Source organism: Pseudochaenichthys georgianus, chromosome 7 (genome assembly GCF_902827115.2).
Source record: "Pseudochaenichthys georgianus chromosome 7, fPseGeo1.2, whole genome shotgun sequence".
NCBI lineage: Eukaryota > Metazoa > Chordata > Actinopteri > Perciformes > Channichthyidae > Pseudochaenichthys > Pseudochaenichthys georgianus.
Window position 1 is genome coordinate 41956458 of NC_047509.1, and position 66728 is coordinate 42023185.

The window sequence follows — 66728 nt, forward strand, 5'->3', positions numbered from 1 at the left end:
CAATCCGGGCGAAACTGGAACAAGTTACTGCAGATCATCTTACAGAGAATGGGTTTGTACAAAATGATGCTGATCATTGTGTATATAGAAAAGAGTCTGAGAAAGAAAGAGTTATTCTGCTGATATGGGTAGATGACCTACTTATAGCGGCCAATAACAACGGCTCACTCAGTGATGTCAAAGAGATGTTGAAGAGGAAGTTTAAAATGAAAGACTTGGGTGAACTTAAACACTTCCTATAGGTATCGACTTTACACAGAGTGAGGGGGAGATCAAAAGAGACACATAGCAAAGATGCTAGAGAGGTTTGGCATGTCAGAGTGCAAACCAAGGTCAACTCCATGCGAGCAAAAGTTAAATGTTGACACTGAGGGTGAAGTTATCGATTCAACAGGATACAGAGAGATAGTAGGTAGCTTGATATACATTATGACATGTACTAGACCTGATCTGAGCTGGATTGTGAGTAAACTATCACAACACTTAGCAGAACCAAAACAACAACATTGGGCTGCAGCAAAACAACTGTCGAGGTATCTAAAGGGTACTATAGACCAAGAGCTACATTACAAGAAAAGTGAGGAAAGCCTAAAGCTTGAGGGATACAGTGATGCTGATTGGGCAGCCGATCAAAATGATAGAAGAAGCACAACTGGATATTGTTTCAGCTTAACTGAAAATGGTCCAGTTATATCCTGGAAAAGCAGGAAGCAGCCAACAGTGGCGCTATCGACCTGTGAGGCCGAGTACATGGCCTTAGCGGCTACTACTCAAGAGAGCATGTACCTTGTACAGCTATTAAAAGGGGTAGACCGTAATAGCCCACATGTACCAGTGAAGATACATGAGGACAACCAGGGAGCAATAGCTCTATCCAAAAACCCTGTATCCAGACAGAGAAGCAAGCATGTAGACATCAAATACCATTTTGTACGATCTGCACATGCTGAGGGGAAGATATCTATTACATATTGTCCTATATACTGCAGACATGGTAGCTGATGTCCTAACCAAGCCGTTGACAAAGGCACAATTTGACAAGTTCAAAGGGTATTTGTTTGGAGAGTAATGTAAATTGCAGGTATAAAAATTGAACACTGCTAGAGTAGCTTTTGTTTTGTTTATTTTGATTCTGTGTACCACTGTAGAGAGTTATCAACATGTCTTTGAGTGGGGGTGTTGAGCATATTTGTATAATAACAAAGTCATGTTTCAGTTCATGTGTATGACATCATCAGAATGTGCCTGAAACGTGGTGATGCTAATGAGCATGCGCAGTTACAATAAACGGCCCAGTACTCCAGGCCAAACTCTGAGTAATGTAGTCGTGTGTTTCTTCTGTCCGTTAGCATACTTACAAGCTACTTTGGTTGACTGCAAACGTGGAGACTTCTGCAGAATATAATGTCTCACGCAACAAGGCTCCAAGTCAAGTCACAAGCAGCTTACACTGTATCCTTACAACAAGATGTGTATTAAAATTAAAAGTAACAATTTATATTAAGGTACACAAATTCACCATCAACTAGTTATTAATTAACATACATAGCAGTATATTGGCTCTTTATTAGTCATTATAAAACACTTATTAATGCCTTATTCTACATGACCATATTCTACAAGTAATACGCCATTAGTTGAGAGTTTGAACTGTTGCCATCCGGGCGGAGATATCGTGCCCCTTATTTAAAAAAGAACAGATCTAGGCTGTCTTTCGTCCCACAAGCCATCAAACTCCTGAATACATTATGGATAGGACGCACTTAGGGCTGTGCATCTTCACTGGTCTCACGATTCGATTCGATTACGATTATCCTGTCAACGATTCGATATCCCGGTGCATCACGATGCATCACGATTCATACCAATGCGTTGCATCCTCAATTTTCTATATTACTGCACATGGCTTATTTTTCATCAATGCATACATGCAGTAAATACATATGAACTCTCTTTTTATTATTTAGAAAGTGCTTCAGAAATCAATAACATAAATGTCTTGATATTAATTTATAAACCAAAATAAATGAATTGTATAGGTCTAGCCTCCGTGTGTGAAGTTGTTCCATCCTCAAAAACAAATAAATAATGCTTCTGCAGTCGAGCTGCAGCTTCTAGCCACGGTCTTCTGTTAAGAAAGGACACTGAATGTCCTGAATGTGGCATCACATCACACACAGGACTTGAGTCTGAACACAACAGGAGTATTTACAACAACATATAACAACTAAAATACTGCATGTGGGTGCACACTTACATTCTCTGTCTTACTGTTACATAAATCTCATGAATGTATGAGATTAAATTAGCTTAATTATATCTCAGTGATTAAGTGAATAATAAAGTTTCTATCGGGTCACTATCAGCCTGTCACTCATTATTTTCAGGGAGGGGGCGGGGCTTGGAGGAACGACGGAGAGGAGACGATGATCGCGGAAGCTTTTTTTCCCTTTTTGCCTTCACAAACTTTACACACGTATATATCGTCTGAAAATTGCTAGAGGACATTCATACTTTGCAATCCAAGACTTAATTAAATACACCAAAAACCTGACATGATTGTAACGCGATTATTTTTGAAAAACATAAATCCCTGTGCCGCAGCGACACGGAGTGATTCAGAGCGGGTCCTTCTGCTGTTGGTTCTGGACTGGTGTTCTTGTGTTGGTGGATAAAGCAGACTGCTCCATGTTTGGTGTTGCTGTGCCGCTGTCACGTCTGTTCCCTGATCTCTGCGTCACCGACCGATTTGATATTAAAGTGACAGAAAAAACGTTATAGTAAAGCCGCGGCCGGAAAATCAGGAAGCAACTTTACTACGCGATAACCGATTATCTTCCGTCACTGCATCGATACTGCATCGTCCGCATCGCAATGCATCGTAGAAACGATTATTTTCAACACCCCTTCCCCCTATTTCGCAAATGACGGCCGATAGGCCCCTTGTCATGTCTGCCGATATCTGGTTTTCTTATGTCTGTTTGTTTTTATCTGTGTCTATGTTGTTGTCAGTGATGTATTGTCTTAACTTTTTAAATGCCTCTGTTGATGTGCTGCAACTCATTTTCCCCTCGGGGACTAATAAACGAATACTATACTATACTAGTTTTTCCCCAATAACCTTCTAATTAGTGCTGATTTATTGCAAGTAAGGAAGTTGTTGTACATGAGTTTTGGTCTTAATATGCTCTGCTCAATATGGGTCGCATAAGGCAGTAGTACCACAAGAATAGTAATTCTCCCATAATAACACAAATATGATCTATTCTTATGTAACAAGACATGAAACTATAAGCGTTAATTGTGTCTAAATAACTCAAAATGAGGTATGTCTATCTAAGAATATGTTCTTTAAAGTGAAGTCTTGTTCATAACCAATAAGCTAAAGTTGCCTCCTCTTCACACTTTGTAAATACATTATAGAACACAACTACTGAAATGATCCTCAACAGTACATGAACAAAGTAGGCACACGTTGAAATATCTGTTTTATTAATGAACCACTAAAGAGAGGTTCAGACACATGCTCTTACTCCTTCCCAGAACACCAGCTGCATTCCACTCCGTTGAACCCCTGTCACATCTACGCTGTCATTGGAGGCAGTCGCAATTTCTACAGGCTCGCACTTACCTGTTAGCATCTGGCATTCTGTTAGCATCTGTTAGCATCTAGCTCTCCTGCTTACAAACTTTTAGTCATCCCTACTTATACAAGTAGTAGTTTTAGTTGCCTGCGATCTGCGGAGGCCTACTCCCACCTGTCGAGTGCGGCTGTACTGAGGTGTTTTTCCTCCGGTGCTTTAAAGCAGAGGCTACTCAGTATTGGCATATCCAGCCTTGCAGTGGGGTGGTTTGTGAACTACCTCTCTGAAAGGTCCCAATGTGTTCATTTTGATGGACTGTCTTCTGAGTGGTTAAACATTTCTAATGGTGTACCACAAGGTTCTGTTTTAGGACCACTTTTATTCTCCATATATATTAACAGTGTAGGTGATAATGTGGATGAAGCTACTTTACATTTTTATGCAGATGATACCGTGATGTACTGTGCAGGTCCCTCCATTAAAGAGGCTGTTGTTAAATTACAAGCTGTTTTTAACACTATTCAGACTCAGCTCTCTGAACTAAAGCTTCTTTTAAATGTGGATAAAACCAAGGTAATGCTCTTTTCTAAAGCTAAAAAGACACCAGAGCCTGTTTTTGATATTGTAACTACGCAAGGAACAAAACTTGAAGTTGTTGCCTGTTACAAATACCTTGGTATCTGGCTTGATGATTGTCTCTCTTTTAAACTTCATGTCAATAACCTGCTTAAAAAGCTGAGGGTTAGGCTAGGGTTCTTTTTCAGAAACAAGTCCTGCTTCTCGCTTGAGGCCAGGAAAAGGCTCTGTGACCTTTTGACCTGTGCTGGACTATGGGGATCTGGTCTATATGAATGCACTAGCCTATTGCCTGGTTAAGTTAGATGCTGCGTATCAGTGCTCTGAGATTTGTTACTAACTGTAAAGCACTGACTCATCACTGTACCCTGTATGCAAGGCAGGTCTGCCTTCACTAACTGTACGGAGGCTCAGTCATTGGTACATGTTCATTTATAAAGCCATGTTGGGTAAACTACCTTTTTATATCTGCTCTCTGATCTCTGGACGAATTGAAAGTACGTATTGCCTGAGATCTCATGATGTTGTTTTATTAAATGTGCCAAGTGCTAGGACTGTCTTAGGGAAGAAAGCTTTTAGATGTGCAGCTCCACTAAATTGGAACAGTCTGCAAACCAGTTTAAAACTGAGCACTTTGGTTCCCCTGCATCACTTTGAAACTTGGCTGGGTGACATGCTGTCTGATACTCATGGTACCTGTCACTGTGAATAGAGTTTGTAAACTGTACCCTGTACATTATGTTGTATGTCATCCTTATTGTTTTTATGTTACATGTGTAACTAATGTCCTGCAGGTCACCCTTGAAGAAGAGATCTTTTGATCTCAAGGGGCTTCACCTGGTTCAATAAAGGCTACAAACAAACACCAAAACATGTCAAGGTTCTCCAAGGCTGAGAACACATAATGCAGCCTGTACGTTTGAATAAAAACAGATTTTTAACAAAGTTTATATATTTGTGATCATACTGTGTGTGACCTGCTTGTATGTACTTACACAATAGGTGAAAGGTGGTTATTGTGTTTTTGACAAGACTAACAGTGTGCAATCATTACAAGTGTGTGTACAATAGATCATATTTGTTATTTGCCGCTGTTATTATGGGAGAATGACTATTCTTGTGGTACTATTGTCTTATTTGGCCCATATTGAGCAGAGCATATTAAGACCAAAACTCATGTACAACAACTTCCTTACTTGCAATAAATCAGCACTAATTAGAGGGTCATTGAGGAAACACTCAACTAATGGCCTACATTATAAAGTGTTTTATAAGGACTAATAAAGAGCCAATATACTACTAATATGCATGTTAATTAACAACTAGTTGATGGAGAATTTGTGTACCTTAATATAAAGTGTTACCAAATGAAATGTAACCTTTTGGGCAGACAGATGAACAGATCTCAGTGCTGCCATGTTCTAAAGGAACTAAACTATTTAAGCTTAATCATTCCAATAAAATGGCTCTTATAACTCATTAACGCCAATGCACATGGCTTCTGTGGGTCAGTGTTTCCATGTGGTGTGGTGAGATGACCCTACATCAAACCTGCTCTGAGCAACTCCTTCCAACGCAACTGAAGTCAGATCATGACTGGCATCCTGGAGACTCCAGCTGCTTCAGAGGGAACACATGTAGTCTCTTATTTATAAAAAGGCCCATTGGAGGACTAGCAAACTAGTCTTCAGCTGTGAAGGTATGGGATTAGTCCCTGGTCCATGATATGCACAAAATAAATGACATAAATATGATTATTCACCAAGTTTTTTTAATGAGGTAGGTGATTATAATAAAAGATAGAAAACAATATAATACCAGAGTTCAGGTTATCAGTCTGTCACCATGCTATCTGCAGTTATGAACCTTTAAGAGAAGAAATAATAATAATAATAATAATAATAACAAACATATAGCAGCTGTAATAAAAAGTTGCAACAGAAGAACATATGAAATGGTATGGACCCTTAATAAATGTTCATCAGTATGCATGTCAGCATGCTAAACTGCTAGCATGCTTTTGGAGAAGGACCTCAGCAACATAACAGCAAGACTCATTCTACAGCATACAGTATATGTGTGTACAGTATATACAGTTCACCTGCTGTTGCTCTATGCTTCATACTGGCAATGCAATCAAAGGATCATTTCCTGCAGGTCATCTCCGCTCATACAGTGTAATAAGGTGGTTCCTCTGTGCACCCTCCCCACACAACCCACTGCATTCTGAAGTGTGTGGTGTCTGCTTCCGTCACGTCACAGGATCAAACGGTAGAAGACCCAGCATGCCAACATGACCCAGTGACTGGCCCAGTTCAGTTCGGACCACCTCTGGACGGTGTGGATGGCAGTGTAACCCTGTCAACAGGAGACAAAAACAAAACATTACACACACACCTCTGTCTCACGTCAGTCGGTGCTGTGAAACAATAATCACTATAACATTGAAATACAATTCTCAAAAAGTCACTGCAGAGAGAAAAAAAAAGCCGTTGATTGGATTAGGGGCCAGTGGTTCCCAAACTTTTTCAGTCGGGACCCCCTTGGGTATTGAAAATACCTATATCTATAATCCTACCAATATATTGGTAGGATTAATTGTATATTGTTGTAAAAACATTACATTTTCTTTGCTAATAATAAGAAGATACAAAGATCCAACTATCATTTTATATTTTATTATGGATTACACATGAACAAAAGTGAAAAATAGATTTTTAAATTTAAATGTCTTTAAGGAAAATATATGAATGAACACTGAACTACTATTTCTACTGCAGGTTGCAAACGATCACATCACTATACAATTCCTATTCCACACAAAGCCTGTCAATGACTTGTGTGTGCTTGCTGTCCCTCGCAGATCTTCTCAAACCGGGGCTGTTGTTTTGAGACTGCCTCTCAGTTCATTCTCAATGTTCAGCTTTGATCTGTATTTGGTTTTGATGGCAGCAACAGCAGAAAAGCCTGTCTCACACAAGTAGGATGTTGCAAAAGGCAGCAGTATGCTCAAAGCGCTCTGACCAATGAGAGGGTACTCCTTCTCCAACCCAAAACCCAGCCATGGTCCTGGATTTGACCAGCAGCCTCATGGTTGAATGTACTGTTCCTCTCCTGCAGTGCTGAACGTGGTCGGTGGTGTTGCAACACATGGATCTCTAATCCAGTCGTCTTTAGCACGGTCACCCACAGAGAAGTATTTCTGGAAGCTGACTTTCAGGGCTGCGATGTGGTCTCTCATACATGGGAACGCTGCGCTCTGCAGCTCATTGGTCTCGATGAATGCCTTGAGATTCTCAAATGAGTCGATATCCCCACGTTCTAGTCTCCTGCCCCACATGTCCAGTTTCCGTGTGAAGGATTGTATCTTGTGTGGAAGGTGTGTATTGTTGCCCTGCAACTGCAGATTCAATTCATTTAGGGCAGGGGTCTCCAACCTTTCTCCACCTGAGTGCTACTTTGAAAAAATGAAAGTGGCCAAGAGTTACTTGCATCGCATCGCTTACATGTATTCACATAGCACTCATCAGTTGAATTAAGCTACTTTTTTGTGAAATCAATACCTAAAGCTTATCTAAAATCTTAACTTCACATCAAGGTCCAAGAAAACGACAATTTCTCACGTATTAATATGGACAACATAGTAAGTACTTCACTGAAGATTCACATAAATGTCCAAGAGCAAATTACAATGTTTTCACTTCTTCTTATGGCCCACATAGTAAATACATCGCCTTAATCACCACCTTGCAAGCATCTTATGGCACGTGTAAAATAAGTGCATTCACTCTTTTTTACAGTCAGTGAGATAACTGGCGCTGCATGGAGTCTACCATACAGGTGTATGCTGGACCCACTCAGGTTCACTCTAATAGAGTCATTTACATGTTCATCAGTCGGTCTTGTTCTAGATTTTGATTGCATTCATGCCAGAAAAGGCTGCTTCACAAAGGCAATTAGAGCCACGTAAAGCAGACAGGTTCAGTGCTGCTTGGTGATGTTCTTATAGTTCTCTGGGCGTACAAGGCTCCAGAAATGTTGTGAGTTTTGCTGAGACTTCAGCTGAACATGATTTTGGAGATTTATAACCTCCATCTCCATCTCCACAGGATTGACACTGAACAGTGCAGCCATCTTTTCTTCTTCTTCGTGTTGACATGACATTATAAGCCATAATAAATCAATTGTATAGGTCTAGCCTCCCTATATCTGTGTGTGACATTTTACCATCCTCAAAAACTAATAGTGCTGCAGTCTAGCTGCAGCTTCAAGCAACGGTCTTCTGTTAAAAAAAGGACACTAATGTCTTGAATGAGGCATCACACACAGGACTTAAGTCTGAACACAGCAGGCAACAGGAGTATTTACAACAGCATTATAAAAACAAAAATACTGCATGTGGGTGCACACTTACATTCTCTGTCTGTCTGTTACATTAATCCCATGAATGTATGAGATTAAGTTAGCTTCATCATCTCAATCAGTGATTAAGTGAATAATAACGTTTCTATCAGGTCACTATCAGCCTGTCACTCTTATTAGTAGTTATTTTCAGGAGGGGGCGGGGCTTGGAGGAACGGAGAGGAGACGGTGATTGCGGAAGCTTTCCTCCTGCCTTCACAAACTTTACACGCGTATTTAACTGAAAATAGCAAGAGGACATTCATACTCTGCGATCCAAGACTTGATTAAATCCACCAAAAACCTGACATGACGATAACGAGTGTTTTTCAAAAACACAAATCCCTCCCTGTGTGTTTGAGCCGCAGCGACGCGGCCTGATTCAGAGCGGGTCATTCTGCCGTTGGTTCTGACTGGTGCTGCTGGAGAAAGCAGACTGCTCCGTGTGTGGTGTCGCCCAGCCGCTGTCACGTCTGCTCCTTGATCTCTGCGTCATGGACCAATTTGATATTCGTGTGACAGAAACAATTCTAAAATAAAAAAACTTTATTGTCCGGCCGCGGCCGAAAAATCAAGAAGCAACCTTACTACGCTATAATCGATAATCGAGCGGCGAGCTACTGAAAAGCTGCCCGCGAGCTACCGGTAGCTCGCGATCGACGTGTTGGAGACCCCTGATTTAGGGGATAGCAGGTTCGAGTCCCACTGCAGTCAGCATGTCCTTGTGTCCCTGAGACATTGCTCCTGTGGGGATCGTCCACAGTACTGAATGTATGTAAGTCGCTTTGGATAAAAGCGTCTAACAAGTGACATGTAATGTAATTTAGCTTCACAAACATGTCGCTTAGGTAGGCCAGTTTCATGAGGAAGTGTTCATCATTAAACTTTCTGGCAAGATCGTTCGCCTCCTCCTCCAAGAAGATTCTGATCTCATCTTTAAGCGCCAGCACCCTGGACAGCACTTTTCCGCGAGAGAGCCATCGGGACTCGCTGTGAAAAAGAACAGCTGTGTACTCGGAGCCCATCCCCTCGCACAGTGCGGAACGAAGACGAGCTTTCAGTGGTCTTGTTTTGATGTAATGGACGGTGGTTATAACACGGGACAAAAGGGCACTAAGCTCCGGACTCAGCTGCTCTGACGCCTCTCTGTGTATCACACAGGCGTCCACACTGCTCTGATGAGCGCCTGGAGCCGTGTTCCTGCCAGAGCCCGGGCACCGTCTGCAGATCCCCACACAGTCCTCCCATTTCATTCCGGCTTCACTCAGACAGGTGTCCATTATTTTGAACAGTTCATCAGCTGTTGCTCTCCTTCGGACATAGCTGCAAAAGAGCAAATCCTCGCTCAGCTCATCTGTATCCACGTGTCTGTAGCCTCGACTACCTGGAGCGCAAAGTGTTTGTCTTTTACTTTCTCAACAAGCTGCTCTTTCATGCCTTCTGAGATGTCATCAATGCGTCTTGTCGGACAAGGGGATGGCTTTGAGTTTCTGGGCAGTTGCTTCGTCCATTAAAGTTGAAACCATATCTATAGCGCAAGGGAGTATGAGCTTCTCAGCGATGGTGTGTGGTTTTTTAGACTTGGCGATATGATATGCTACTTTATACGAGGCAAGTCGAGCATTAGATGTGACAGATGCTGTTTTAACAAAGCAGATCTGCTGACCACGATATTCTTGTAGTTTTCTCTGAAAGAAATCGAAGGGCTTGTTCACATCATTGGGGTGTGTGGTCTCCAAGTGACGTGTCATCTTGTTTGGTTTCATGCTCGCTACTGCTAAGGCTTTGAAACAGAGGACACACACTGGTCCTTCCTCCCCACACACAGTGGCGGTGCCAGAGTATCTTTGTTGGGTAATCTATGGTAGGGCTAACCCATACAGTGGTGGGGCTCAAGTCAGTGTTTGTAATGTAATTACATACACGCTATATCGCACCCCTTGACAGTGAAACGCACGCGTGAGGCTTTTATTAGTCTCCTTTTATCAGCTAAATTACATCGAGAGCAACAGGTGTGAGTTAAACAATACAATAGCCTATTCTGCTAATTCCACGTTGTTACAACAAAGAAACAAGAAAAGTTGGCATATAGAATTGACACGGAGAGAGAGAGAGAGAGAGAGAGAGAGAGAGAGAGAGGGAGAGTGAGGGAGAGAGACAGAGAGAGAGACACAGACACAGGTAAACAGAGAGAGACAGACACAGCACACAGGTGGCCTGTGTCTCTATTGTCATACATATTACAAAATATATTCAAAACTCACTATTCCCTCTTCAGGTGGGTCGTGTGACTCTGGCACCTGTTCGACTTGTACCTCAATGCGAGCGCGTTTAAGAACAAATCTATCCATCCGAAATATACAATTAATCCTAGAGATTCTGCTGTCTGTCTGCAATTTACTCGGCGCGAGTTTGGGGACTTTCCACTGTGAACACGTGACGTATCAGTAATGCATAATGCAGTAATGCACCCAACGGTACGTTGCTCTGATTGGCTGTAGGTCTGTTCAAATTGCATTCGGAGGCATTTTGATCTGACCGCGCTGATATTATAACGCGAGAGAATTTCCACACCTTTAGTGTATACAACTCCCCCACTACTTAGACTATTCCTTGCACCCCTCTAGCATAAGCCTGAATGGTCTCAGCCATATTGCGTCAGTAACGTGCACTTGTTGTTACAGCAGGATCAGGTTGTGTGTTGTGGACTCCACCAGTAGATTTTCGCAATCCGTGTTCTCAACATGCTACTTCAACATAATGTTTCATGGTCGGGCTAAGGTAGGGCCAAGCCATTTCTTGGTATGGCTGTAGCCTACCCCAGCCATACCCTGGCGCCGCCACTGCCCACATACCACGTTAGATGTGAAGCCAAGGGAGATCTATGACTCATCATACCTTCTTGATTTGGGCTTAGTTGCTGCAGGGCTTGTCGTAGGCTCATCCACTTTTCTTTTAACTGACGGCCGTGTTAAAAACGTCTCCATTTAGATTTATTTTCGAGCAGTGTTTGTTTACAATTTCTTCCCGTGCCCCCCCTGCAGTACCCCCCCTGCAGTACCCCCCACAGTTTGAAAACCACTGGATTAGGCTAATATCAGAGACGGTCCTGTATTCTAAAGCAGGGATGTCAAACATACACATATATATATATATATATACGTTTTAGAATACAGGACCGTATATATATATATATATAAAGAGAGATTGTATACATTTACAAGGTAGGGGGATAACTTAAACTTCTTCCTTCATAGTTCCCACATTAGCTGTTATGCTGGTGCGTCAGGATTACTGCACACCTGTGGAAATGAATGTTACATCATTTCAAGATCTTGAAAAGTTGTTTTGATCATAAAGTAAAATCCTATAGTGTTCAGTTTTGTGTCTTTGTAGATACAGTGTGATCTCTAACAGTCATTACATTTTTTAAATTGTACTTAAGAAATGTCAGGTTGTAATGTTTGTAAAAAGATATGTATTTGGTGCACTTAACCAAAGGGGACACTTTGGAGTTGTGGTTATGTATGGGTTATTCTGCCATGACGTTACTGGTCAGGCCCACATGAGATCAAATGTGGCCGTATGTGGAACCTGAACTCAAATGAGTTCGAAAGCATCCATCCGTTATCTGTCAGCAGTTCTCCGCTCACTAACTCAGTAAGACACTTGTGCACAGATGTTTTCAAATAAAAGCATTCCAGCTACTAACATGTCTTGATCCCAGCCTTCTACTTATAACATGAGCCTCTGTGACCTGCACTGTATCTTGCTTAATACAGTATGTTAATGTTCCTTATCCTCCAGTTGCTCTCACCTCTTCTACTTCCTGTTCGTCAAGACCAGGATCAAACATAGAGCCCAGGTAGGTGAGGTGGAAGATGGCCAGGAGGCTGAAAACCAGGTTCAGCAACATCACCCAGTAGTCCTGCACGAATGAAGAGAAGATAACTGTGAAACAGACACAATATTGTAACCCTCGATATTCTGTTGGGAAGCTGGCCCGACTCTTCAGACCAGAAGAAGGCTTTGCTCGGTAACTCTAAGAGACCCAAAGAAGCATCAGCTCACCACTGGTTCAACATTATTTAGTCATTCATCTGTAATAAACATTGTCTTTTATTTAGCCATCTATTCAAATGTTAAAAATGTAGAAAGTGTTATCATTTCATTACAATTGGCATTAGTAGTAACAGTAGTTTGAAACAGATGCAATGCTGTTAAAGCACTGTGGTCTCAAGTTGTCCTCTTCAGTTGCCGGCCTGGTTTGTCACCGTCAGATTGAAGTTGAAAAATATAAAATGTACCATAGGCATTCATATTCCACCTGCAGCTGTTTCTCTGCACAGTTAGGATTTATAAACACTAAGCTCGACAGGTCATTCACAGAGACCTCGACACATACGTGTAACTGACAGAAGGAGAAACGCTCTGATATGACTTCCTACATATCATATATCAAGAGTTCATTTGTAAAGCCAATCTTACAACGAATACATAAACGCCTGTTTGACACTCCCCGTGTGCAAAACAAATACAGACAGAATGCTAAGTATCACCAGAGATAACAGGCTTTGCAAAAGAACCTCTCCAATGTGTTCTGCAATGGATAAACAGTACTTGCACGTTATGAAATGTACCCTCACAAGTCACAGGGTGAACGTTGGAACACTTTCAAACGGTTACATTTACCATGAGACAGTTTGGGGGCCTCAGCAGACACATCCGAGTGCAGAGAGCTCCACAACATCGTCAGTTCAAATCTATGATCTTAACACTATTTAGGCTTCAGATAGATGAGGGTGTGATGATCAAAGTGTGTTAAAAGAGGACACATTCTTATGCTGATTCATTTATATCAATCTATCTTTAAAATGATATGCGTAGAGCCCAATATGACACATTACAACTGGCTCCGGGAGCTTTCCAGTCTGCAGCAGACCCGTCCGCGGCCCAGACCAACTCCCCTGAAACTGGTCCTCATGGCAGCCAGAGCTGCTTTACAACAGGTCTGTTTTGAGCGAAGCTGTACCTTCTTGTGCTGATGGGTGCAGTCGGGGGGGCAGGGCCTGGAGAGGACACAGGCACTGAAGATGGAGGCAAGCTTTTTTCTCAGAACTGAGGATGAGAAAAATCAACAGCCTTGTTCATTGAGGTGTGAGAACCAAACCCCATTAAGGCAATCACACATGCGGGGAGCACACAAGGACCGACATGGGAAATGTAGTCCTCTTTAGCCTCTTGACTACAGAGGTCATGATAAGGTGAACATATTTGCCTTTGTTTTACAAAAAACTAAAGACTGGCGATAACAGTAATAGTTCTGTTCAATAGATCAACGTTCTCTCTTGAAAACTCCTATTAACAAAGCAAGCAAGCAAGCAAGCAGCACACACACACACACACACACACACACACACACACACACACACACACACACACACACACACACACACACACACACACACACACACACACACACACACACACACACACACACACACACACACACACACACACACACACACACACACACACACACACACACACACACACACACACACACACACACACACACACACACACACACACACACACACACACACACACACACACACACACACACACACACACACACACACACACACACACACACACACACACACACACACACACACACACACACACACACACGGTTCAGTGAGTGCATTCACCGTACCATGTTCCACATATGTAATGAAGCCCAGAGAGAGCAGCACAGCGCCCAGGTGGAAGCTCAGCCCCTGAGAGAGCACGGGGGGGGGGGGTTGACAAAACCAAATCCAGTCACAATACAACAAACATACAAGACTACTAAAAATAAAACAACAATTACATATTCAAATTTGGACATAACCACTATAGGGCCACAGAGAGGCCATGAACAAATACATCTGCATATATATATATATATTACTGTGTATACATATAGTTCTAGATCTTTTTGGCGTGAACGCAAAATCCCAGGAACTATCGGAACTATTCCTGGGAAAAGTACTTGGTACCTAATGCTGATTCGCTGACAGGCCCAGTGTTATTTGTCTGACCCGCAGATGGAAGAAATCATGTTTGAGCCTCTTGTTATTGTGTCATGTGACCTGACAGCCATTGTAGTATATCATACGTTCACAAACTACATCCTAAAATCATATTAAAAGTATATTTAAGTATACAAGCAATACCCCTAACACTGTTAAGTGGCGAGCAGAAAAGAGTCTTCCCGTCACTCACGTGCAGCAGAGCGCTGGCTGTGTATGTCACCAGGATGGCAGGGAAAGTCCCCAGTTTCATGGCGTTTTTAAAGGCATCTGAAAACATGGATCATTACGCATTAAACACAACATCCTGAGGTTATAATGTACAGCATCTTTCATAAAACATGTTCATACAAAATGAGTGATGATCAATGTGCTTGTTTTTGTCTAAAACCACAAGGTTTTAAATGTATTCTAATATACAGTATGTATGACCTCAGAGTAGCTGGAAGCAGATACTATTAGGATTACTGCTAATTAAGAAGCTGAAACCATGAACTGATTTTCTAAATGGTTGCTTAAATGTTTTCTTCCGATTGATCAAGTTATGCAGCTATACATATGACACTGCTCTCAACAGAACAGGAAGATGTTGACATGTGTTGTGTATGTATAAGGGAAGACCTCTGATAGGAGCAACAGAGGAAAGGGGATAGTCTATTTGCAGCTCATAGAGTCCTATTGTGAACCGAAATGTTGAGCACCCCAACGTTGTATGTTAGAAATGTATAGTAGGGTCCACAGCTCATAAAAACTACTGAATGCTAACTTACATATGTCGGGCAATTTGCACAATTAGCTTAAGTTGCGCAATTAACATTATAGCTTATGTCAACAATAGTAAGTAAATGGTCTGACCGATTGTGGTTTTGGAGATAGCGGAATGCATTTGGGACATTTTCAGGATCTGAAATGGCAGTTAGCATCGGGCAGTTTCTATGTGCTGGGGACCCTACTATACATTTCCAATATAAAACTTTGGGGTACTCAACATTTCCAGGTTCACACTGCTAGCAACTAGACTAAAAGGGGGATCATCCTCTGGGGATCATGACTGTCTGTCAAAGGTTTCCCCTCCATGAATCAGTGAGTGACGTTAGCCTCCAGCAGGTTTTGTGTGTGGGGCAGCAGGACTGAATCTTTCTGAAGATGTACGCACTTACAGGTTTTCAGCCATCGAGACATGGGAATGTTCCAGGAAGTCACCACCAGCACCATGGAGCGGGGCATCTCCACACTGAGAGGCTTCACCACACTCATGTCCCTGCACAATAATCACAGACACACATTTTATGACCAGTAACTCATCATTTCACTCTTCTTCTACCGCACTAAATGGACCGATCGCATACCGCCAACTTCAATCAAGAGGAATACGACATTATAACGGAGACCAATAAAAGGAAAATATATATAAATACACAGCACAAAAGCATCACTTTTGCATTATTAGAAAACATTTTCCAACTAATTCATATGGAAAGGGAATCCAAACATGTACAATTATTAAGAAATACAGGTTTTATTTCTGAGAGACTGCAAAAAAGGTGTGAACTTTGTAGTGAATTATTGGTGACTTCATTTTCATTTAATTTTAAACCTTTATTTATATAGATAAATCCCATTGAGATCATTGATCTCTTTTCCAAGGGAGACCTGCTCAAGTAGTTCCACATGAAACATAAAAGCATAAACAGAACAACAAAAGGACATCATACAGCATCATTTACATAATTATCCACATAAACAGGTACCAATAGTTTCCGATTGAGTAGCATCCAACCGAGCTTTAAAAACATTTAGTGGCACCAGATTGTTCAGTTTCCATTTAATTTGCAGACTATTCCAAGACAGAGGAGCTGCATCTAAAAGCTGTCTTCCCTAAGACAGTCCTAGCAGTTGGCACATTTAATAAAACCACAGCATTCGATCTCAGGCAGTAGCCACTTACAATTCTCCGTGAGATCAGGGAGCAGATATAAGATGGAAGTTTCCCTAACATGGCTTTGTATATAAAAATGTACCAGTGACTGAGCCTCCGTACAGTTAGTGAAAGCAAACCAGCCCTTGCATACAGGGTACAGTGATGGCTTAATGCTTTACAGCAGGGGTGGGGAACCTCCGGCCTCCGGGCCGTATACGGCCCGCGAGACAATTTGGTACGGCCCTCGAGGTAATTTATAAACACACGCAAAAAATAAAAAAATGAAAGAAATCTAGACCGCAAAAAAATTAAACAAGCGAGTGCCTGTTTTTCCTGGCCAAGGTCAGGGTCCTTGAACACAACACGTGGTATATGTCTCGACCATAGACTGTGGTCTCGACTGACAGGGGTGCAGTTCTGACGGAGAGCACCAGAACGCCACTCCAGCACTTCAAAAATTGCAGTACCGATAAATCCATACACATGCCACAGTTTCTGCTCATCTGTCACACTGATCAGACAGTCAATAACTGTGTTGTTATCATTAGCATCTGGTTAGCTAGCTATGCTAACGAATATAAGAAGCTTTTTCTACAACCAGTGAGGCAAAGGCACATCTTTATATGATCATTATAGTTATAAAAAAAATAAGAGAATAAAGTAAACAGGTATAAAATACTATATGACAGTTATTAATAAAGAAGAATACAGTTTGAAAGGGGAGTGATTTGGCAAATATCCATAAATTAAAAGAAAATCTGCTTACAGTTGTGTTTGGGTGTTGAGAGATGTGTCCATAGATCTCCTAATGTTGCTCTCAAAGTGCACCAGATTGATGCTTTTAACTTCAACATTTAAAAAAAAATCTTCCCAGGGGAGCACGCCACACCCTGCACATGCATGCATACGCGAGTCATGGTGAGATATCTGGATTAAGAGGTTGCTTTTTCTTTGCACAGAATGAAATGAATGGGCTGTGATTTTAGTTTTTTTAAGCAGAGGTCAATAACTTGTACGGCCCTCTGAGGATATTGTAAAAATTGAAATGGCCCTTGAGAGGAAAAAGGTTCCCCACCCCTGCTTTACAGTTTGTCACAAATCTCAGTGCACTGTGATACGCAGCATCTAACTTGACCAGGCAATGGGCAGGTGCATTCATATACATCAGATCCCCATAATCCAGCACAGGTCAAAAGGTCACAGTGACTAGCCTTTTCCTGGCCTCAAGCGAGAAACAGGACTTGTTCCTGTAGAAGAAACCTAGCCTAACCCTCAGCTTTTTAAGCAGGTTATTGACATGAAGTTTAAAAGTGAGACAATCATCAAGCCAGATACCAAGGTATTTGTAACAGGCAACAACTTCAAGTTGTATTCCTTGCGTAGTTACAATATCTAAAACAGGCTCTGGTGTCTTTTTAGCTTTAGAAAAGAGCATTACCTTGGTTTTCTCATCATAAAAGAAGCTTTAGTTCAGAGAGCTGAGTCTGAATAATGTTAAAAACAGCCTGTAATTTAACACCAGCCTCCTTAATCGAGGGACCTGCACAGTACATCACGGTATCATCCGCATAAAAATGTAAAGTAGCTTCATCCACATTTTCACCTAAACTGTTGATGTAGATGGAGAATAAAAGTGGACCTAAAACAGAACCTTGAGGAACACCATTAGCAATGTTCAACCAATCAGAAGACAGCCCATCAAAATGAACACATTGGGACCTTTCAGAGAGGTAGTTTACAACCACCCTACTGCATGGCTGGACATGCCTATACTGGCTAGCCTCTGCTTTAAAATGTGATGATCGACGGTGTCAACCGCTTTTGAAAGGTCAATAAATCGTAAATAATTGGACAGCCTTCTGGGGAAAACCTGGTCTGATTAAGAGAGACGGCATTCATCCTACTTTGGAAGGTGCAGATCTCATTTCGGCAAACATTTCAGGGCTTTGGGGACTTAATCCATGACAAAGTGGAGTTGAGAGCAGGAGGCGGAGTCGCAGTCTTACACGCTTCTCTGCGCTCTCTTCTAGGCAGTCATCCAAAGGAATCCCGAACCCAATAAAATACCCAATATTAACGGTGTGTGTGTCTGCCCAAGGACAATTTAAGGTAAAACCTAATAGAGGTGTCATAATAACCTAATAAAAGTAAATGTAACAACTACTACAGTGCAACAAAACAGGAAGATTAAATGTGGTCTCTTAAATATAAGATCTCTAGCATCTAAAGCAATATTAGTAAATGATTTAATATCAGATTATAATATTGATATATGCTGTCTCACTGAAACTTGGTTGAGACATGAAGAATATGTCAGCATAAATGAGGCCACTCCACCCAGCCATGTCAACACTCATATTGCTCGAGGCACGGGCCGAGGAGGTGGAGTTGCAGCAATCTTTGACTCAAGTCTATTTATCAATACTAAACCAAAATTAAATTATACCTCCTTTGAAAGCCTCGTTTTTAGTCTTACGCATCCGACCTGGAAAACTTTGCAGCCAATCTTATTTGTTACAGTGTACCGTGCACCAGGTCCTTATTCAGAATTCTTATCAGAATTCTCTGAGTTTTTATCAACTTAAATACTTAAAACAGATAAAGTAATTATCGTAGGTGACTTTAATATTCATGTTGACGATGATAAAAATAGCCTTACTGTTGCATTTAACTCTATATTAGATTCTGTTGCTTTCTGTCAGAGTGTAAATAAACCAACCCACTGCTATAATCACACTCTCGACCTTGTTCTGACTTATGGTATTGAAATTGAGCAACTATTAGTCGAACCGCATAATCCTGCTTTATCCGACCATTTCTTAGTAACTTTTTAAGTACTATTACGAGACTACAAAGCATTAGTCAAAAGCTCTTGCAGAAGAAACCTATCTGTTAGTGCTATAGCCACATTTAAGGAAGAGATTCCACCAATACTTAACTCGATAGCATGTCTGCATGTAGGGGAGGAAACTTATACAAAAGGTACAACACCCCACATTGATCATGTTGTCGATGGTGCTACAGATGCGCTGCGAATAAAATTAGACTCTGTTGCTCCTTTGAAAAAGAAGAACATTAAACATAGATTAGCTCCATGGCATAATGCCGAAACCCGCAAAATAAAGCAAAAGTCTAGACAACTTGAAAGGATATGGCGTTCCACTAAATTTGAAGAATCTCGTTTAATTTGGCATATTACTCTCAATGAATATAAGAAAGCACTGCATAAAGCGAGAGCAGCCTACTACTCTTCATTAATAGATGAGAATAAGAATAATGCAAGATTTCTTTTCAGCACTGTAGCCAGGCTGACAGAGAGCCACAGCTCCATTGAGCCTTCTATTCCCATAGCACTCAGTAGTAATGATTTTATGTGCTTTTTTAACGATACAATTGTTACTCTTAGAAACAAAATTAATGACCTCTTGCCTTTGGCCAGTATAGTGTTATCAACAGCTCCCGGAAACGTAAGTTCTAATATTACACTAGATAGTAAACTAGAATGCTTTTCAGCCATACACCTTGAACAATTAAATTCAATGATTCTCTCTTCTAAACCATCAACGTGCATGTTAGACCCAATTCCAACTAAGCTGTTGAAGGAAGTTTTTCCATTAATTAACACTTCTTTATTAAATATTATGAATATGTCTTTATTATCAGGCTATGTTCCACAATCATTCAAAGTAGCAGTGATAAAACCGCTTCTTAAAAAGCACAACCTCGATCCAGAGGTTTTAGCCAACTATAGACCTATTTCTAATCTTCCGTTCCTCTCAAAAATTCTTGAGAAAGCGGTCGCAAAACAGCTGTGTGATTACTTAAAAAACAATGATTTATTTGAAGATTTTCAGTCTGGCTTTAGAACACATCATAGCACAGAGACAGCTCTGGTTAAAGTCACAAATGACATTCTAATAGCCTCAAACAAGGGACTTGTCTCTATTCTTGTTTTGCTCAATCTCAGTGCTGCATTTGATACTATCGACCATGATATCCTATTGCAAAGACTAGAGCACTTAGTTGGCATACAGGGAACTGCTTTATGCTGGTTTAGGTCCTATCTATCTGAACGCTCTCAGTTTGTACATGTTAACGATGAATCTTCCACGCAAACCAAAGTTAGCCATGGAGTGCCACAGGGTTCAGTGCTCGGACCTATTTTGTTCACATTATATATGCTTCCGTTAGGCAATATTATAAGGAATCATTCTGTAAACTTTCATTGTTATGCGGATGATACTCAACTATATTTATCAATCAAGCCTGATGAAATTAATCATCTAAATAAAATTCAAGACTGTGCCTTAAGGACTTAAAAACGTGGATGACCTTAAACGTTTTGATGTTAAACACGACCAAAACTGAAGTTATTGTACTTGGCCCGAATAATCTACGAAACAAATTATCTAAAGATATACTAACTATGGATGGCATTAATTTGGCCTTCCAAAGGGAGGTTCTGTGAATAAATAAAAAATCAAGAACCCAAATAATTGAACTATTCATATCTTAGGGTGTGTTCACACCTAATAGTCCGCTCTCTGGTGCGCACCAGACCACAGTTTGTTACATTGTTTCATTTTTCAGAAGGTTCGGTTTGCGTTCACACTGGCAAAAACTCAAAGGGACTATAAACTTTAAACACAAGTCATGTGCACGGAAATGCTGTTCAACCATTGGTCAGACATTAAGGGGGTACAAACGCAAATCCCGGCAATTTCTAGCGGAGCCTCCGCCATGGAGCATCGGTGCGTTCGATTTAACTGTATACAGTTTGGCTGAAACTAACTGACAAGAAAACAGCGGAGAAGTAACGGGCAGAAACCCTCCTTTTTACGCAGCGGTCCAGACATAGGTCAGACGGCGACACATATTCAGTTGCCAGTTACTTTGGCATTAGGGCAGGGATATCTAGATACTTCCCAAGGTTTGACATAATGAATTGTGCTACTTTTAAAGCAAGCAACGATTTTCAAATCTGTAATCAAAAAGCTCCTCAAAAACGCTATCGAAGCAGTTCCTGCCGTTGCTACGTTAGTTCAAACAGTAACAACGGACTATTTTTCTTAGCGGATGCATGTACATTTAAATACATACAACTATTTTTTAAATCAATAAAATAATTTTCTAAATCCACAAAAGCATTTCAATTAATATTGGGAGTCATGTCGTTACTTTGTTGAGAATGTGGCCATGTAATAAGCGGCATAATGTGCAGCAGCGCGGTCATTATGGGGAAAAGAACACCTTCATGCCGATCTAGATCCCTCCGCTTCACGTCGGGCTCCTGATCAGCCTGTCGGTGTTCTTTTCCTGCTTATCCATGAGAGACGTTCTGCAGAGGAGGGGTGTTTCACCGACGACAGGTGTTCTTACTTTTATGTAGCTGACGGAGAATGTTTACTTTACACGACACTGTTCAACACTTAATTCTGCTTTACTCTTTAACTAAACAACCGCGGATGTCTTGAAAGACTCTTTCGCTAAAGATTTTTGAAGATATCCGCGTTCTTGTGACACGTAAATACTGCGCTTCCTATGTTTTGGTGCGGACTGCGTTCACACCAGCAATGAACCGCTCCAGAGTTCACAAGCAAGCGCTCCGAGACCACCTATTATAGCGGACCAGAGTCCGGTTGTTTAGTTCACTTAAGAGGTCTCGGACTGCGTTCACACAGACCCAAATGAACCGCACCAAGCGGCTAAACGCACCAGGGTTCGATTCAACCGGACTATACAAGGCAGGTGTGAACACACCCTTAGACTGCACTGTAACTTTTATCTTTTAATGTTTATTTTATTTTATTAGCTTTTCTTTTTAATGACTGATTTTAAATGCCATTTTCTTAATGTCTTTCATTTTTTGTTTTTGTTTTAATGTTTCTTTTATTATCTTTTACTGTTTTTAAATGCCTTTATCTGAATGTCTTTCATTTTTCTAAAGCACCTTGAATTGCCTGGTCCTGAAAGGTGCTATATAAATAAACTTGCCTTGCCTTGCCTTACTATTATCAGGCATGAAAACGGGTCAGGGGTGAAAAAGGTGAGAAGGATATTATCCCTCTAGGGGGGGTCCGGGGGCATGCTCCCCCGGAAGAACATTTTGAATATTCCATATTTTAAAGCATCAATCTGATGCATTTTTTTGCCAACCTGGGGAGAGCTGGAGAAACTTAACTTCAGCCATGAGTCAAAAATATTATGGCCTCCTTACTAAGTATTATCAGGGATGCAAACTCATCAGGTATGGAAAAGGTGACAAGGATCCGAGCCCCCCGACCCCACAGAATATCGGCTTTAAAATGAGGAATAACAGAGGATTTTAGCAGTCAAAACAACTAAAGCAGCAGTGTTAATAATAACAGAAACGCTAAAGAGTCACATCTAATAGAAATATATAAAAGCATTTATTTTAATTGTGTAGCAGTCAGTTCATAATTTTGGCAGCACTGTTGAGCATTTTGAAAATCTATTGTCATGCCTCTGTGCAAGGCTGAGTCTTTCTATCTTTATGGCATCTGGTGTAAAGTAACTAAATTCATAAACTCAAGTACTATAGGCCTACCTGGGTACAATTTTGAGATACTTGTACTTTATTTAAGTATTTCAATGTTTTGCTACTTTGTTCTTCTTCTCCTCTACAGTTCAAAGGTAAATGGTGTACTTTGACTCCACTGCATGTATTAATACCTTTAGTTACTTTACAGATGTGGATGAATGATGTGAAATCTAACCAAGTGTTGAATCAGACTTTAGTTCCACCTGGAGTAAATCCACCCGCTACCCTGCAGTCTACAAAGTACTTCAGACTAGCTGCACCTTCACCAGCTTTGAGAACACTTTCATGATCAATCATTATAAAACATATCAGATATATTATTCTGAAATGGACCAATCTGCACAACGACTACTTTTACTGTCGCTACTTTCACTATATTTTGATGAGAATACTTTTCTACTTTTACTTGAGGAAAATATTGAATGCAGTACTTTTACTAACAGAGTATTCCTACACTCTGGTACTTCTACTTTTACTCAAGTACAAGACCTGAGTACTTCTACTTTTACTCAAGTACAAGATCTGAGTATTTCTGCTTTTAATCAAGTACAAGATCTGAGTGCTTCTACTTTTACTCAAGTACAAGATCTATACTTATACCACCTCCGTTTATAGCCTATGAAAAAAAAACTATTAGAAAACGAAGGCTAAAGCTAACGTTAGCAGATAGTGACAATGTATGCTAGCTAGCTAGCTCAACGATAATATTGCGACAGAAAAACTTTTCAGTGCACATCACGCTCTGCGCTCCGACAGGGAGCTCTGCTCTGAACGGCCCGTTCTAACAGCTGTTCACCAGCGGTCCAGTCTGTACCACAGTGACTCCGGACCGCACAGTTAATATTAACGAACGCACCCGTAGGTAATGTGGCTGCTGAAGCTAGACCATCATCGCGGAGCAGCAGAGCCGACAGGCAGGAAGACTCGAGCACACAGCTCGCGTTGCATTATAATATATAAAAAAAGAACACCATGCGTGTCATGATGGCACATAACGGCTCGCGGCCGCAGATTACTCCGGGTCCCAGACCCCCCCCATACCCCAAAAATATTTGTATTGCAGATCTACATGAATCACACAAACGACCTATTTTGGATTCAAAACGGCGAATTTCGCCGAAAGGTGAGTGATTTTCATGCATTATCAATAAATAAAGGTTCTCGTTAGCACAGGTTTGGCCGCTGAATACCTTACAATGTGTCTGATGAACAGGTCTACCTCTACAGTGCAGTTCCCCCCTGCTCAGCTCTTACCATCTGATGTTGTCCTTCTCTTCAGTGGCCCCCGCTCCAGCCAGCATGCTGGTTCCTTCACTGAGGTGACCCACAAAGTAGTTACTGAAGTGGAAGGACACTGCGTTCTCATACGCATGCAGCCACCTGTGCACAAACACAAAGACACATATTACGTTTACTCAAACACGGTTATCACTTTCACTTCCTGTAATAGGACATCTTAACCCCCTTCGAGTGTAACTTCAGTACTTCCTTATGAACGGATAACTTAAAAGGCACTAAAGTAATCCGATAATCCAACACAGGTTACAGAATGTTTCATACTTGGAGCATACGATGACATCTGATCCATCTTCATCTAATGATGAAGACCATGAGGGACGTGGGAGCTGATGAAGTGAGTGAGTGAGTTGACCCTGAGACCAGGATGTTTTGCCTAAGGAGTAGTTAACTGAGGGCCCGTTTACATGGAGACGGTTCGGGTTGTATCTGCTACTTTCGTATAGACGGTTCGTCCACACGAGGCCGTAACGGAACCGGGGTAACGGACCCCTCAAACGATAACGGGTCCCAAGGTGGGTAGATCTGCGGACGGAACGCTCTAGGGGTCAAACGGCTCCGTGTGTACGCCTATACGCCATAGCCCCGCCTCTCCTGCTCACCCCCGTGTCACCCGCGTCATTGCTGATGTGTTTCGCCAACAACAACAACCGAGTGTTTCGAGCCAGGTCCCGGTATCTCGCAGGACAGTGCACCCAGAAGGAGCCTCCAGATAGATTTGATCGATATGGACATAAACGCGAGTGAAGTCTAATCGGACAGAGATCAGCTGCTGCTGACGGAGACACGGAGCTCTGCATGATCACCTGCAGCTCCGCCCGCTGTGATGGAGCGATGAGCAGAGCAAAACACACACTTCAAGTTAGATCCTCACCCGTAGCTATTTTAATTACCTCTCAAACTATCTAAACTAGTTATAAATATGTTTATGTTTGTTTAGTCGGGTCACTCATTACTGGATCAGCCAGCTGCATGAGACAGATACTGACGGGCTGTCAGAAGAGAGGGAGGAAAAGAGAGGCTCCGTTTATTATTTTTTTAAAGCTCAATAAATAACAAAGAAGACCTCTGACCTGCACTTTTCTAAACGGACATGTTGACCGGTGAAAAAAACAGAAGGGCAACCAGGCAACCATGCTTGGGAGGTCTTCTTCGCTGCTTTTGGTGTATTTTGTGCCGGGCCACTTACAGGCCCGGCACATGTACTACAGCATCTCCAGCGGTCTCGTGTGGAAGGACACGTTTATTGAGCCGATTGCCTGTGAACGGAAGACTCTTTTGATATGGAATTCGGTTAAATTTTCGTCTCCGTGAAAATGGGGCCTAAAACACCTTACTACTGATAACTACCAAGCACAGGACTCTTGTTTGAGTTTTTGTCATTACAAACATTTGATCTGTGAGCTTTGTTACACACAACATGTCTATCTGTTTTGGTTTGGTTCAAACCAGACCAGAAGAGGTAGGTGTGATAGAGAGACGGACTGACCTTTGAGTGGATAAACATGTGCTGACAAAGGAAGCATTTATCCATCATCCAATACCACATTTTTTGTATTAACACACTTCAGTTGTTCTATGGAAGCCTGTGGGAAATCAGCAAACTCTAACCCTGAAAACAATTCTTACCTTTCTCAAATGTATCTTGGAAGCAGGGAGAAAAAGACAGAAAGCATGTTCACAAACCAGTGTATTGTATTGACTCAATGTCTTAGTTGAGGAGGAAAAGATGTTTTTAAAAGGTGCCTTACTTCTGTGTGATTGTGTTTCCATGGATGGGGATGAACAGAGGGAAGAGGTAGGGGGCGACACAGGTGGAGACGAGCAGGCAGACCTGACTCTTCAGGAGGCAGAGGGAGGAGCTGCCCAGCCAGCGCCAGCTCTGAGGAACAGACAGGGCGGTCAAACATGGGCGTCGCAGCCATTATATGAGGGTGGGACAAGCCCCCCCCACTTTTTCAAATGATTACTTTAGACCCCCCCACTTTTACCATGTGGAAAGTCCGTGAATCGGTCTCTCCACTCGCCGCACTTTGTAGAGCGCTGTGTCAGTGCTTCACTATCAAATCCATTCCACTTGTTTATTGAGAGAATGCCCAAATCAATGAAACTCCGTACCATGTTTTCACTGCTGCTTTGTACTAAGGCAGATTCTCACATGCGCTATGTTCAAGGAGTGTTGTCTGGTGGACAGCTCAGATCTGTTGTATGAAGCGATGCCGGTAGCGGAGGTAAGGCACACACACAAATGTTCAGGAAATGGTTAATACAGCGAAAATCAAAGCTGACGATCTCTTGGTTTGATATGTTTTCTCCCCCAGACAACATGGACGTAAGAACATTTGTTTCAAAGAAGAGGAAAGTAAGTCTTCAGCTGGTAGCAGTTAATCAGTTAACAGTGATGGCGGCGGCGGCGTCTCACTTCTGGAGAGGAGTTTCGTCTTTATGTCATGATAGAGAGAAACAAATACTGAATAGTTTAGATGAGAAAAGGCATGGAAATGCCAGGTCACTAGTATTTATCATGTAAACAGGGAACATGAATAACCCCATCTCTCTGTGCTCATGTAAACACCATGATGTCCATGTAGAGCCGCAGTCAGTGTGTTTTACTGGAGCCTCAGTTCAATGAGAGATTATTTTTATTATTATGAGTTCTTTAACTTAGGTACTCTCTCTCAAAATGGTAATGTGCATTATGTTTTAATTATACTTCTTATCATTCAGAAGCTGTTTGTGTGTGTGTTTATGTTTTACTGAGTGCTTATTGGCCATTTCCATCCCAGTGTTCAGTTAACTATTTATTTTCTGTGCACATTACATAGACTAGCTAATATTCTACCTACTGCTTGGGACGTTGAGTCTTCAAAATGTCCAATGCCACAGACTGGGACTTACTTTAGAGTCAGTTGTATTTACATTCGGTATGACTTGTTATGATTCAATGTGAAAGAGTATACTGCTCAATAAATAGTGGTCACTTCACCACCTCTCTTGACATCTAGGCGCTTGAGAGTGAGTCAGAGGCAGAACACAGGGACCGTGGAGAGAGGTCCGTTGCGAGGTGAGTGATGAAAGGGAAATGACAGTTTAGAGTCAATTGTGATGTGGACTCTCATCCCAGAGTGTTAAGGAAATCAGTGGGGATATTGAACAGGAAACATTTCAGTCAAGGGGCATCGTATAACCAATATAGACAGAAGAGCAACATTTATTTGAACATTTAAGTCAATGATACCATTCCTAGGTGAACTTAACATCCGTATGGAGTCAGGTCAGTTTCAATATTAATAAATGCTCACAGAAGGATTCACAAATGTATTTTGCGATTTATATATAAATGACTCTCCACAACAATATCTCTCAATGCACTCACACATATTTATTGTTCTTTATAAATGTACAAAAAAATGGGCATTTAAACTTCTTTTTATAAATTCAAAGACGGCTCTGAATCAATAATCAAATATGTTTCCTTTCTTTACTACTGGATGAAATTACAAAATGTACCCATCATTTTCCTCATGCTAGTATAGCCACATAAAAGTATCAAACCACCTGTTAAAATGCACCAGAATACAGGAAATCTATATTTTTTTTCGTGGTGGGGGACCCCCACACCCCCCGTTAAAAATGTCCCCCCCCACATTCAGGATGCTTAAATGTCAGTTTATCTTAGGAACCTTCCTAACGGAGTGAAATGACCTGGAAGTACCTCAGTGGCCGTCATGATAAGAGCTGTTAGAATTCTCTAGTCTAAAGCAGTGGTTCTCAAACTTTTTTCAATAATGTACCCTTTGAAAAAAAGATTCAGCCAAGTACCCCCTGATCAGCGCAAAAACTATTTGTTAAGGAACAAATGCCTATATAAAGAGGTAGAGTACAGCCTTTCACCATCAGTGTCTGATTTATTAAAACAACAACATTGTAACTGAGAAACACTTAAATGCTACATTTCAAATGTTTACAATCCATCACTAAATTCATGGCAAACCAATTTGAACATCATGCAATAACACTATGATGACATTAGTTGCATTGAACTGATCTTTTTAATAAGTTGTACTTACAATGTAGTGAAACATGGGCTCGTGCTTCACTGAGGACCTTTGTCATTCTGACAGGGAGGCAACTGCAGCTATTACACTTCGCATTTTGAAATATGTGCAACTCTGTTCATATGAAACCCACACTGCTCAAACTTCCTTACTTTTCCTAAAATTGGTATATCTATTTATTTTGGGGCGTGGGGAATGAAGAGAGATATGAGCATTTTATGAGCATGGGATTTTTACCCCTCATATATAAATATGCATAATGCTGCGCTATACTCTACGGCCACACGCCGTTACCAAGCAACGCTTATTGTTTAGGTGTCCTTTGATAAGCAGGCAGTCATGTACTTAGCTAGAACTAGCTAGATCGGATAGATTTGGACATAAACGCGAGTGAAGTCTAACCGGACGCGAGAGAGAGATCAGCTGCTGCTGCTGACGGAGAACACGCAGCTCTGCATGATCACAGCTCCGTCCGCTGTGACGGACCGTTAAGCCGACCAAAATACACTAAGAGTTAGACCTAACACACTTAGCTAGTTTATCTACTCTGGAACTAGCTAAACTAGTTATACATATATGTATTCTTTACTGTCGGGTCACTTATTACAGGTTCAGCTTCAGGAGAGGGAGAGGGAGAGGAAAAGAGAGCACCCCCGTTCCCATTTCATTATCCAGAATGACTGTAAACCTTTGAATAAAGTAGTTACTATTAGTAGTTTGTTTAAATGCATTAATTATGGGTTTTTTCTTACATTAACATAAAATAAATCTCACGTACCCCCTGCAGTACTCCAACGTACCCCTATGGGTCCGCGTACCCCCATTTGAGAACCACTGGTCGAGATCAGTGTTTCTCAAACCTTTTCATACCAAGGACCACTTAACCAATAAAAAAACACTCACGGACCACCTAACTCCACAAATATCAAAAAACACATCGTTTTTCTAGAACAGATTACAAATTGCCTGAAAATGGTACAAACAAGTGGCAACATGTGTGATGAAGGTGTTGCGCTGGGCTATATCATGCAATCGAAAGTGAAGCTTAACCTCGCTCCATTGCGGAGATATTCCCGCGAGAGTGCAGAAAACTTAAATGTATTTATTTATTTCAAATGTGAAATGTTACTAAAATAAAATGGTCCGCGGACCACACTTTGAGAAGCACTGGTCTAGATGATAGGAAAGGAGGTTTGAAACTTCCTTTATAACTTCCTTTAGCTTAGGAAACACTGGACCTTCCTTTACGAAAGGAAATGCTGTCCCACAATGCCATGCGGCTGCAACATTTATCGTGACTTTGTTTTGAACATTAATTTTTCACTGTAAAATACATAATAAGTTAACATTTCACAGTGTTTACTGAGCGGAATGGGGTGAGCCACAATAAGTTTCACTTTACTTTTTTTATTTAAGTTCAGATCTTGGTAATAAAGAGTATATTTTTCACTGTTGTCCACGTTCATAAAGCCAGCATGAAACCCATTATAACACACGGTGCAAAGTCTTCATGTGCTCTTACAGTAGTCCTCTGTACAGACAACTGTAGTTTCAAAGCACTCTATTCCTGAGTCCTGACGTTTCTCACAGAGGTCAAGGAATAGTGGTTAGGAAAAGATGATAGGAGCTGATATTAGGACAATTCGACCGCAACCACACTCAACACCACAGCACTGAGCATGGAGAGCACCGTGCACACAGCTGGACAGAAATACTCACCAGCTTTTTGCCCTCAATGGCGTTCTGATAAGTGGAGAAGCTTATCCAAGGGCCGAACACTACAGTGCCCACAAAGAGAACGTAGCCCAGGAACTGAGCTGGGGAGGGCAGGCAGCTCACGGCCCCCCTGTCCAGGTCAAAGGCCAGAGAGATGGCCTTCATGGCCACCACCATCTGAGAGCCTGAAACACACACATGTTTGATTACCGTTACATTTAGAAAAAAGTAACCAGATTACGGTTACCTTCTTTTAGAATAGAGATTACTAGCAGGATAGCAGTGTTGCAACACATTTTGAACTAAAGCTGGATATATTATAGGTAGACATACATTTATCTTGAATGCAGTAGGTGGACACTTGATTTTATTAAACAAAAATAGAGTCCATGCTTTTGATTAATGTATTAAGCATTTGTGAACTATGACTGTTACTACATTTTGGATATGAAGTATCTTGGTTTCTTCTTTTCTACGGTTACATTGTATCATTGCTTTATTAAAAAACATCTTATTGTTATTTATTTTCTCTTGTTTTTATTTATTTGATATAATCCAAAAGTATTGAAAGGTAATCAGGTTGCATTAATTATATAAGATAAGATAAGATGAACCTTTATTAATCCCCGAGGGGAAATTCAGTTGTACAAAAGCAGCAACAGGGTAAGCGTGAAAAATAGTACAGCAAAGATTCACACAGATCAATAAAATCTAAAATAAATAACATAAAATCAAGGAAATAATGATAATAATAATAAAAGACTATAAAAATAGGAGATATAAAAAAAAAATAAAAAAAAATAAGAGTAAAATAACTGTCAGCATATATACATATTTCGTCATCATCTAAATTATAAAGTGCATAACAAGTTAAAGTGACAAGTTTAACATGGGTTGTGAAAACAGTATATATTTATGACCAGTGATTTAATTTGATTTCTTTCTCCTATTTAACCCCTTGTTGTGCAGCCTGATGGCTACAGGCACAAAGGACTGTCCGAGGCGCTTGGTGCGTTGTGGTGGAGGGATGAGTCTGTGGCTGAACGTACTCCTCATCTTCACTAGCTCTGCGTGGAGTGGGTGGGAGGGGTTCTCTAGGATGCTGTCGAGCTTCCTCCTCGTCCAATATATTTTGATACTCAGATTAAGGTTCATACACTTTTTCACCTATGATTCTCCAGGACTTCTCCAGGACCTTTACCTCATTTTCCATGACCAAAAAAATGACTCAGCGGTACCGCTGGAAATGGTTTATTTTAACATGGAACAGGAAAATAAGGTCTGAAACATGTCGTGCCTATCTAAAACAAATCAAATAGGCTTACTAGCTTCTTCAGGCTAAAGCAACTCAAATCTCTCACCAGCAGAATACCTTGTCAGTTAAATGCCATTTTACGTTTCATTACTATACGATAAAGTATTTATCATCATTATAGTATTACTATTTCGGCGATTAGATAACATATCAATTATATTTGATGCAACTTTAGTTACATTTCCATGACTTTTCCAAAACTTTGGGAAAAATATAGTTTTCCAGAACTCTTCCAGGGCCTGGAATTAGCATATTGAATTTCCATGACTTTTCCAGGCTTTGAATGACCGTAAGAACCCTGAATAACGTTATCATGATGTGTTTAAAGGTCGTCTTTAAAGCAATAGTAGTTTCAGCAGTGTATTGTTTTCACCCTGGGGTCCAATAGGATATTGAGAATTGTGGAATTTCGTAACGACTACTAAATGTTTTGTGGAATCCCTTTTCTAAGAACTACATCGTAGGATAATATATTGTTTTTACAATGTTCCTACATTACAATATTATACTTTTTAAGATTTCCATAGCTGACAGGTTCACACAAACTTTTGAACATTGATTTTCACAGCAATAGATGTAGTACCATATGACCCATTCTCGGTTTCCTATCATAGTAAAACATATCACTGTCAGTTTTTAATTATTTTGAAGTAAAAAACGACTGTAAAAGGATAAACATGACCTTTGATGGGAAATGGGGACATTAAATACATAGTTATGGAACTATGTGGTACTATTCAAATACACAACTAAACATACATCAGTGACCGTGTTCTCAGGACGACTGGTGGAATATGTACCTCTTATTTTATGCCAGGTCACCATGTCAATCAGATGCAACTCTCTGAAAGGAAGAGGGGAAAAAACAAAGATTTTACAATGTATTCTACACCAGAAATGTGTGGGTATGCTGACTACTTATGGAATGGATATATAGAAACTATTCAGCGGTGAGTCGGAGCCGCTCTAACAGGCTGCAACTTGTTTAAGTTAAGAATTAACATTTGGACTTTAGTGGCTTTTGTGAGCGAGGCCTGAAGAGACAGGCTCTCAGTGTTTACCTAGACTTAGCAGCTGATGGAGCGAGTGCAGACAGTTCTTTCCTAACAGTTGGCCACATTATGCTAGGTTTTTAGTTGGACTACTTGGTGCAGTTTACTTTGCTGGCCTCTGAAACTGAAATGACTCAGGATCAAATGAAAGAACAAAACCAAGTTTAGACATTGACAATGCAATATTTCAACAAGCAATGCCAATATTCAGGCAGAACGAACCACGACATTCCTACTGGCAGACACACACACACACACACACACACACACACACACACACACACACACACGGCAAAATGAAGCTTTGAATGAAGCATCGAACCACTTGGACAATTGTGTCGGAAATAGGTTCATTCCTCGAAGCTTCAGTTACAGCGACCTCTCCTGGCGAAGTGCAAGGCTGCAGTGGGCTAGAGAGTGCTAGACATGTTTTGGGCGGAGAGGGCCTTTTATCAGTCATTAAAGTATTAAAGTTGAAAAACAAAGATTTAAAAGTTCATCCGTTCCGGGCTTTGAACCAGCTGCGCGGAGGACATCCGGCTCTACCCACTGGGCTATCTATTCCTTGAACTATTGGACTGTTCTCCACATGTGGAAGAGTTTCCCGAGCCAGAACGACCTATCTTTCTTCCTGGCTTGCTCTATAATGATACATTTCAAATGCAATGCCAACAACAACTCAACAGCAACAACGCAGACTACGACAACAACCCACACATTGCGCATTGTTTAGAGCGGTCATAACGTGTTGAAGCGCTCAAGTTCTAAACGGTTTCAACCTGTCACCTGTCAGAATCGAGACGCATTGAATCACCTGATTGGACGGCGAACCAGTCAAGAGATTCATTCAGGAAATGAAGCAGTTGCTGCTTCTGACGTCACATGTCACGTGATTTGAAGCAAGCTTCGAAGCACTGCTTCTATGGAATAGGAAGTCCAGGGTTGAAGCTCCGTTCGAAGCTTCAGTGTCAAACTGCCATCACCAACCTCACACAGCCTCACACAGACACACACAGCCACACACAGACACACACAGCCACACACAGACACACACAGCCACACACAGACACACACAGCCACACACAGACACACACAGCCACACACAGACACACACAGCCACACACAGACACACACAGATACACACAGCCTCACACAAACACACACAGCCTCACACAGCCTCACACAGATACACACAGATACACAGACTCACACAGACACACACAGCCTCACACAGCCTCACACAGATACACACAGACTCACACAGCCTCACACAGACACACACAGCCACACACAGCCTCACACAGACATACACAGATACACACAGCCTCACACAAACACACACAGCCTCACACAGCCTCACACAGATACACACAGACACACACAGCCTCACACAGACACACACAGCCTGACACAGACACACACAGCCTGACACAGACACACACACCCTCACACAGACACACACAGCCTGACACAGACACACACAGCCTCACACAGACACACACAGCCTGACACAGACACACACAGCCTGACACAGACACACACAGCCTCACACAGACACACACAGCCTGACACAGACACACACAGCCTCACACAGACACACACAGCCTCACACAGACACACACAGCCTGACACAGACACACACAGCCTCACACAGACACACACAGCCTCACACAGACACACACAGCCTCACACAGACACACACAGCCTGACACAGACACACACAGCCTCACACAGACACACACAGCCTCACACAGACACACACAGCCTCACACAGACTATTATTTAGAAAGTGCTTCAGAAATCAATAACATAAATGTCTTGACATTAATTTATAAACCATAATAAATGAATTGTGTAGGTCTAGCCTCCCTATATCTGTGTGTGAAATTGTTCCTTCCTCAAAAACTAAAAGCTAATGCTTCTGCAGTCTAGCTGCAGCTTAGCAACGGTCTTCTGTTAAGAAAGGACACTGAAGGTCCTGAATGAGGCATCACACACAGGACGTGAGTCTGAACACAGCAGACAACAGGAGTACAAATAAATGCACTAAAATAGTGCATGTGGGTGCACACTCACATCCTCTGTCTGTCTGGTACATGAATCCCATGGATGTATGAGACTAAGTTAGCTTCATCATCTCAATCAGTGATTAAGTGAATAATAAAGTTCCTATCGGGTCACTATCAGCCTGTCACTCATTATTTTCAGGGGGGGGCGGGGCTTGGAGGAACGGAGAGTATGTATCTTCTGAAAATAGCAAGAGGACATTCATACTCTGCAATCCAAGACTTGAATAAATCCACCAAAAACCTGACATGACGATAACGAGTGTTTTTCAAAAACACAAATCGATGTGTGTGTGTGTGTGTGTGTGCATGTCATCATGGCACATTGTGTACCTACAGTACCACAGAGGGGTATTTAATACTTTGTTAGGTGTTTATATTTCTGTGTGTCCGTCTGTGTACAGATTTTGTTGCCGCGACAGCACCTGGTCAAGATGGTAAGACGCGAAGAAGAGGCCATTACCCACTCCCTTCTTTGTTTTAGATTTCGAAAATGATTTCAGCTTCCAGGAACATGTGTGTTTTTGCAGGTTGTTTCTCACCCAACAAGGAGGTAGATGAGGATGAAGACAGAGAGGAAGACTCCTCTGCTGCTGGAGTGTCGGCTGAGGAGCATAACCAGGTAGCAGAGCACACTGAGCAGAAGCACCCACAGCATGTGCAGCTGGAAGAACAGGAAGAGGCCGTACACCCCCGCCAGCACGGACACCACATGCTTCCCAGTGGACTCACCTCCTGAGGAACACAATCAAGAAGATTTGATAAATGATGATAAAGTCCTCAGAGCTCGTTTCCTAACGAAGCTTTCATCGTACATCACAAACCGGTTGCATTTAGGTATATTCTAGCCCAGTGGTTCTCAGCTGGTCAGGCCTCGGGACCCACTTTTTACTTGGTCAATACATCGCGATCCAACATTTTGAAGCACTCAAATCTATTCAACAAAAAATCGTGCTGTAATATATACGCTTTTCAGCATACAATATTAATAAAAGTGAAGTACAGTGCATATATCCCTTCACAGAACTAAAGTATGCTTTTAAAAAAGGTTTATGAGTTGATGGAATCAAAGCTGAACTGTATAAAAAGGCACGCATGCTGAAAACCCAACCCCAGCAGGGGGTCTGGGGGGATTCTCCCCCAGGAGATTTTTAGAAATACTAACAAACTATGCATTCTGGTACACTCTAAGAAGAAAATAAATGAATCTATTACTACCCGACGTATTAATAATATTTTATGCCATTGTTTGTTTTCCACTTTGTTCTGGCATCTGTGGCAGAAGAGTAAAGAGGAGATAGTCTGTGTGACTTACTTTAAATTGTGGGTAAGGGTAGATAGCCCCCATTGTTCTGTGACCTGTCAATCATCAAACCGGGGGTCATATTTCATTATGTGTTCATTTTTATCTGAAGTTGTACCCATGGATGTATAAAGAATAGTTCTACCGCAAAGTTATTCTCCGTAGGGACTTCCGGCAACAATCTTGATTCTGATTGGCCAGAAGACTCGAAAAAACATCAGCAAAGATATTTTATTGAGAAGATGATCACTACGTGACAGAAGTTTTCAAAACCGTTTATGGTCTCCGGTATTTCCAGTCCAACGCCGACTGCATGCACAGCGTTAGAAAATTGGGCTATCAAAATAAAAGTTTGACTTTCCCCACCCCCCCCCCCCCCCAAAAAAAAAAAAGAATTCCAATATTTTTTTCTTTCTATTTTTTTTTCTTCACTCACACATCCGCGACCCACTCGAAACGGGTCCGCGACCCACTTTTAGGTCGCGACCCACCAGTTGAGAACCACTGTTCTAGCCCATTGTAGTAAACATGGATGACAGAAAATCTAATATGTTTAAAAAAAAGAAATTCTATTTTACTGTCACTTGATCTTGAATAGGAGTAGTGTTGAAATCAAGGGACATTATCTCAGTATGTTAGTACATACCATCCTTTTCCTTGAGCTATATCCACATGAAATAATGAAGACGAGTGTTGCTATGAAGGCTTGCTGATAAGAGAGAGCACCCACCCAGTCTGAAGCAGAGTCTGCAGGCCAGGCAGAGCAGCAGCAGCCCCCCCAGCTGCTGCCCCCCCTGCTGCACCGTGCTGACCCCGCAGCCCTCCCACAGCTGCTGCAGCACCACCAGCCGGACAGACAGCTCCATCCTCAAGCTGCACGCACGCACACACGCAGACACACACACACACACACACACACACACACACACACACACACACACACACACATACAGTATTATTACAACACTTACCAACCCATGAAACTAAGACAAAAGAATTGTAAAAACCAAAGGGGTTTAGATGAATGAAGGTCTGTAAGGAAACACCTCTGAAGAGCGGCCTACGATGAGATAACATGATATACTTTATTGATCCCAGTTTGTGACATTGTTCGTCACATCAGCAGTAGCATATACAACACTGTGAATATATACATATCAGTAATAAAGGATATATATCTATACAGTATGTGTATTGAATACACAATATAACTATACTAATGTACAGGATTGAAGGCAGTTTACATTATGATAGGCCAGCCTATCACAAACTCACAAAATGTAAACATTGATTACAATTTACATTAGCAGCATAATTACAGATTTAAATGAATCCTCAAGGGAGCACAAAGTTGAATAAAGCCTCTAACAGAAGCTTAGTCTGGCAGTAGCTCAGTCAGTAGGGACTGTGAGCCATAGGGTCACCGGTTCAAGTCCCCGAAGAGACCTAAATATGGAGTGTGGACTTCTACTTGGAGAGGTCCCAGTTCACCTCCTCCCCTGCCGTGGTGCCCTTGAGCAAGGCACCAGACACCCCCTCCCCCCCTACTCCCGAGGCGCTGTGCAATAGCTGCCCACTGCTCCTAGTACTAGACTCCTGGGGCTAGGATGGGTTCAAAGCAGAGAACACATTTCACTGTGTGCTCTGCATGTGTGACCATTAAAGAGGGTTTCATCCCTCCGATTCTATTCTTCTATTAACACATCCCTGCAGAGTAGTACCTCCACAGCAGGATGTTTCAGTGGGCAACATTTCTTCCTCCCTGCAGCCTTTACAACCAGCATGCCCCTGGTAGACCCCCCCCCACACACTCACACAACTTAAGACTACGACAACACTGTTGTGCAATTTGTAAATTATTAGAATCTACTTCGAATGTGACTTATTTTATATTTTTAATCGTATAATGTGTGCATTCCCTTTAATCTAAAAGTGTTTTTTTAAATGTTGTCTACATCTTCACTGTTGCTGTAACTATGTATGTGTCCCCTCTGTGGACATTCTGCTTGTATAACCTGCACACCTCTGCAGACTGAGACATGCTAACCTTGCTACGTCAACTCCGAGCTCTAGGTCCTTCTAGCGTTAGTTTAAGAAACAAACCTAATATCGCCTTTTTTTTAGCCATTCAAACGCAAAAACATCACTTAAACAGTGTTAGCTACCTAGCTAAGTTAACATTAGATGCTTTGAAATAGTTCACTTACTAACTTTACTGTGAACGTATTGTCTTGTCCGTTGGAAGGTTGCCTTTAGACATGTTTGAAGACTGTGAAACAAATCAGCGCTAACGCTTCTTAATGAAATGAAGCAGCGAGCAGAGGCTAGCGGTAGTGCTACAGAGTTTATGAGTTAGCATGTAGCCGTGGAACAGGAGAAGGGAGTGTGTGCGGCGGAGACCTGTTCAGAGAAGGGAGTGTGTGTGCGGCGGAGTAAGAGAAGCCCCGGTGAATCCAGCAGACGAGTGGAAGTTACGTTCAACAAAATACCTTCTTCTTTTTCTTCTTCTTCTTCTTCTTCTTCTTCTTCTTCTTCTTCTTCTTCTTCTTTAGTGGCGGTTGGCAAACCAACTTGTAGGTGCATTACCGCCACCAACTGGACTGGACAAGAGACTATGCAGAAAACAATAAACAAAAGAAATAAAATAAAGAACCAAAATTCTAGATTATTTTAAATGTATCAATTTCTCTTAGAAACGTAATAATCTCACAATATATTGCCTGATGTTTTCCCTAACAGCCCTGATAGCGACAAGTCATGGTATTTTGCTTTCTTCAGTGTCTGGAAAAGCACATTTCTCTGAGTAGGACTATATTTCCTGCAAAGCAGTAAAACATGCTCAACAGTTTCTGGCTGGCTACAGTGTATACACTTTCCGGTTGGATGCTTTCCTATTAAACTTAATGTATGATTGAGCCCTCTATGACCTATCCGAGAAATGACATTTTCCTCCCTTCTTTTAAACCCCACCTTCCTTCCATCCCCCACATAGCCTACCTTTGAATTGTATAAGGATGTCTTCCTGTGTCATTAAGGTCCCAATGTTCTTGCCATGTTGTTTGTGCATATTTCTGTATGCATGTTTTAACCTCCGCTTTGCTAAGTGACTGCGGTCAAGCCAGCCTCCACTTGGGAAAACACAGTCAAGCCAGCCCGCACGTGATATTGGGGTGCGCGAATATTAGAAGCATTACGGTAAAATCCCAGCGCTTACTCGGTCAATAACAAAAGCACCTATAAAAACAAACCAAACATATTAAATTAAGAAATATGTACTATATAATGTGATCAATAATTATTTAACTACCACGAGTAAATGTAAAATGTAAGGAGTTTCAAAGTCCTTTGAAATCTCATATTGAAATCTCATATATGAGCTATCAGCCCTGTGTTTAGATAAGAATAAAACGAAATCTCTCCCTGATGCAAGACTCATCTCACTGCAGGGTGATAGAAGGACACCCCATCTACTCACCCAGAAAAAAATCAGGACATTCTGATGTGGAGTTTCAAAATAAAAGACCTTTGAAATCCCATATATGAGCTATCAGCCCTGTGTTTAGATAAGAATAAAACGAAATCTCTCCCTGATCCAAGACTCATCTCACTGCAGGGTGATAGAAGGACAGCCCATCTACTCACCCAGAAATAATCAGGACATTCTGATGTGGAGTTTCAAAATAAAAGACCTTTGAAATCCCATATATGAGCTATCAGCCCTGTGTTTAGATAAGAATAAAACAAAATCTCTCCCTGATGCAAGACTCATCTCACTGCAGGGTGATAGAAGGACAGCCCATCTACTCACCCAGAAAAAATCAGGACATTCTGATGTGGAGTTTCAAAATAAAAGACCTTTGAAATCCCATATATGAGGTATCAGCCCTGTGTTTAGATAAGAATAAAACATGCATCCAGTTGTTGTGGACCTTCTTAATCTACCTTCTTTGGGGGCCCCCTTCTGGTCCGGGGCCCCAAGAAGTTGCACATACGGGTTCTTCTCAAGCCCCCAGGAAGTGTGCCGGACTCTTGCCCCTTTCACACCAACGCGGTTCCAAGGCCGGTTCGGAGCTAGAGCCTGAAAAGCACCGTTTTTTCCTGTTCACGCAGCTCCGGAATCTGGTTCGTTTCAAGCACCAAATAATTGTCGGTCTAGATTCGAAGCAAGAACCGCACACGTCACGCTTACGTCAGAGGGGGGCGAGATTAACCTGAGCTAACAGTTAAAGGCGAGTACGGCAAATGAAAGTTGTAACAAGCAGTAGTGCTGACCAAAGTGACTAGAACGCAACCACACACTTATTAAAAAAACACACTTTATAAAGTCAGGCAACACTAACCAGGTTTAGTGTGATTCTGTTTATTTGTACCTTACTTTCCGTTCGCTGTCATTGATCATTGTGGAGGGGGCAGACGTTTTGTTTTGTATTATAGCAGCTATCGGATGGAATCAATACATGGGCTACACAGGTTGTCATGTCCGACTATCACAAGTAGAATCATAATGAAAAATACGCCGGTAAAATGTGCCTTTAGAAAACGGCTTATGCCACAATAGGATAGCAACAAGTAGTCAAGATAGTCAGTTTAGCTTCGGTTGCTATGCTAACATCACCCATTTTATATCAGAGAAACTTTCATAACAGCGTTGTGATGCCAAACAGCAGGCAGCACTGCAGCGGTCGGTAAATGCCGCTGAAACACATTAATAAACCATGAACCACAGCAGTCTGGAGAGAAAAGTATAAGGGTTGAGAAGTAGTTATTTAATTTAATCTGGCTTCGTATGATTAAAAGCAACACGATCATCGACCCGCCACTGTTGGGGAGGAAATCAGCGACGTAAACGATGACGCAGCACCACTCGGGCTCTGGGCGGTGTGAACAAAGCGGAGGCTGAAAACAAAAACCGGTTCCGAACCAGAAAAGCTCTAGCATGGAGCTAGAACGGGAACCGCGTTAGTGTGAAAGGGGCATGTGAGGAACAAATGTGTAGTGGCCAAACGGTGGTACTACAATTTCCGTATCAGTCCGTGACGTCACTGGGCCCAGAAATACTTTTTCCCATTAGGCGCTTTCACACCAAGTACTTTTCCCAGGAATAGTACCCGGAAATCTTTAGTTCCCCGGAAATCTTTAGTTCCGGAACTATCTAGTAGATCGCGTTCACACCGGAATAAGTCCCTGAGGGAGGATTACGCAAATGAAACCACTGACGTCACTTCTTCTTCTTCTTCTGCTTTGGGTTAACTCGCAGGCCGCAAACAACTTCATGGCGTATACTGCCACCCGAAGTCCCCGGCCGGAAGTTCCTAGAATTGGGGGCTGAAGCCTTCCGAGTAAATCGCCAGAAGTGCCGACACCTCCTCATCACTCCACCGCTCCCATGTTTTCTTTTGTGTTGCCATAAATTAGTCTCTCTCCGTTGGTGCGCGAGGCTAATGCTAACAATGCTAATGTGAGCAAATAAAATGGCGGATTCACAAAACCTTTTCGGAGTTTTACGGGGCTATGGTGTGCAATTCACCGAGCCAATCAGAAATGGGAACCTTTTCCTCCCCAAGAAAGTACCACCTCTCTAGCAGGGACTGAAAAGGGGTGAAAAGGTTCCCCAAAAAAAAGTTCTAGTCTAATCTTTTTGGTGTGAACGCAAAATCCCAGGAACTATCGGAACTATTCCTATAGGAAAAGTACTCCGGTGTGAAAGCGCCTATTGACTAACATGGGGAAAGAAACGTCTGTCAATCAGCGGATGATTTTTTTTAAACTAAATAAACTACCCAGTATGAACTATTTTATAGCCCTTATTAGAATCATTAGGTCCTTAAAGTTGTAAAAGGCACTAAAAGCCGAATCTAGATTTATTTTCTCTCTCCATTCATTCTACTGAGCCGAGAGTGGGAGCTCTGGGAGCGGGACTTAAGAGGTGCATGCTCTGTGAGCACACATACTTTCTTCTGCTCTGATAGCCTGGCATGATGGGTAATCTGTGACATTTCGCTCTCAATGAGCAGCTCTCATAGGAAAGAAGGAGACCCCGCCTCCGACGCTGTATCCAGTTCTTATAGAGAGGCGAAGTCCCTCCCTTTCCGGTGGAACTCATGGGACCATATTTCGGAAAAATTATGTATTGAAGTCAATGGTGAGAGAAAACGTATCTTTCGATCCCGTTTGAATTGTGCCATGAATTACACATATGATGTTTGTCAATCTTAAAAAATCATTTCTATGTCAAAAAAGTGCGAAAACTCGTAGAGTAAATTGCACAGACAGCAGCAAGATTGATTTCAGCAGCCACTTGTCTGGAAATGCCAAAGACTAGAAACGGTTTGAAAACTTTTGTCACGTAGTGATCGTCTTCTCAATAAAACATCTTTGCTCATGTCTTCTGGCCAATCAGAATCACGATAACGGCGTGGTGTTGTTGCAGGAAGTCACGACGGAGAATAATTTTGCGGTAGAACTACTCTTTATACATCCATAGATACAACATTACGTGTTGATAGAAATCAACACGTAATGAAATAAGACCCCACGGTTTGATGATTGATAGGTGTGTGGGCTGTCTTTCATTTTGACACACAGAACAATGGGGGCTATCCACCCTTATCCTTAAACTCCTTTTCCCGCCGGAGAGGACGCTGACGTTGACTGTTCGCCGCTTCTCTGCCTCTGTTACCCTCTATCACCCTCAGCTACCATTCCTTCTCGCAAAACTTTCGAATTGGACTACTGCCCTGCATTGCACATCTTTACTGCACTGCACATTGTTTTTAATTTTAACTTATTTTAGACTTCTGCCTCCGTTGCTGGCTGCCGTTACCGGCTGCCCTCACTCAGCCAGGGTGGCTATTGCTATCTGCTACATCGCCTACTTGTCTGTCTCCGTCCCACACATCAACCGTGGACTCTCTCTGCCTCCTGCCTTCATCTCTGGGGTACATCTGTCCCGTCCCGCTGTTCACATACTCCTGCCATGTCGTGGATCTTCCTCGTCTCCACAACAATCCTCCACCTCTGTGCACCTAGCCCGCTAGCCGGTATCGCTGCTAACACACTGCTCCCAGCATTCCCGCCTGTCATCATGCTGAAATACTCCATCTCACAGCTTCTGTCATTCACCAACTCCTCCACCCCGTCTTCCATCTCAGTCATCAGACATCTTGGACTCTTTCGTCGACCCCGCTACATTCACAGAAGCACCCGCCGCAGTTTTGTTTACTTTCAGCACGGACAATCCATAGCATCCATCTGCTCTACCCACTCCCCTCCGCCTCCCAACACATATAACAAGCCATTTCTACCCACCATCAAGCCCCCCTCTTCCACTGCCCCCCCTCTTGTGCCCACCCCCGCGCTACTAACCTGGCCAACCTCATACCTCTCCAGCCTGCCACCACCCCTCCAACCCCCCACTTGACCAATTTTGCCCTCCTCAATATCCGGTCACTTAACAATAAAGCCCACATCCTCCACAAAAGTATTCTGGACAAATCCATCGACTTCCTTCTGCTCACTGAAACCTGGCAACAACCCAATTGTCAGAGAATATTGTAAGGATATCTCTTTGTGTTTTAAGATTCTCAGTCTTTCTTAGAAACTGTTGGATTACAAAGATATGCTCCACATGTCTTCCTGCAAGTAATTTCTCAGGAAGACACAGGTCAAAAGGTCTTCTGCCTTTCCTGTGGGAGGAAGGGTTTACTGCCCGATGCATTTACGAGACAAACAGTCTTTGTTTGTTCATCTGTTATTGATTTAGAGTAAAAGCCCGCGCTACTAAGCTCCTCCCCTTCTCAGAGACCAGGTCCTAGCGGTTCTTTCTTTGTGTGGGCAGAATTGATTTGGCAGCCCGCATTAACAGTGCGAGTTGCTTTGTTAATCCCCCGGCCGTATTATACTCTTAATAAATATCAGCATTTGACTAAAGCAGCTCCAGCTTCCATCCTTTCTTCACAGAAGTTTTCCTCACAAATTGGCGTTGTCGACAGGATACCAAAAGATCTTCAGAGACTGGTAAGTGTAATTTCAAATTCATATTTGGATATTGCCTTACCAGAATCTGTGATTGATTTTTTTGGTTTCTCTACTCGTTTACATTTGGGGGTTTAATTCATAACCTGGAAATTGGTGTCAAAAGGGGACGTTGTCCTGGCCAATTTGCCCTGTGATTGATGCTGGGGCATATGCCTACAGAGCAAACACAGCTCATGTAAAAACAATGAGAGTATTTGGGGCTAATAAATAACCTAGGAATATCGACTTTCACTGATTTCCTCTGTGTGTGATTCTCGGAATTAAATTACCGGACAATTACACACAGCAAATATTCGGAGAGACTTTAAAAGAGAGCATCAGTAAAGCGGAGCTTCTGCATTAGAAGCAATGTGATAGATTTGTATTGAAACAAATCGCCGAATTCTGGAGATTTCAGAGGTTAAACTGATTAAATCAACAGCTGGCATCGCTTCCTATAGCTGCCTGCCGATCCTCCCCCCTGTGGCGGAGCCGCAGGCAAGAGAGAGGAAAGAGCACAGTATCACATTATTCCACAGCACTGCCGATTTCGAACTAAAGAAAGCGGTTAAACGTGGTATGAGAATGTGATATCGCGCTGTGTTTTCATAACTGATGAGTTGCTGAATTTGGAAGAAAGGGTAGAAAAAGAAAAAAAATTAAAGTCTATGCTCTCGGACGGAGAGCAAAGCACCACTAAATTAGCATAGTGGTTGTTGATTTGAGAATAAATTAGTTATTGCTCTTCAACAAATTCCGTTCTTAGCACTTGTACAAGGATTATGAGTAAGAAGGCACTCATAATTAAACAGATATTTCTCTACCCCCTCTGAAACTCTCCCTAATTCGGACTAAATTGAGCGGAATGAAGTTTTCTGTCACTCTGGTATTTGTTGCGAGTTCATCTTTGTTTGTCTAATTGTTTCCATATTGGTTTGTCTACCCGCCGTCTTGTGTATGCTTTGTAACAACTAATAATGAATCAGTCCATAGCCAGGGTAAAATGAACTAAACTTTAGTTATCTCACCAAAAGTAAATGACTTGAGAAAAATAAATAATGTAAAGATGTAAAGCTCAAACAGGTCAATGTTGTATTATTTGTTTCATGTATTCTTAATCTATGTATTGTATGGTAATAATGAATAAAAAAAACGTAATATATTGAACACATTCCGAAACAAAGCAGATAAGACAGAACTAGACTCAGACATGATACTCATTGTGATTGAAACCTTTTGCGCTGTTGCTGCAAAATGAAAACCTTGTTGATTGTCTGTTTCCAACTGGCCACTGGAATCAGATAATTGATATAAGTTGAAGTTCAATTACAGTTTTAAATATAGTTTAACATTCTTTATTAAACTGTTTCAAATTATTTCTAGTACAATTGGTCTACAGACATTACTACAAGTCTGATAGTTGTCACATACTGAGCTTATGAACAATAGAGTAAAGGTCGCTGGTTAAGCCAGGATCAATATACTTGTTGAGGTTTTATTGTGTACATAATAAATGTGTTTAAATGAATTGAGCATTTTTTAAAGGAGTATAATGTTGCAATCTTTTTAAGATAAGTAATTGCAGTTCAAAGATAGATGTTGTTTTCTCCTCCTCTCTTTCACGAGCCCACACAATAAATTATGAGATTTCCAAATCCGAACAGACAGAAAGTTTTTTTCAACTAAACTATTTTGCTCTTGATTTTTTTTTGGAAATAGGATTTTCCGCTACATAACAGAAGACTCAATTCAGGCCTTAAAGAACGCTTTTAAAGACAAGTCAGGGACAGTTAAATATGGTGCTATTTTGCCCATGAAGAAATTTACATTTTTGGACAAAATCTCCCCCTTTCTCTGCTCCTAAGGTGCTGCAAAATTAAATAAACACCGCAGCACCCGGGGTCAGAGACAGGTGTGACCTCTGGAGGGGAAGAGATTCTGAGCAGACCACGGAGCAACCATTGGGGGGTTTTATGGCCTCGGCACAAAGAGGAACATCTGGAGATTGTAAGGAGCTCTCCCAGGGGCAGGTTACCCCCAACAACACACACACACACACACACATGCACCCCCCCCCCCCACACACACACACACCCCCCCCCACCCACACACACACACACACACACACACACACACACACACACACACACACACACACACACACACACACACACACACACACACACACACACTTTGCATGAGTATTTGCCTTATCCACTTTTTACATTGTTGCCTTCTTTAGAGTTATTAGTAATTCAAGATTAATTATTGAATTAAATGTGCTTCATAAGATAAAATACTGAAGCTTTGACTTGATCATTTCGTTCACAACATTAGACCTTGTCCTCTCCACTAGAATAAGATACGTGTGCATGTTTGGGTGTTTTAACACTCCTGTAATGTACCTAGTCTTGTCAGGGATGCAAACTCATCAGGTATGAAAAGAAAAAGGTGACAAGGATCCAAATCCCCCTACCCCACGGAATATCGGTTTTAAAGTGAGGAATAACAGATGATTTTAGCAGTCAGAACAACTAAAGCAGCAGTGGTAATAATAACAGAAATGCTACAGAATCACATCTAATAGAAATATATATAAAAGCATTTATTTTAATTGTGTAGCAGTCAGTCTATAATTTTGGCAGCACTGTTGAGCATTTCAAAAATCCCCCCAGACCCCCTGCGGGGGTTGGGTTTTCAGCATGTCAACTTTTTTACCTGTGGGGAAATTGCAGGATTGGCTCCAGGTCGCTTTTTTGTTTACTACAACACAAATGTGCCTTTTTATTTCATATAGTTCAATTTAGATTGAGACAGGGAAATAATCTAAACCTCACGCGTGGCGTTTCACCGTCAAGGGGGCGATATAGCGTGTATGTAATTACATTTCAAATACTGATTTGAGCCCCACCACTGTATGGGTTAGCCCTACCATAGATTACCCAACAAAAATACTCGGGAGCCGATGAGTCAATTAATTGCTTATCGCGACAGGCACACAATAAAACAGTGGAAACAAACAAGTGTTTGACTTTCATTAGTGAATGAAACTGTGTGCCTTTTTATAGTCTGTGTCCAATATTGTGTATTTGTATATATATTATATATATATCCTAATATATGCTAAGGTCCCGCTACTGACACGATAGCAGTCATTTCGTGCGCATGTGTGTAATTAAACCCATGATATCAAAATCTCACTCCAGCCAGGTACCCAAAGTTGGCAACCCTGCCCATACCCCAATAATATTTGTATTGCAGATCTACATGAATCACACAAACGACCTATTTTGGATTCAAAAGGTGCCAAGTTTGCATCCCTGCTTGTTATCCTTTTCATTACAGAGCTGGGTAAATGGTGTATTGATTAGATTCTGATCCGTGCAAGTCCTATTTTAACTGACTTTAGTTCTAATGTTAATGATAATTTGATTTCAACCCATAAGTAATTATTTAAATTAACTCAACATTTCACATGATGGATTAGTGTTCCACATTTCCCCACTAATATCTTTTATGATTGAGCCACTGGTAAAGAGAGACATTGATGTCCCTTTTGTTGGTACGTGGTTCCACGTTGTCTATGGCCTTGGACGGCTTCACTAAGAGTCACCCAGTTCTGCCCTGCTGCAGACCGGCTGTGTGCAGTCACAGAGATGCTATGGCTGCGCTACATGACATTAATGGTCTGGTCCGAGAATCGACACCATGTCCTGCTCCCAGAGAGAATGACATTCCTCAAACTGAACTTTACAGCCGTTGATACTGTCTCACATGGGTCTGCTTCCCCCCCCCCCCACCGAGCCATGAACTGAAAGCTTGACATCTGCTTTGAACACTTGGAAGCCTCCCGGTCACACCAGCACCAACCCTTGGGTCAGTCAGATGAGACTAACGGCTTCACTTGGGCATTTGGGTCAGAAATATGACTCTCGTTACCACATAGTGGGTTGTTTGTTTAAGGCTATCCATACTGCTATGCAGAGGATGCCTGTAAGATTGGCAAGCTGTGAAAAGCCCCTACTATTTTGGTATAGGCCTGATGTCAGGGGCCTCTTACTGTCTGATTCTGCATGTTTTCACATTATATGGACCATGTTTCCACCTGGTGAAACTAGAGGCTGCACGGAACTCAGGCTACAATACAACCATTCTGTTCTGCTCTAACGATTCAATTTATAGATTCTATATCAAAATAGTTTGTTCTTATTGTTTCCAATGATAACGTCACCTTAAGTGGAGGAATGCAAACCTGTTTTCAAATGTAAGGTTTTGAATTTGTTTGACATTTCTCAGTAAAGACACCCTCAGACGCCCACTATCATTCATGCTATGCCTTCAGTGGTGACTCAGATGTTAAGGGGGTTGAAGCTGTTCCTCCCAAATGGGCTATGCTTTGTTTTTTCAACAAAGGTGTGCATTTCCTGCATAATATATGTTTCTCACAATTGTTTTTTGTTAGTTGCGCACAGGTGATACTGATTTTTTTCTCGATTAATAGCTTATAGACGATACCATGTTTAAATAGACTCCTACGTTGTTATTACATTATGTGACATATGTAAGAAAAGGGAGGGGAGAGTCAATTATATTTGAGTAATTGATCTCATATTGAAACATTCATTTCTCAAACCTATGTTTTATGGAAGAGGAAATGTACTTCTGATAAACTAATCTTTTATCAAACGGTGAATTAAAATAACATTTAGAATAATTGAGAACGGGTTATATCCACAGGGACTAGCTCACATTTAACTTAAAATAACATGTCTCTGCTTTGGACTGATGAGTATATGATTCTTGCAGGTTAAATGACTAACACAAACCTTACATTTATGCATGTGCATGTGTCAGGAAGGCTCCCAAATAATTCTGAGGGGCCTATCCTATTTTTGTAATTGAATGATAATGTGCTAATCCATTACTTTGAGTTGTCTGCACTCAGGAAAACATCTCTATCAAGTGTTAACCCAATCACTAGGACAGCTCTGAAGGCCAAGGGTCAGAGAGAGAGGGTCACACCCTCTGGCTGCAGAGAGCACCCCCAGCCACGGGCAAGGAGGCACGAGGTTGTTCAAGATGAGAGGATTCTAATCTTCAACTTTCTGATGGGATGGGATGCTTCTTCATCTTTCTGCTCAGACAACTCTGCAGGACGAGCGATGGCTTCAGAGGCTCCATGTTTCTTGGAGGGGCAGATTTCTTCCTAACATCTCCCATCACGGGTCGGGGCATCTGGATGTGCTACTTGGAATCGGCTCTGCTCTCAAGCAGATAGCAGAAGGAATGCAGGCAGATGAGCCTCTGGTTCACTGGGAGATCATAAAGTGCTCACTGAATGAGCCACACAAGCAGAGCAATTGGTGGGATTGAAATATGGCAATCTGATGAAGAAGAGTTTTGAGCCAATCAGCACCTCAGTGCTAATCTACAGTATCAGGATGCCTTCACACACCAGACATTCTGTGTCATAAAGAGAGGAGGAGAACGAGTCAGGAGGACATGTTCTTCGAGCTCTTGTACAAAGATAACATTTGAATTGAATGACCAGATGATTACAGATGTACAATTAATGATTGTTTTTATATTTCCGATGAACAGATATGTGTTAAATAGTGGTGACAAATATATTTTGTCAGATCAGATTACACTTTCACACTAAACAAAATTAATTAATTGATATTTTCAGATTTATAAGGTATTGAACAATAAGATATTTCTAATAAATTACCTGCCTGACGGTTTCAAACGATTGATGTTTTTAAAACTAATATATGTGAAGAAATACATGAACCTAGCTTTTGAATACAGATTCCAGTTAGCTCTAGCTAATAGACTAATTGTTCGGCTAAACTCTACAAATCCAACATGTTCACCTCAACCACACGCTATCTTTGTTGATTGAAGCCTTGGTAACAGTTGTTCCCTGGTTTGGCTCCAGAACAGTGGACTCCGTTGAGGTTAAAATACATGACTGTACGCAGCCAATACTCTTAGGCAAGCCCCCTACACAGTTGACACTCTGAATAAAGAACAGGTGTTTTGATTGTTGATGCGATACAATAAAATGTCTGATTCTTCCTTTTCAGATTTTGAACACATGTATTTGAATGAAATATATGTACTACTAAGTGCCTTACTCTTGAATAAAGCGTAATGAAGTCAACGTGGAGTAATGTTAAAGATTGAGGACACTGCAACTTTGCAGATTACAGATTGATCGATTCATCACTGTAAATTTATACCTTAACTGGGAATTTTAGCTGGATCTCTCATGATTCTGATTTTATACCTCAATTGGATTTCTTATAATCCTAAATTCTAATTGTGTTTTAATAAGTAATTGCCTTAAAGTAAATCTTTGAGATGTAAGCTGAATTTGAATTTGTGTTTGATGAATGAGATTAATTTAGTGATAAATGATAAAAGGTCTTATTTTTGAAACATATATTCTGCTATTATATTTTTGTATTTCATGTGTGTTATTATTGTGCTTTTGACAAAAGAAGTCAAACACTGAAGAAAGATGATTTTTCTATTATGATTGACTGTGTTCATTCATGATGATTGAAATGTTTTCAATCTTGTTTCACTTTTTGATGTAATTGATGTATGTGAGCCCACACAACTCTGAAGACGCTTATTGATTTAAGGGACTGAAATATTCTAAGACTAATGTTAATTGGTTATCATAAATTGATAAAAAGGAAGGAACTGTCAGAGAATATTTTAAGGATATCTCTTTGTGTTTTAAGATTCTCAGTCTTTGTTAGAAACTGTTGGATTACAAAGATATGCTCCACATGTCTTCCTGCAAGTAATTTCTCAGGAAGACACAGGTCAAAAGGTCTTCTGCCTTTCCTGTGGGAGGAAGGGTTTACTGCCCGATGCATTTACGAGACAAACAGTCTTTGTTTGTTCATCTGTTATCGATTTAGAGTAAAAGCCCGCGCTTCTAAGCTCCGCCCCTTCTCAGAGACCAGGTCCGAGCGGTTCTTTCTTTGTGTGGGCAGAATTGATTTGGCAGCCCGCATTAACAGTGTGAGTTGCTTTGTTAATCCCCCCGCCGTATTATACTCTTAATAAATATCAGCATTTGACTAAAGCAGCTCCAGCTTCCATCCTTTCTGCACAGAAGTTTTCCTCACACCAATGACTTCTTCTCCCTCAATCAAACATCCCCCCCTGGTTTTAATTACATCACTAAACCCCGCACCTCACGCCGTGGTGGTGGGCTGGCTGTCATCTACAACCAGAACATCCGGACTACATAACTCACCCTCCCCTCAGTACCATCCTTCGAATTCCTCGCCTTCAAAGCCCCTCCCTCACTGACAGTTATCCTCATTTACCGCCCCCCCAAACCACACCCCTCCTTCCTCACTGAACTCCTCACCATTGCTTCATCCCTCTCCCCACGTCTGTTACTCCTCGGCGACCTCAACATCCACATGGACTCCCCCACCTGCAAACTCGCTTCTGAATTCTCCTCCCTTCTGGACAATTTCTCATTTACCCAATATGTCACCTTCCCCACCCATGATAAAGTACACATCCTTGACCTTGTCTGCACCACCAACCTCCTAGTACTCGACCTCCACCCCTGCCCCTTTCCCCTCTCTGACCATAAACTCATACAGTTCACCATCGCCTCCCCCGTCCGCCACCCCCCCCCCATCCAGGAACATCACCTTCCGTAATTTATGTTCTGTCGATCCCCAGCACCTCTCCGACCTGCTGTCCTCTACTCTCCCCCTGGACTCGAATCTCAGCTCACCCGATGAACAACTCAACCACCTTAATTCCACCCTACTCGCCTCCCTCAACAGCCTGGCCCCCCTCAAAAGGAAAAATGTCACTTTTAAAACCTCCTCACCCTGGTTCACCCCTGCACTCCGTAAGCTGAAGCAAACCGGCCGCCAGCTTGAACGCCTAACCATGAAATCATCCCTCACAGTTCACCATGAATCCTACAAACTCCATCTCACTACCTACAGAGACGCCCTCACTGCCGCAAAAACTGCTTACCTCTCCACCATCTTTACCGACTCCTCCCATAACCCCAGGACCCTCTTCTCCACCGTCAACAAGCTCCTCAAACCCTGTGCTGACACCCTCCCTTCCTCCACTTCCACTTTATGCAGTTCATTCCTCCAGTTTTTCTCTGACAAAATCACTGCCATTAACCTCTCCCTATCTGCTGCATCTGACACACATACATCTCCCCCAGCATCCACCGCCACAGTTTCTCCCCCCATCTCCCTGGACCTCCCGAGCCCTCCTCCCCACGGCCGCCTCTCCCAGTTCACTCTGGTTACCCCCCCTGAAATACTCCAACTGATCAGCTCCTCCAAACCCACAACCTGCTCGCTTGACCCTCTACCCACCCCTCTACTGAAGTCCTGCCTCCCCGTCCTCTGCCCCTACCTTGTCAACCTTTTCAACTCCTCCCTGTCCCAAGGAACCGTTCCCTCTGCCTTCAAAACTGCTGCTGTCACTCCCATCCTCAAGAAACCCGGTCTGGATCCCTCCTCCCTCAGTAATTACCGCCCCATCTCCAACCCCCCCTTTCTCTCAAAAACAATAGAACGCATCATCTCCAAACAACTCCACCGCCATCTCCAAACCAACCAGCTTTTTTAACCCCTTCAGTCTGGTTTTCGTCTCCACCACAGCACAGAAACGGCACTCATCAAAGTCCTCAATGACCTCCTCACCTCTGCTGACACCGGTTCCCTCAACATATATATAAAAATTGTTATTGATTGGAATAAACCCCTTGAGATGCACCATCTCGTTTTCAAGGGGGTCCCGACAATAGCAACAACTTACAGACATAAACAAAAAGACAAAATGCAAAACATGACACACAAGACAAACCACATACAGTCTGTTAAGTAAAATTCAAGCAATGCACACAATCATTACAATTTGAGACAGTCAAGCAAATCAGTTTCATCAATATCAGTTTCATTAATAACAAGTACAGACCCGTTGAAAGTGAGATGATAATGCATGTTTAAACATACCCAATGATGCAAAAGATCTAATAGCAGCAGGTAAAGTATTCCAAACATCCTCATCCTCCTCCGATACCGTGAGCCACACCATCCTGCTTACCCGACTCCAGGATATCGGTATCGAAGGTACTGCACTCAGGTACTGCACTCAGGTGGCTTGAGTCCTACCTCTCCGACAGATCCCACTTCATCTCCCTCAACAACCACTCCTCTGCCACCGCTTCAGTCACCCAAGGTGTTCCCCAAGGTTCAGTACTCGGCCCTCTCCTCTTCATCATCTACATCCTCCCCCTTGGTCAGATTCTCCACCAATACAACCTGGACTTTCACTGTTACGCTGACGACACACATATTTACCTCCGCACCAAATCCCCCCCACCCACATCGAATCCTGTCTGACTGCAATAAAATCCTGGATGCAACACAACTTCCTCAAACTCAACAGCAATAAAACTGAACTCCTCCTCATCGGCTCCAAATCCACCCTCAGCAACCCCCCAACCTGACAGTCACCATTGATGGCACCCCTGTTCCCCCTCCACCCAGGCACGCAACCTTGGCGTTATATTTGACCCCATCCTCTCCCTCGAGCCCCACATCCGTCAAGTTGTAAAAACCTCATTTTTCCACCTCCGCAATATTGCCAAACTCCGTCCCTCTCTCACCCGCCCCGTAGCTGAGCGACTCATTCACGCCTTCATTTCCTCCCGCCTTGACTATTGCAACTCACTCCTCTACGGCATCAGCACTACATCCCTCAATAGACTCCAGCGTGTCCAGAACGCAGCCGTCAGACTCCTCACCCACACCAAATCATGGCATCACATCACCCCGGTCCTCAAAGAACTCCACTGGCTCCCCGTTTCACACCGCATCCATTACAAACTCCTGGTCCTCACTTACAAAGCCCTCCACCATCTGCCCCCCCCCCCCCCTACCTTACTGACCTCCTCATCCTCTACCAACCACCCCGGTCCCTCAGATCCACCTCAGCCGGTTTGCTTTCCATCCCCAAGGCAAAACTCCGGAGCTTCGGGGATAGAGCCTTCTCTGTGGCCGCCCAGACGCTCTGGAACTCCCTCCCCCAAGACTTCCGTGAGTCCCTCACCCTGTTCCAGTCCCGCTTCAAAACCCACCTCTTTAACTCTGTATCCATAAGCCCCCTCTCAACCAACTTCCTCCTGACTGCTTTTCTGTTTTGTTTTGTTTCTTTGTTTCTTTTTGGTTTTGTTTTGTTTGTCTACCCTCCCTCCCAAATGTAAAGCGTCTTTGGGTTCAAGAAAAGCGCTATAGAAATATAATTTATTATTATTATTATTATCCCTAATGTAAAGTAATTCACACAGCCTCTTCCCTCTTCTCTCTGTGAGGAGCAGCAGGTTCAGCTTTCAGAACAAAGTAACAAAAAACTAAAATGGCATTAATTTTTTTTAATATGTTGTGTAGTAATAGATTTATTTTTCTTCTGAAGAGAGCACCAGAATGTGTATTTTATGGTAGTATTTCAAAAAATCTCCTGGGGAAGAATCCCCCCAGACCCCCCTGCAGGGGTTGGGTTTTTCGCATGTCAACTCACCTGTGGGGAAATTGCAGGATTGGCTCCAAGTTGCCCTTTTAAGTTAGCTACCTAGCTAGTAGCAAGCACGTTAGTTAGCATTACAGCCTTAGCCTTGTAATTTGTATTAGCCTTACATGAAGTAACATTAAGTAACCCAACACGTTAAACAGTAAGAGTAGTAGTAGTAGTCATATTTCGTCAACCCTTTTAAGAGTAGGCTACTGTCACACCGGTGTGATCATTGTACACAGTTTAAGCCCGGATGCCCCCTCCCCCACGGGCAGGCATGCTAACGCTAACGCTACATTAGTATCGGCGATCTTTTCTACTTCATGCTATCTGCACAAATGGTTAACATTGAACATTAAAAAGATCAGGCAGTTCAGGGAGAATCGAAGGAAGCCGATCCCTTTTTTGGAAAGACAGTATTGACGGCCATTTTGGTGTTGGTGACGTGTGTGCAAGACCAGAGATGTAGTTAACCTCTTCTACACCGCACCCCCGATACCGGGGGGGGGGGGGGGGAACGCGTCATATGCAGGAAACAGCATCTGAGGGCATCTTAATATTCAATAAACTATGAATGTTTTATATCCATGTAACAGGAAGAAACTCAGCTCATTTTTTAGCGCTGAGCCTATGAATTAGCCACGAGCAAAAAATGCTAACGGGGTGCTGCACAGAAACTCACTCATAACACCCTTTTTACTTATCGTAGCTGCACGCCCAACCCATCGATTCGCATCGTGAGAAGACACAGAATTCATTGGTACATACATCATCACTCCATGATAAGAACTCGCAAAGCTATTAACAAGAACAGACATCAAAACATGTGGCGCTAGGTAGCTAAAAACGCTAACATGGCTTACCTGTGTCATTGTCTGGTCAAAAGTGCTCTTGAATGGCGATAAAAATGATAAAAACGCTGCTGAAGTTAATCCATAGGTTAATCCAATGTGTCTGTGTCCCTTTGAAATGATTTCTGATAATCCATAAGCAATAAACCTGCTTTTCCGTTTCCAGATGTCAGAGCGAGAAATAGGTTCACTCTGATGCAAACCTTTATGCGCATAGCCCCCACTAGGGCTGAACGATATACCGTGTCATGGCGATAACCGCGATATGCGCATGCGCAATATTCACACCGCAGGGACGTGCGGTTTTATTCTTTCTTTTTTTTAAATGCTAACGCACTTTAGCACAGAATTCAAAATAAAGATACCCTTATTACTTATCGAAACTGCACATACAATATATCCGATTAAAGCTGAGACTCCACAGATTATTTAAGTATAGTATCTAAGCGATCCGATCTCGCAAGAAAACACAGACATCACAACACGTACCTTTACGGAGCTTTTACGGGAGATCGTCTCACCGTAGCTGTCAATCTGATCAAAAGACGTGTTCAATGGCATTACAACGAGAAAAAACGCGGCTGAATCGGTTGATCCATAGGTTAATAATGTATCTGTGGCTTTGAAGCAATTGTTTATAATCCATAATTCAATTTTTATGTAAAAATCGGAGCACAAAAGTTAGCTGCTAAAGGTAGCCACCAGAGTGTATGCAGCTTCCGGTTTTGGCTCCTCTTATTATACATCCATGCTCCAGAGCCGTATAATAGAAGAGTTACGACAACGGAAGTCCAAAAACGGTTATCGTCACGTGGTTCATGTAGACGAGGATCGTTCCCCGGAAGTTCATGGCGGGCAATGTGAATGCATTGATAACAGGAGATAGAACTACGATTTTTGGTAATTATTAGTGAATAAAGGTTTTGATTTGCAATATTTATACAACAAATCAATATGTGTATGTATTTACATCAATGTGTTTTAAAAAATAAAATAGAATTTGCTAATATTAAGTGATAATATTAGGATTAGTGTGAACAACTAGTTTACATGTTACTAACAGTGCCTTGGTTAAAGAGCCTGTTGCTGTTTATTTATAGCTTTGAATTCTTTAAAACCAATATTATCTTCTTAAACTTGTATGGTAGTCAGGAGCATCACTTTCTAATGTTTATTGATATATTTAGAGGGAGGGGTTCTAAAGTAATGCTTTAAAATTCAGATTAGATTAATTTCTACCATTTTCTTAAATTCATGGTAGTTTCAGTAATCCCCTGGTAACTGAGGACACAAGTTATCTAAATGACTAATGTCATCTTTATGGCTTTCAGAAAGGACAGGAGACCGACAGGTGACTATCAAAGGACTAGCAGCAGCAGCATATGATGATGATGATGATGACGATGATGATGATGATGATGATGATGATGATGATGATGATGATGATGATGATGATGATGATGATGATGATGATGATGTTAAATGTGTTGTTTTAGGAACATCCATTGCAAATACATGGAATTCAATAAACATTGAATAGCATATCATGCAGTTTGTCTGTGCCTTTCCCTCCGTGTTGTCCTGGTTTGCTGTGCTGCCTCCTAGTCGCCCCACCATGGTTTGCTGTGCTGCCTGGGGATGCTCCAATCGCTCAGAGAAAGGAGTACGAATGTACGGCTTCCCCACTGACACAGAGCGGAGGAAGCAGGAGCAATTTCACGACCAACAGCAACAAAATATGTGATTTATATACAAACACTGCATTTGCACTTTTTCACCAAACGAAAACCACACCATTGGGAAAGCTTAATGTTTTGTTTAATACAAAAAAACAGGGAAAGGCTTGAAAAACACAGAGTTGAGACTCAGGGTGCAGGGTGAGGGTCTCAGTGCAGGTATTCAGGCTCCATTGAATCCCCCTCTGGTTCTTGTGCTGAGAGAGGGAGTAACAGACAGGAGAAAGGGTTATACACACCTATATAGCACACCTATTGGATGGGAAATTGCCTCGGGGAGATAAGGTGTGGTCTCTGTTCCCAACTGAAGTTATGGAACTTTATTATTTGTGAGTTTAACAAAGTATGACAAATGGCATCAGTAACAGATGTGATATGAATTTCTATAAAGTTGTCTCACATTCTTGGTCATATTTTATATACAGTATGTAATGAGTATAACATGTCCAGTAAGTATAAAGTGTTTCCTAATACTGTGTATTCAACCACTATGGAATATGTATGTGGGCAGACAAAACTGAGTTGTTCTGTGTGTGAAGTAACCTCAAGTCACTCGTTTGTCAAGACAAAAAAGGGCAAGACTAGGCTGAGAGCAGAGGCTATACCCACCATCTTCGTGCATCGCCCGGTGGTCAAAAAGAGAAGGGCCCCTGTATCTACAAAGCCCATAGCTCATGATCACAGTGATAGTGTGAAAGGTGACACAGGTATAATAAGTATGAACTCTTAGTAACAAAAGTAATATTTCTTATTTTTAAGTGGTATAATATTTTAAATGTTCGAACATGTACAGTGCCATGTCTTCTACTTACATTAGTCTCAAAGATTGAGGGAAGAAGGGAAGGGATCACTGCCCTCCACCTGCCAGCACCCAGCCAGAGGAGCGCAAACAACAAAAACAAGCAAGGTGTCCCGTCATGTACCTGGAAGTTTGGGTTGGCAAAATGGAGTAAGAGAGGGACTTGAAAAACCTTGGTGGCTCTCTACTCATGTTGTTACAGTTGTCTTGGTTACAGCTCTCAAGTTTTTTTTTGTGCCATTTCCACATCTTTAGAAAATATGAAAAAATTGAAGTGAAATCAACCTCTTCTCTGGAGAACACACTTTGATTTCTCTGTCTTGTGAGTTTGCAGTCTTGCAGTTTTGTTCCTCCACCTGTAACATCACTCCTCCTCCACCTGCCATACAGTAGGTTACTAACAAGATTACTTATATAATACAGTGATAGAATACATGTTTAGTATGCTTACTTATATAAAACAGTAGTATTAAACTTACCTTGTGTTTTCACTCTCACTTAAGTCCCTCTCCCTTTGCCATCAATCCAAAATCAGCTGAGCTGCAACATTATACAGACAGGTAATAATCAACATAATCACAAGGACACAATATGGCTCTGCTAAAAACACTCACTCTTACACGCAGCAAAGTTATATTTATCTAATATTTAACTCCCTCCACCCCCGCATACAATCCCGTTTAGAAGCCCCTCTTCTCTAATTCAACAACGTTGAACGAAATGACATTAAGAGAACGGAATTTACAATTAAAAGGCTGTTCAACGTGTGTTGCTAACTTGCTTCGGTATGCTAGCTTAATCTGTTATCTGTAAACGTTCCCTAAATCTACTAATTTAGGGATAATCCACTGACATCCTTTAATACACATGTTCATTTGAATCAGATGTACTGATAATATCCGCAATATAAATCTTTAAACTTCTTCTTACCTTTAAAAGTCCGTCACGAACGGTCTATTGTGCTGCAACTCCACAGCTCTGCCAGCCTTGGCGCTAACTTCCGGGGAACGATTGAGAGGCTCCACGATCCGCCATTGCTGTAAAAAAGTGGTCCATAGAGAGGCGAAGTCCCTCCCTTTCCGGGAGCCTCCATGGGACCCCGGAAGCGTAAAATTATACATTGAAGTCAATGGAGAGAGAAAGGTTATCTTTTGATCCCGTTTGAATTGTGCCACGAATGACACATATGATGTTTGTCAATTTTAAAGAATATTTTGCAAGTCAAAAAAATAAAAATGTGTCGTAAAACTGTGAAGTTACACATTTTTTTGTGTGAAACCGCTGAGTGAACTACAGGTCTCTGGTCTCGCACAATACGCGTCACCATCACAAAGACGGCCGTCACGTTAGCAAATTTCACCTGTTTCTTTCAGAATGAGAATAAAAGTATAAAACGAGGTGAACATCACTACAAGTCTGGACACGTTGAGACGTTCGTGTACAAAAGCATTTCACTCTGGGCCCTGCAGGTACAAAAATAAAAAGGGGCTTCAAAATCCGGCAGCTCTAACAACTGCACTGCCGGATTTGGAAGCCCCTCTTTAGTTTTTGACCTGCTGGGCCCAGAGTGAAATGCTTTGGTGAGCACAAACTAGAGGGGGACAGCAACACCAGTGTGATTTTGGTGAGTCTGTGACTATCCGGAGAAAGATATAGGGGGGGTTCCAAATCCGGCAGCTCCAACACCTGATCTGAACATGTTATGTAGAGAACAGTGCAGATCTTCCCTATTGACACCAGGATTAACCTAGTCTAAAATAAGGAACATTAATAGTGTGATAGAAAATGAAATGTAATGTAATAGAGGCACAGATATAATATCAATAATACACTTTATTTTAGGGCACCTTTCAAAGCATTCAATGTCACCTTAAAATACAATTGAAAAAAAATAGGAGAGGCATTACAATACAAACATGTGTTGAGTAGGGATATATAAAAATGATATTCAAAGGAGCAATTCAAGTGAGTGAAGCCAGTTTGAACACATTATCTTTTAGGCTTGATTGAAAATAACAGTGTCTGACATGATCATATGTGATATCATTACTGTTATATCATTGCTTACTATTCGTGGTTATCAGACACTTCATTTCATTTCAAACCTTTATTTATATAGATAAATCCCATTGAGATCATTGATCTCTTTTTCAAGGGAGACCTGCTCAAGTAGTTCCACATGAAACATAAAAACATAAACAGAACAACAAAAGGACATCATACAGCATCATTTACATAACTATCCACATAAACAGGTACCAATAGCTTCCTATTGACTAGCATCCAACCGAGCTTTAAAAACATTTAGTGGCACCAGATTGTTCAGTTTCCATTTAATTTGCAGACTATTCCAAGACAGAGGAGCTGCATCTAAAAGCTGTCTTCCCTAAGACAGTCCTAGCAGTTGGCACATTTAATAAAACCACAGCATTCGATCTCAGGCAGTAGCCACTTACAATTCTCCGTGAGATCAGGGAGCAGATATAAGATGGAAGTTTCCCTAACATGGCTTTGTATATAAAAATGTACCAGTGACTGAGCCTCCGTACAGTTAGTGAAAGCAAACCAGCCCTTGCATACAGGGTACAGTGATGGGTTAATGCTTTACAGTTTGTCACACATCTCAGTGCGCTGTGATACGCAGCATCTAACTGGACCAGGCAATGGGCAGGTGCATTCATATAGACCAGATCCCCATAGTCCAGCACAAGTAAAAAGGTCACAGTGACTAGCCTTTTCCTGGCCTCAAGCGAGAAACAGGACTTGTTCCTGTAGAAGAACCCTACTTAAACAACAGAGAAGGTTTTAAGAAATAGGACTATTGACAAATCGTATATTATCCTGTCATTGTCTGTTCTGCAGGAAGGAGGAATATAACAGAGTGGGACTATACACTCACAAACGGAAGTTTATTCCAATACGAAGATTGTGACAGATCTGAGAAGTGTCCTTAAAACGAGCCTCCTCGCAATTGTATGCACATTATTTATTCAGCCGTTTGCTGTTTAATCTGATATATCACTCAAAAGAGAGACAAAAGATTTGAAAAGGGTGAAAATACGGCGAACGCTCAACACAGGCGATTACGTCACCTTTGCGCGTCCCCGCGAACAGGGCTTCAATCCACGGCATAACACCGGAAATGCATCCGCGGAGGAGCCGTGGAGGAACCATCAGTGTATCCTCGATTATAGTTCCTCCAGAGAGGAGAATATCACATCCTATATCATCATCCTATATCATCCCATGATGTCAAACTAACACAACATTACATTACATTACATCACATTAAATAACGTGAAATAATATAACATCACATGCAAATGACTTTACATTACATCATGAAATAACATTAAAGCATGACATGACAATGACCTTACTTCACATGGCATCTCATAACATGATATGATGAAAAAACAAAACATAAAATGTCATACAATGACAAAACATAACATAACATAATTAATAACATATTATGTGAAATGATACATATTGTACTGCAGTTGATGAGATCAGTCACTCAGGTGCTGCTACTTTATTTGACTGCAACCATAACAGTGCAACCATTGCTGTGGTCTATATCAGTGGTTCTCAACAGCAGGCTGTATTATATAGACTCTATATAATACTGTATTATATAGAGTCTATATAATACTGTATTATATAGACTCTATATAATACTGTATTATATAGACTCTATATAATACAGCCTGTATTATATAGACTCTATATAATACAGTATTATATAGAGTCTATATAATACAGTATTATATAGACTCTATATAATACAGTATTATATAGAGTCTATATAATACAGGCTGTATTATATAGACTCTATATAATACTGTATTATATAGACTCTATATAATACAGCCTGTATTATATAGACTCTATATAATACAGTATTATATAGACTCTATATAATACAGTATTATATAGAGTCTATATAATACAGTATTATATAGAGTCTATATAATACAGCCTGTATTATATAGACTCTATATAATACTGTATTATATAGAGTCTATATAATACAGTATTATACTGTATTATATAGAGTCTATATAATACAGTATTATACTGTATTATATAGAGTCTATATAATACAGTATTATATAGACTCTATATAATACAGTATTATATAGAGTCTATATAATACAGGCTGTATTATATAGACTCTATATAATACAGCCTGCTGCCAGCAAAGCTACTGCTGCCACTGCAGCACAGTGACGTATCAGTTATGATGTCAACTCATGGTCCTCGGCAGGCATGTGCACTCTTAGTTCACCTGACAGCTTTGTTTGTGTTCAGGGTTACCTGGTTCCAACTAACAGTGAAGGAGCAGCGAGCCGTTTGACCGACGCAGAGCAAAGTGCACATGCTGGAGTTGATGGTTCAACCAGGTCCTGGATGTAGAATGATGTGGACAGCTACGGGTTGATAGAGAGAGGAGGGGGGGATGTGCAAGCATGTAGGGAGGTTGAAGGCAGAAGATGCATTCTGAATGTGTTTCAGAGTTGGAATGGCTCACTGGTAAATGTCACCTGCATTGCCAATGACATGCGGGGAGGACTGGATTATAACTGGATTACAACCATAACGTGTTTTCTTTTGTACCTCTTTTGCAAAGCTTTTTAATTGAATTGTGGTCAACTGTCTCTTGTTCTTATTGGTTGATCTGGGACACAGTAAAGCTCTGCGTTCTGATTGGCTGATCTGAGGGCAGCATTGGACGGTGCTGTGACTGGTTGACGAAAATGCCAATAGCCTGCTAGGTGGTTCCTGTTTAAAAATGATGTCACCTCCAGCACTATCAGTACTTTGACTGCTTGTTAAAGTCGCTGTTTCCTTCTGGGTGTTGTATTGACTTGAGGAAGTGTTGGTGAGATCATCCTCCCGCCGTCCTGCAGCTGCTTGACGGCTGTTGAAATATTCAGTAACCCGTCTCCTCCGCCCCGGGCAGCGGGAGGCAGGGCTGCAGCGCGTCGGGGCTTCTGCAGGGGGCAGTGCAGCGGGCTTCTGTCCATGGTGCTGAACACTCGGCTGACTGTCCGCGGTGCTGATCAGCTGCAGAGGCTCTGTTCTGTTCCCTCTTCAGATGTGCTGTGCTGGATCTGCGCGGCTCCTCTCCCTGTAGAGCGGGACAGTCTGCGGAGATGAGGGAGGAGGGGGAGGGGAACATCAGTGTGATCGCACGGTAAGGCTTTATGTCTCTGACAAAGACCGTGGGCACTTATTTGTCGGTATTTTCCGGGCCTTGTCTGCAGGCCTACGGTGGATTCCGCACCGAGCAGGGAGGACGCGGTGCGGCTGTCGGACGCTTTCTGACGGCTCTCCTTTAATGGAGACGAATTCACCCGGTGCGGCCAGGCTTTAGGAACACATTATTACGGCCGTGTATTTCCGGCACACACAAAAGCAGCCCGGTGTCGATGCAGTGGATTGTGTTTGTGTGTAGTTCGCGGAGTGCTGAGGCCTTTGTGTGTCGGTGTGTGTTGATGTGTGTCGGTGTGTGAGGCCTACACCGCTGCTGTCATCGCACCACAGGCTCTGCATGATGTGTTGTATGTGAACTGTATGATGCAATGCCATGTAATGTAATGATGATCCAGCAGCCATTTCAAGTCAGCCATGCAGTGTTAGCGCCCCACAACCAGCGAGCTGCTGCCACACTGCCAGCCGTCACATAGTCTCTTCATGCTCGATCCTCAAGCACTGATTTCGAAGTTATGTCTGTAAATTAACTGCTTGTTTTAAATGTTTTAACGAAAATTCTAGTGTATTATCAGTTTGAATGCTGAAGTTATGTTTCAGCATGCTGAGCACCCGATAAGAGCCTTAGCTGTACCATCAAAACAGAGTACTTCAGGACCGTCATCATCACTTATCATGTAGATGCTGCTGCAGTGCTTCGTGGCAGTGATTGGTCCCCCGGTGAACCGGGCATGATACACAGTGTGTGGTCCCCGGTGAACCGGGCATGATACACAGTGTGTGGTCCCCGGTGAACCGGGCATGATACACAGTGTGGAGAAACAGCTGCTCACAGTAAAGGGTTTGTTTTCATCCAACAGGAAATTAGTTCAGAGGTCAAAAAGTGAGCCAGCAGACCAGGGGAGAGCCAATCAACCAGAGAAGAGCCCCAGCATCAAAGTATTGTGTGTGTGTGTGTGTGTGTGTGTGTGTGTGTGTGTGTGTGTGTGTGTGTGTGTGTGTGTGTGTGTGTGTGTGTGTGTGTGTGTGTGTGTGTGTGTGTGTGTTTTTAAAAAAAATTAAAATTAAATGTTGTATTTAACCAGATCAAAGCATTGAGATAGAATCTCATTTGCAATGCTGACCTGGCCAAGAAGGCAGCAACGTTACACACAACACACACGTATAAAATACAGAGAACATAACTAAGAAAACAAAAGACAAAAAAGCAGTCACTACATTGTGCACATTAGGACAGTGTGTGTGTGTGTGTGTGTGTGTGTGTGTGTGTGTGTGTGTGTGTGTGTGTGTGTGTGTGTGTGTGTGTGTGTGTGTGTGTGTGTGTGTGTGTGTGTGTGTGTGTGTGTGTGTGTGTGTGTCTGTGTCTGTCTGTCTGTCTGTCTGTCCGTCTGTCTGTCTGTCTGTCTCTGTCTGTCTGTCTGTCTGTCTGTCTGTCTGTCTGTCTGTCTGTCTGTCTGTCTGTCTGTCTGTCTGTCTGTCTGTCTGTGCGTCTGTCTGTCTGTGCGTCTGTCTGTCTGTCTGTCTGTCCGTCTGTCTGTCTGTCTGTCTGTCTGTCTGTCTCTGTCTGTCTGTCTGTCTGTCTGTCTGTCTGTCTGTCTGTCTGTCTGTCTGTCTGTCTGTCTGTCTGTCTGTCTGTCTGTCTGTGCGTCTGTCTGTCTGTCTGTCTGCATTTCCTGATTGAATCTCGCTGTCTCTCTGTTATTCAGATGAGCCAGGACACAGAGACACGAACACGGACCCGCTCCAAAGGCAGTCGGGGTCAGTATGCGCGCACACACACACACACACACACACACACACACACACACACACACACACACACACACACACACACACACACACACACACACACACACACACACACACACACACACACACACACACACACACACACACACACACACACACACACACACACACTGGATGTAAAGTGATACTGATGGTTACCAGGTTAGGGAGCTGCAGTGTTGCCTCAGGTTTGCTGTGTGTCAAATGAACTTCCTCTGCCTGTGTGTGAATGCTAACGTGTTCATGTAGACAGAGGAGGAAAAGTACTCAGATCTTGTACTTAAGTAGAAGTAGAAGTACCAGAGTGTAGGACTACCCTGTTTCAGTAAAAGTCCTGCATTCAAATTGTTACTGAAGTAAAAGTACAAAAGTATTCTCATCAAAAGACAGTAAAAGTAGTCGTTGTGCAGATTGATCCATTTCAGAATAATATATATATATGTTTATAATGATTGATCATGAAAGTGTTCTCAGAGCTGGTGAAGGTGCAGCTAGTCTGAAGTACTTTGTAGACTGCAGGGTAGCTGGTGAAGGTGCAGCTAGTCTGAAGTACTTTGTAGACTGCAGGGTAGCTGGTGAAGGTGCAGCTAGTCTGAAGTACTTTGTAGACTGCAGGGTAGCTGGTGGATTTACTCCAGGTGGAACTAAAGTCTGATTCAACACTTGATTATATTTCACATCCTTCATCCAGATCTGTGAAGTAACTAAAGGTATTAATACATGTAGTGGAGGAAAAGTACACCATGTACCTCTGAACTGTAGAGGAGTAGAAGTACACCATGTACCTCTGAACTGTAGAGGAGTAGAAGTACACCATGTACCTCTGAACTGTAGAGGAGTAGAAGAACAAAGTAGCAAAACATTAAAACACTTAGGTAAAGCAGCAGTATCTCAAAATGACACTTAAGAAGTGTATTTGAGTAAATGTACTTGTCCTGGAATAGCGCTGTATAAATACAGTCCATTTAACAAAATAAAAGCATCATCACCTTCTTAGTCTTTGAGCCTTCATAGGACTGTCTGCTCTCTGTGACTCCGGCTGCTCTGCTCTCAGTGTCGTCAGAACTGGTGAGCCAAGAGATGAAGCAGGAGCTGAGGTTAGTACTCGACACGTTAACAGAAGAACGTCCTGATGTGGAATGTGTCCTGTATGACGTGTGTGTCTGCTGTGTGTCAGCAGCAGCTGCCCGACCCCTGGATGTGACGGCAAAGGCCACGTCAGTGAAAGATACTCTCGACATAGGAGGTAGGGTCCATTCCGTGCTTCCTCACAGCTTCTGCACACAGCTGGTCAGACACTAGCGCCACAAGGACAAAGCACGACAAGTCATTGGGCACAGAACGCATGCACCGTGTTCACCTTCAGCGGAACGGCCTGAACGAGGAGACCGCTGGTTCTGATGACGAAAGCACGTTCGGCGTTAGCATTGAGTGACATGCCATTCTGCTCTCCTCAGCATACTGGGGTGCCCGCTTGTAAAGAAGAGGAAGCTGGAGGAGGCGGAGGAGAACCAGTCTGCTCCCAAGAGGAGGAACCAGCCCGCCACAGAGAGTGACCCAGCAGAAGAGGAGGAGGCGCGGAAAGAGGAGGAAGAGGAGGAAGAAGAAGAAGACCTCAAAGAGAAGCAGGAAGACAAAAGTGACAGGCCAGAGTCAACTAAAAGTGAGTGAAAGCAAACAAGAGATCACCATGAACCATGTAACCATGACAACAGTGGGGCTGCAGTTGGCTGTGTCTGTTTGTGCACCAACGACTTCACAAGGCCCTGCATCCTGCCATTGTGTTTAGGGTATACAGGAGGGGTCG

At 42.1% G+C, this 66728-nt stretch overlaps 2 protein-coding genes across 4 annotated transcripts in view; one reads left to right on the forward strand and one right to left on the reverse strand.

Annotated features, from left to right (window-relative positions):
* Positions 1–5911: 5911 nt before the first annotated feature.
* On the reverse strand, positions 5912–38485 carry LOC117449932 (protein-serine O-palmitoleoyltransferase porcupine-like). Of its 3 annotated transcripts, none has more exons than XM_034087871.2 (13): positions 38417–38485; positions 36658–36800; positions 35167–35359; positions 32307–32350; positions 30195–30376; positions 26169–26299; positions 24376–24501; positions 15799–15899; positions 14832–14908; positions 14281–14344; positions 13594–13679; positions 12379–12489; positions 5912–6518 (listed from the first exon to the last, which is right to left on the reverse strand). In XM_034087871.2, the coding sequence occupies exons 2-13, from the start codon at positions 36791–36793 to the stop codon at positions 6417–6419; spliced, it is 1353 nt and encodes a 450-aa protein (XP_033943762.1). In that variant the 5' UTR covers positions 36794–36800; positions 38417–38485; the 3' UTR covers positions 5912–6416. The 3 variants fall into 3 exon arrangements, with proteins under 3 accessions (XP_033943762.1, XP_033943761.1, XP_033943760.1); XM_034087870.1 differs by having other exon boundaries at positions 38135–38439; XM_034087869.2 differs by having other exon boundaries at positions 38328–38433.
* Positions 38486–62723: 24238 nt separating this feature from the next.
* Positions 62724–66728, forward strand: part of LOC117450173 (myelin transcription factor 1-like) — a 43481-nt gene continuing 39476 nt past the window's right edge. Inside the window, exons 1-6 of the mRNA XM_071203591.1 lie at positions 62724–63116; positions 63994–64072; positions 64840–64891; positions 65976–66018; positions 66099–66167; positions 66379–66584. Coding sequence (XP_071059692.1) covers positions 63076–63116; positions 63994–64072; positions 64840–64891; positions 65976–66018; positions 66099–66167; positions 66379–66584 — 490 coding nt within the window. The 5' untranslated portion in view covers positions 62724–63075. The remainder of the gene's footprint in view (positions 63117–63993; positions 64073–64839; positions 64892–65975; positions 66019–66098; positions 66168–66378; positions 66585–66728) is intronic.

What these genes read in the sequence shown, in the direction of transcription:
- LOC117449932 (XM_034087871.2), bottom strand. Translation starts at nt 36,793, where the DNA reads ATGGAGCTGTCTGTCCGGCTGGTGGTGCTGCAGCAGCTGTGGGAGGGC. An exon ending in CAGACTCTGCTTCAGACTGG is followed by an intron (nt 35,360 to 36,657) that starts GTGGGTGCTCTC and finishes TGTGTTCCTCAG; the next exon opens with GAGGTGAGTCCACTGGGAAG. An exon ending in CCATTGAGGGCAAAAAGCTG is followed by an intron (nt 26,300 to 30,194) that starts GTGAGTATTTCT and finishes TCTGTTCCTCAG; the next exon opens with AGCTGGCGCTGGCTGGGCAG.